This window comes from Tachypleus tridentatus, chromosome 2, assembly GCF_004210375.1.
Source record: "Tachypleus tridentatus isolate NWPU-2018 chromosome 2, ASM421037v1, whole genome shotgun sequence".
In the NCBI taxonomy this organism is placed as follows: domain Eukaryota; kingdom Metazoa; phylum Arthropoda; class Merostomata; order Xiphosura; family Limulidae; genus Tachypleus; species Tachypleus tridentatus.
The window spans coordinates 66,830,077-66,898,665 of NC_134826.1; the positions used below are offsets into that span (position 1 = coordinate 66,830,077).

General features: G+C 35.6%; 1 protein-coding gene and 2 long non-coding RNA genes across 3 annotated transcripts; 1 reads left to right on the plus strand and 2 right to left on the minus strand.

Annotated features, from left to right (window-relative positions):
* Positions 1 to 2,669: 2,669 nt before the first annotated feature.
* Positions 2,670 to 56,256, minus strand: LOC143244078 (NALCN channel auxiliary factor 2-like). Its single transcript, XM_076488124.1, has 3 exons — positions 54,878 to 56,256; positions 10,098 to 10,263; positions 2,670 to 3,459 (listed from the first exon to the last, which is right to left on the minus strand). The coding sequence occupies exons 1-3, from the start codon at positions 55,424 to 55,426 to the stop codon at positions 3,098 to 3,100; spliced, it is 1,077 nt and encodes a 358-aa protein (XP_076344239.1). The 5' UTR covers positions 55,427 to 56,256; the 3' UTR covers positions 2,670 to 3,097.
* Positions 17,307 to 20,601, minus strand: LOC143244079 (uncharacterized). The gene is made up of 2 exons (XR_013024892.1): positions 18,258 to 20,601; positions 17,307 to 17,765 (listed from the first exon to the last, which is right to left on the minus strand). It is a non-coding gene; the product is annotated as an uncharacterized LOC143244079 (long non-coding RNA).
* An 8,023-nt stretch (positions 56,257 to 64,279) lies between the features above and the next one.
* LOC143244082 (uncharacterized) lies at positions 64,280 to 67,672 on the plus strand. The gene is made up of 3 exons (XR_013024893.1): positions 64,280 to 64,420; positions 65,501 to 65,555; positions 67,353 to 67,672. It is a non-coding gene; the product is annotated as an uncharacterized LOC143244082 (long non-coding RNA).
* The last annotated feature ends 917 nt before the right edge of the window (positions 67,673 to 68,589 follow it).

The following is a 68,589-nucleotide window of genomic DNA, read 5'->3' on the forward strand; positions in this document are numbered from 1 at the left end:
GGTTTTTCACCATCTGAATAAAGGTACGATGGATAATTTTTTTCTATAGCATACATTTTGCCTTTAAAATAGAAAACTGGCCCACCTTACGAATTACCGTAGTTTCCAATGCTACTTCTGTTAAATGAAATAAACTAACACAAATAATTTATTGTTGTAGTTATTTCTACATTTGTACATGGAAAAATTCAAGAAAAACTATAGATAATAAAAATGCAGATTTTTATATATTTATACATATTTTTATATAACAAATGGAAACAAGTATGGCACTGAAAAAAACAATAACTCACAATTCTCAAGCTTTCGACTATAAGCACATACAATAATAATAAAAGCAAACAATACTCCGCCACACAAATGAGCTGAAATTTCCACCACTGTTGTAAACCAAAAATATATTTAAAATAACATCAATAAGTTCTTTAATTAAGTTTTTGACATTATCTCATCAGTTGTGATGTATTTCGCGAAATAGCCACAAAATCTAAAACTTCGAGCTTCTTTAGTTTAGTTTTTGATAGTTTATGAATTCACAAATGTATAGTACTGCTGCAAAACTCGGAAGACAACAGTCATAGAGAGAACTCGCACATTTGCATCTGATACCTAACTACGTGATTACTTCCACACGTCTAATCATGTGGAATTAAGCCATTCACATTAATCTCGCAAGATGAAAGTGAAATGGAATTTACAGGGTCAAGTGATTGTTCCAAAATGTATTCGTTTTGTCTGTGATTAATTCCACATCATTAGAAGTGTGGAAGTAATCACAGAGAAAACGAATACATTTTGGAACAATCACTTGACCCTGTAAATTCCATTTCACTTTCATCTTGCGAGATTAATGTGAATGGCTTATTTTCAGGTTTGAAATAATGTCAAACTCGGATGAATATTCGTAACAATGAAACGAAAATTAAATAATTTCTTTATCCCAGTCATGCTAGCCACAGAGGTTTCCAGGACTACACTTTGTTCAAAATACATTTATATTGATTTTGCCCCTTCTTTCGTCGATATAATGTTATCGCTTATTCTGATTCGAGTATTCATCAAAAATGTTCACTAGACGACATCACATAACAAGAAAACTCGAATGTGATCCTCCTATAAACGTTATTTAACAAATAATAAGAAAACAACATTGTTATCTCCCTCTGTATATACTGTTAATATTACAACAAGAGAAAATGTTGATTTCGTTTCAAATTGCGAGACGGTACAGTAAAATATATTTTAAAAATGACTTGGGAAATTCTTCGTTGTTTCGATTTTGTAAAATGGTAAATGTAAAAGAAGGTCTGAACATTGAAATAATTGAGTAAAATGTTAAATATTTCCATTAGTAAACACGGTAAAAATATGTCGTAACACCTTATTGTTTCCTCTTTCTATTAGCTTATCACATATGGCATACGTGATGGATCAACAACAAAATCTTGGATCAAAGTTTTGGACTTGCGCATACGATGTAAGGTTGATAATCTAATATTGGCTTACTTATCTCTGGACTGCATTAGAAATACACGCGCGCACGCACACACACACACACACACACACATACATATACATGGAAGGTTGATTTGAAAACTGTGATGGATACCCGTGTAATAACGTACTTGAATGACCTCACCTTTTGTGCATATTAGTGGCGTTAGCAGGGAGGCATGATTTTGGAACATTCATATAAGACTACTGCTTGACCAAATCAAACTATGATAGGAATATTCCGCTAGGTGGCAACTAAACATTTTCACTTACTATGCATTATAAGATAGCGAATCATACCAACGTTACGTTCTGTTAATTAGGATAAACTCGTTACAAAGCCAGTAATATGATGCATTATGGTGTCGGCTCCTGTTCAAATGACCGCATATAAACCAAACTACACAATGGTTCATAACCATCAGGTCAATATATGTCGTTAAACAGTAACATCACAGCCACGCCTTAATTATTAGCAGATAAAATATAATGGCAGCAAAGTATGCCTGCTCAAAACTTTTGTCAAAAGACCCTAAACGAATCTCATTGCAAAAGTTTTCTTGTAACAGTCGCGAACTTTTATTCTTCAGTTTTCCTTACAGAGTGGCACATAAAGCCACCGTAGTTTATGGCCTCCGAAAGTCACTAAAACGTAGTGAGCGTATTTGTATAAAATCAGAGAAACTATTTCATTGACAATATTCTTTAACAGTGTTTGTTTTCTCAACTTTTTACGTAAATCAATATTTTGTGTCAAGATTACACCTCAATGGTGTTTGTTTCCCCACTCCCCACAACAACAGAACAATACCCAGAGCGCTGAACAGTTCTGACATAAAAAACAATGCAAGCTTACTAAGTCATGGAATTAAATGTTCGTTGCATGATTAATAACCTTAAAAATACATTACAACGGTCAGTCAGGTTTTTTATTGTACGATAAGAAAAAACAAAAACATCGTGACTATGAAGTTTATCAGTTGATTAAAAAAAACCAGGGTATTCATTTTATGCAAAGGTCAATAGTTTTAAATTCAGTGCTGTTTCTAAAACTCACTAAAGTCAGTCTCTGAAATAAAAATGTTCTACGTCACCTTGATTTGTAGCTTTTCAAATTCATTGTTTTAGTGTCTGTAATGCAGGAAATATTTTACAAATAATTTGAAATAATTTATTCTGAACGTATAGGTCGTTTATTTATTTATTCTTAAAGTATAAAACACTACGAAATAACATATATATGTATATATAAATTATAAGAAAAACAATGGATGTTAAAAGAGTATACCACAAAAAGTTTTTAAATACTTAAAAAAACAAACAGAAACGGCTTCATTAAAAATTACAGTGGAACAAAACATTTCTCTAACACTGTAATCTGAAACTGAAAACGTAGTCGACGTACTCTTTGCAAACAATCATTCAACGTGTCACGTGATACTTTCCTCAACCATTTAGTTATCTTTAAACATTTTCGTCTTGACAACACTGTATTGGCTTTTCCATAAAGACAGACAATGTGTACTGACATAATATCTAACTATAGAAATGTGGACTTCATTCTATTTTGATTATAGCAGAAACGACAGTAGCTAAACCAATGCTAAGTGGGTTCTGTGCAAACAATCCCAAAAGGGTTAGACCAAGTCCATCTGCTGCTTCGCTGAGTACAATGTTTGATCACTAAGTGACGCCACAATCCACTGATAATTATAAATAATCCTGCCACAAGATAGGTGTTCGTAGTCTTGGTCACTGCTCGAGAAAAGGTAGTGGGAGACACACACGAAGTGTTTTTAAGTGATAATAACGCATTGGAATTTGTGCGGTTCACTGTAGAATCCTTCCAAGAAAAAGAAGTATTCCGTGTTTTAGGCTCGATGACATGGCAGAGCTGGTAACAGAATCCAGGCAGACCGTAAGGAGAATTAGGCGAAATAGAAGGTACGTCTGGAATGTTAGGATCTACAACAAAGGGGGAAAAATACACTTGACATTACGAATAGTTTAAAACAAACATTCAAAATTAATACATTTATAAGCTAAAATGATGACTAATAAATTACAAATCATACAAACAAATGACAATACCAACAAGTTCTACAAATTTGACTTTAAACAAAGTATAATTTTATTCGATCAATTAGTTCACTACCCGTACTTTCCAAATCTTGTTGTTGAATACACAATACTTAAGAAACTTAATTTTAAGCCAGTTAAAAAAAAATATTTCTTTCCATTTACATTTATATTTGCATTTAATCCCGTACGTCAAGGCTAGAAAGATAAACGACAGAGTTTATTTTAAAGTGTGGCCCGGCATGGCTAAGTTATTAGGGTGATCGACTCGTAATTTGAGGATAGCGGGTTCGAATCTCCGTCGCACAGAACATTCTCGCCCTTTCAGCCGTGCGGGCGTTATAATGTGACGGTCAATTCCTCTATTCGTTGGTGAAAGAGTAGCCTAATAGATGGGAGGGGGTGGGGTGGTAATGACTAGCTGCCTTCCCTCTAGTTTTGCACTGCTAAATTAGGGGCAGCTACCGCAGATAGCCCTCGTGTAGCTTTGCGCGAAATTCAAACAAACAATTTTTAAACGTTTAGGACTGATTTTTCTTGATTTGCGGGTTGAAAGCTAAATGGAGGTAAGTACATCTCTGAAGACCTTAAAATATATTACGTAATTTTTTTAATAGGGGAGATTATAATAATATGCTGGGTTAAAAATGGCGGCAACACGAATGTCACAGGATATTTTCTTTTACGTCACATTATAACACACCCACGGCTGAAAGGGCAAGCATGTTCAGTTCGACGAAGAGTCGAACACCTTAACCCACCTGGCCATGGCGAGGCAACAGTGTGTATCTTAACGTGTATAACAAGCACTGAAATAGAGGAAAGTGTATATAAAACAAAACAACGAAAAAACTTAGTACAAACCTACAATTAAGTACCATCAATTAATTAAAACAAATGTTAAAATTATTTGAGTTTTAACTTACGTAGAGAAACAAAGATTAATTTCAGTTTGTTTTATTACTTCAAAATTGTATGCATTTCCAAAGATATATAAGTTTTAGACCGATAGTGTCGAGTATAGACACTTCGTTATATCAGAGAACTAATCATACGTCTCAAAAGTATTCGTTTTAGAAAAATCGTTTTAAATATACAGTAAAATGTGAAGAGAAAATTAAAAAGCAAAATTAACTAAAGACGATTTGTTAGTATCTTTTGATGCAATATCGCTGTTTACAGAAGTTCTAGTAGAGGGTGCTATTAAGTTTTGAGGATAAGTTGTTAGCAAACAAAATCTCAGCAGTTGATGTTGTAGATGTACTCAATAAAGATATGTGTGAAAGATACAGTTTTTCAAACTAATAGTAATGTTTGTAAACAAAATTAAGGGTTAGCTGTGGGATTCCCACTTTCACCGTTATTGTGTGACTTGTATAGGGATGTATTTGAAACTAAAGCCATATATGATTCAAACTGCAAGTTTGACATGTGGATATGTAGGTGACACACATTCATAGTGTGGAGGTGTAGTGGCAAGACATTAATTGAGTTTACGTACTGTTTGAATGGCATAGAACCATCTATACAATTTACTTAAGAAACTGAGAAAAATAATAGCTTGCCTTTCCTAGATGTATTAGTAAAAAGGAATTTACAAGGTAATCTAGAAACATCTATTTTTTCGGAAACCCTTTTCTGTTTTTAACGCCTCCACATCGATAATCATATCATACTAGATCACAAAAAGATATCTGCTTTTCATAACCACGTTCACAACATTTTGAAAATATGTACTAAACATAAGAATTAAAAAAAAAAGGTTATTATTAATGAAATCTGTAGGAACTACAGGACAATTTAACCCGAATATTGTACACAAAGCTGTTAGGAAATTCAATGATGCGATAATCAAATTACACTTGTTTTTATTCTAAATATAACTTTACTATATCTTAACACTCAAATTACCGACTTGCTTTTTTTGCTGTTCACATCCCGTGGTGTTCGACCTATTGCTTCACATTGAGTAATTTTAAGTTTTTACCTGTTTTAAAAACTCAATGAAAAAACTGGCCAAACAAATGAGACAAGAACACTTGTTTTTCGCTTAAATTTATAAGAAGTTCCAGCAGCGATTAGTGGGGCTAATTGCAATACTGGCGATATTTGTTTGTTTTATTTTTTGTTTTGTTTTTTTAAATTTCGTGCAAAGCTACATGAGGGCTATCTGCGTTAGCCGTCCCTAATTTAGCAGTATAAGACTAGATGGAAAGCAGCTAGTCGTCATCACCCACCGCCAACTCTTGGGCTACTCTTTTACCAACGAATAGTGGGATTGACCGTAACTTTGTAATGCCCCCACGGTTGAAAGAGCGAGCATGTTTGTACGTGAACTATACGTGATCAACGACTCCGAAACTGCCAAAGTGATGTCCGCACAAGTATTTTGGTGCATAAATAGTTAATTAGTTAATTTTAGGGTTAAAAATCGTGAAACATAAATAACGACAATCATTATTTAAAACATATAGACACTAAAAAAGAATGGTGAGCTTTCAGAAAAAAAGAACAAAGATTGATCGCCCTCTAAAGGAAAGAATGATAGTTCTTCAAAAGAAAAAAGGGTAGACCTTAAAAAAGGACATTTGATCCATTTTAAATATATAAAAATACAGCCCTTCAAGGTAAGATTAATAATATCCTTGAAAAGTAGCCCTAAAAAAGAAGTTATCGCCTCCTAAAGAAAGGAATGGGGGATCATTAAAGATACAATGATAAGCTGTAAGGGGAGAAATGATGAGTTATTGTAGGTCATAAACAATAATGTAAGACGAGCCTTTTCAGTATAATGTTCCACGTGTGGAAGATATAACCAGCAAAACTTCATTATAAACTCTGTACGACAATAGGGATACAAACAATAATTTGTTTTACCATTGGTTTTTATCCAAGATAAAAATTGGCAACTACAAAAAAAAATTAATTTTAATACTGGATTAAAGTTTTGGATAAAACTGGTAACTACAGAAAATAACCTATTTTAATACATGTTTAAATGCTTGGATAAAACTAGTAAGAAGTCGAAAGCAAGTTTTGTAATATGGAGAGAGAAAAGTCCTAGCGATATGGAAAACTATTACCACGCTAATGCGATAAAATATAACGATGCAGAAGAGAATATCCACACTGATAAGGAAAACTTTTCCGAACTGATGGATGGAGACAAATATGGAAAATAAAATATTTTAAATGCTACTGTATTACAGTTTGTTATCTTATTTTTACTCGTGTCTGGTTAGAACATGTATACCAGAGACTTGTTTCTGTTCGCACAGTAAATGAGAAGTTTGCTCTAATTTGATAGACAAATTTGATAGTTTTTTAGACTTCGGGTAAAGTATGCCACGAAAACCACTGTTGGGACCGTCAGATGAGGTCTAGCTACATCTGAAACCGTCGCGACATCTTGTGGCCTCTTAGGAAACGAAAGCTGATCTCACTAGAAAACTGCAGAATTCCTGAAAAATGACATGAGTGAACAAGCATAAGAAACATGAGGTTGTGAGGTTAAGTAGTGTCATTCTCATTAAACATTCTTACCATGAAACAAGCCTAGGCATCATAATGCTATGTTAAGCCTACCATGTAACGCAAAAATACAATACCCTATAACCAAGGCGTTTTCGAAAGGTGGACTTTTTTTCTTCAGGACCAAACCTTGAATGAAAAACCATTTAAACGACGAAATCATGAGTATAAGAGTAAGATGATACATTAACAGTTTCAAAAAATTCGACGAACACCTTCGGTAAATCTGTGTACTAAAATCGATAAACCTATAAATAAGCTACTCCGTGCTTTACCAAACATTTCTTAGACAACAACTAAACAAAAGGCCATAAAAGTGGTGTGTTAATAACCAATTACGACTGATATTCAAACATAAAATGATATTATTATGACAAAGAGCATGACAAATAAGCCGATTTTGAGAAACAAAAATTATTACGATTATTAAACACACACAAAGGAAAACCTGAAAATTTATCACGTGTTTAAAATCTAACTTAGAAGTATGATATTCCGCTAATTTAACAAACACTTGTAAACATCTACATTTTAATCTATGTGAAGCACCCCCAGTGGCACAGCGGCATATCTGCTGACTTTACCGCGAGAAATCGGGTTTCACTACCTCTGTGGTGGGTGGGTAGGAACAGCCTTTTGTGTTTAATAACTAACAAATTATCTTAGGCTTTTCAACTAATTCATTTTTCTTTAGCTTTCATGGACTTACAAAACTATTTTTAAGCTGAGAAAAATTCAAACCCAGTTAAGATGGTGTAAACTATAGAGATGGTTCACCATTATAAGAGGCCTAACCATATTTCTTTTGTTTGCTGACCCAAAGTGTGTTGATAGACTTTGAATAGGCGAAACAGTATTGCACACCAGAGGGCGCGGCGAATCTAAGAATGTACTTGGCCTCCAAACCACCAATTTTGTAATCAGTTTTCACCTTTGGTGAAAATAAAATAAATCTCTAATATATTTATTGTAGAATGCGCTGTCTGGACCGCCAGTAACTTGACTTAATAGTGATGAAGGGGTTACTGTAAGTTTTGTCAAGGCATCAAAATCTGAAAGCGCGCAGCGTGTTCAGTAGAATATCGCATGCTCGAACTTTGCACCTACCGACGAGGCTTTTCGCCAAACATCAATGTTGGCTGGAAAGCGAAAAACGTAGTAGCATTTGAAACACTTTATATATATACACCTATTGGTTTGATATGATATCTGATTGAAACCTTTATAGTGGTTTTTGTTTGTTTGAAGTCAAACACAAAACAACGCAATGGCCCATCTGTGCACTGTCCATCATGGGTATTGAAACCCGGTTTAGAGCATTGTAAGTCCGCAGACATGCCGCTATGTTACTGGGGGACATTCTCACTTGCTATTGAGCGCAAAGCTACAGAATGGGCTATCTGTGCTCTTCTCTCCGCAGATATCGAAACCTGAATTTTGTGCCTACCAAGTTTTCAGAGTTACGTTTAACCCACCAGAAGGAATGGGCAATATTAATAAGTACAAATCACGTGTGTGTGTGTTTCATATAGCAAAGCCACATCGGGCTATCTGCTGAGTCCACCGAGGGGAATCGAACCATTGATTTTAGCGTTGTAAATCCGTAGAGTTACCGCTGTATTAACGGGGGACGCACAAATCACAAGTTGAAAACATAACACTTTTCTGTTCTTTTAATATGCTTAAAATTTATTTTCATAGAAAATGAATCAAACAGACAGTCGTAAGTGTTTTATGCTAAACGAAACTATAATTTAGTTGTACTTTGGTTATACATCGTTTTTTTTTTTTGTTTTGTTATTTATTACCATCTGAATGTAGATACCTTTACCATCTATAGTACAGAAAATTAGCTCTGAGAAAACTAAAAGGTATAGAAAAATTAATTATAAATACGTAAATAATTCCTACAATCTAAAATAAAAGAATTACTAAAAAACCGGTAGAACCCTGACTGATTTTGGGTCCTTGAACACTAAGTGTAGGTTACAATGAAAGGTTAACTGGTACGCCTTCGTCTATACAAAATTAAAAACAAAACCAAAACAACATGTATATCGTAATACCTATTATAATATACCCCATGTTTGCATAACCCCGACAAACTACACGTATTCCGTACGATAAAGCATGACACCCCTTCACTTATTCAGAACCAAAAAGTTTACCATGTAATTTAATAAAAGTTGTTCTTTGTAGTTTAAGTACAAAGCTACACAATGGGCTTGCTGTGCTTTGCTCACTAAGGGTATATTCAATGAACCCGGCTTCTAGCGTTCTTATCCGCAGACATGCGCTGTGCCTAGTACTAAAGCCTGACAAACTCGAAAGTTTTCAATGTATTACGAATGATAAGAGATTTATTGTCAAGACTGTTATAAAATGGAATGAACGTCCTTTAGTTATAGAACACTATAAACAACATTACTGAAATCAGGTATCTTAAATATACTGACCTACACAGATTTCAGAAATACAAATTATAGACTAACATTTGATTAACAATCTGCACGTCTGCAGGCACAGGGATGCAATTCATAATCTAAAGTGAAGGGCTCTCTGTCACATCCTTGTTTATACAAGGAACGAAAAAAATATATAAATTAAAATAAAATAATAATGTAGATGTCGCCATTAAATCTTGTTAGTCCAAGCAAAAAAGAACTGTAGGCCCTGGATTGTAATTTATAAGTTAAAATAAAGGCTGTCTGTCACATTCTTGTTTATACAGAAAAGCAAAAAATATTATATCTTAAAAAATAAAATACTAATGTAGATGACGCTATTAAATCTTGTTTTTTCAAGTAAACAAAAATTCCGGTAGTGGAATGTGATTTATAATCTAAAATAAAGGGCTATCTGTCACATCCTTGTTTATACAGAGGATGACAAAAAATTTAAAATCTTAAAATAGAATAACCACGTAGGTATCGCTAGTAAATCCTGTTATTTGAAGTAAAAATGGTGAAAAAAAGCTAAAATGATAAACTTACCTATACATCTGAAGACTGGCTCGCCAGCGTATTGTTCTTTAATATAAGGGTGGAAATAGGGACACTGTTGTTCTACTCGATGACAGAACGTCCGGCAAGGCTTTAAATGACGATCGTCAAGGAAAAACGGAAGCAACATAGCACACACCCATTCTCGATAAACATTCTGAAAAAAAAAAAAAGGACAAATTATCAGGGGGCGACTGTGTAGTAACAAGTTTAAGGTTTTTTGCTCTTTTGTCTCCTATTAAAAGATATGTTCGATTTTCACACCTTATTTACTGCGAGTTATTTGCGAAAAAACAAGTTTTAAAATGAATGAAACACGAAGACTCGTAGGTCTCTACAGTGAAGAAACAAAACAAACAAAAACACGTTAGTAAGCGTTCACACAAGAATTCATTGTTTAGTTTTAGAGCATAAAAGTATTTATAAGTTAAGTTTGTTTTGAGTTTTACTCACTGTGTTATCTTCCCTAATGTATAAATGATAGGCTAGACGGAAAGCAACTAGTCAACATCAACTACCGCTAAATCTTGGGATTCTCTTTTACCAACTAATAGTGGGTACTGACCGTAACATCATAGCACATCGATGACTGAAAAAACGAACATTTCGATGTGACGTGTATTCGAACCTATAATCCTCTAATTGTGACTCGAGTGCCCCTAACCACTAAACTATGCTAGGCCTAAAAAATATTTATAAGACCAGTAAAATAAGAGTTAATGAAGATTTATTTGCTTTTTATGGATTTTTTTTTATTCTGTACTAGAGGCAATACATTCCACATAGTCTTACGTAATAATAACGAAGAAGTCTCACCTTACGATCTTTGAAAGGTGTCTTATTTTATCAATGAGCCCTTGTCCCGTTTAACGTTTTATGTGCATTATGGGTTGTCCATACTAAATAGATTGCTGTTGATTTGGTTTCAGTTTCCTTTATTCTTGTTTCTTTGTCGAACTTCGCGTAAAACTAGTTTAGAGCTATCTGTGTTAGCAATCTCTAATCGAATAGTGGGATCGACTATCACACTGTAACGCCTCCACGTCTAAAAGAAGGGGGTATTTTCGGTGATGAGATTCGAGCCAACGATCCTTCTAACTACCATGCAGGCCTCTTGATTTTTACAAATTTTGTTCGAACTGCATATCAGTTCAATGTTCTTTTCATCTGCAACCTACAGACATCTAAAGCAAGAGTGCGATGAGTGTGTTTACCGAAATTTTGTGCATTGCGAGAACTGTGTTTTGTGTCACTAATTTTGAAATGATGTACCGTGAAAACGCTAGTCATAACCCTCTACTTTTGGCTATTATTTTACTAAACTAAAATGATATTGACTGTAACATTATAACACTTCAATGGCTGAAAGGGGGAGCATGTTTGATGACGGGATTGGAACTTATGATCCGCAGATTGCGAGTTAAGTGCCTTAACCATCAGGTCATGCCAGATGTACAGTTGAAAAGAAGTCTAAAATTATATGTAGTTCCAAGAAAGGAAAAGATGTAAGAATCGAGAAAATCTTAGCTATCAAGAAACTGTATGCTGTTTTAAAATGTGTATAACAACGTTCTGACAACATCCACATATGCACGACTATAAAAATCAACAGAATTCATCACTTTCTGGTCGCAGAGGAATTTCGGAAACAAATCCATAGAAGAGATTATTTAAGTAGTCGGTAATGACATACACACTTTTATAATTAATCAGCTGCGTTGACAGTCTTCAAACAGACAGCCCTTTCAGATGTCAAAATACTTAGATATTTGTTTTTCTTTTCAACAATCAGAACTTAAAATTTTTAATAGTATTTTATTTGTTATCCGGCAGATGGCTCATAATGTTATTGAGAAATTAAGTTTTATGATTTACATAGGGTGGTCGGATGCTCGAGTTTTTGGAATGTTGCCCCAACAGATCTAAGAGTGTTTAAATATTTGGGTTTTTGGTTTTATTAGTAATATCTTAATATTTTTAATACTTCAATTCAGTATTTTGAGCCTCTAACCACCAGAAGTCAACAGGTATGAGTTTTTGAAGTTGAGTATGAAATTACCACACAGTTCGGAATAACTCAATTTTTTTCTTCTGACGTTGGCTACAAAACTGGTCGCAGTAGGTAACATGACGCCATAATTGCATATGCATGATTTTACATCTGCTAAAACTAAGTAAAACAGTTGAATGAAAATGGCAGATGCTGTTAGATTTCCAAATCATGAAACATTTTTATAAAGTAACTCAAGGGTAAGCACAAACCTGTATAAATATTCCAGAAGTTTCTCAGAATTTCATAAGAACCTTCTAGCTAATAAGAGGTAGCTTGAAAAAATTATTTGTCAAAAAGATGCAAGTAACAATAAAAAAAATGTAAGTAAAAATGTACTAATCATTTTGCGATCTATATTATTTGTATAGTTGTTTAAGTTTTCCCCTTAAAGTGGGGATATGCTTTATGATAAAAAAACCTAAGTGCATCTTTCAAGATTTATTGGATACACGAAACTAAGAAAGTTTCAACAAATGTAAGTTGCACATTTCATTTCATTAGAATAACTTGTTAAAGTTATACTTTTTTAAGATATTAAAACAGTTTATTTATCTCAAATTATTCATAATTTCAGATATGGTTAATTTCATTTTCATTCCATAACGTCACAAAACGTTAATACGGAAATACAATAGTATCTAGTACTGGTTACTAAGCCTTTAATCCTTGTAGTAATGGAAATTATCTATGCCTACAAATATCATACCACTAACAGCTAAGCTAACTGATTTCGTACTACAAGTTTCTACGCCTACAATTATTTAGTTCGTTTCTTTCTTGAATTTTTAAAAGCAAATTTCCTAAAAAGAATAGCGTTATTATTTTGTCCCTAAAATATTTTAGATATATTAGTGTTTAAAAAAGCGTGAGTATTTATACTGACTGACAAAACGTGCAATAAATTATTAGAAAAATAAACAATTAGCTCCTGTTATATTAAAAAAAATACCGTTGTATCATTTAAAACTCGCATCAATTTGATCAGGACAACTACACAAAAGAAACAGCATAATTTACAATCGCGCGACAGAAAATGAAATGCGAGATAATTTACAAAATACTAGTATATTTCTTTCAATTTTTTCTTCAGTCCCATTACTTGTACTGTACGATCTCCTTCTAAAAGAAAACAGATGCTTTTACATTAGTCTACACATGTTTTCCTACTTGTGTTTATTTTCACGGGCAAGTCCTGCTGTTGTCAAAAAGGTCTGAACTGTGAGCAGTCTCATATGAGGGCGGTTCAAAGTTAGATCGATTAGGTTTAATGTCCATTACGTTAGCGCAACAAAAGGAGGCTGTCAAGGCCTAAATGCTGAAAGAAGAATGTTTTACAGACGAAAGCAGGTGTATCCAACCGGGCAACGTTATTGGAATCTTCATAAACTGTAAAAATTATTGTATAACCTATAGCCCGTGGGTCTTTATTCTGTAAGAGTACGATATAGGTTCACATTAAGATAAATGCTTTGCAAGTTACGATGCATATCCTGCAAAAATCGCGCCATTCAAATATAATTAGGTTTTATGCCGACGAGGCGTGGCCTATTGATTGATAGTTTGTGATGTTACGTTATCGTAGCTGTATTAACTCGTTGGAAGGTACGGCCTTAGTCACCCAATCAGAATTGGATCATACGATTTGTGCAACTCTGGTGAGATGCCTTTAAGAAGGAAAGGGAGTGAGTTGAGGGTGACAAGAAACGGACCCGTTTCTATACAAAATTTGGTAAATTAAGGTATTTCGACATTTCTGTGGGTATCATGGGACCTGTATGGACTTAAAACTGAATCCCAGAACACAGGAAATGAATCTTAACCCTGTTGGAAAACAGGAATTATCTAACTTAAGAGACATTTGTATTTTTTGCCCCAGTGACTTATTTGTCCTAGACGTGCCAATGTTATTGTGATACAAACTACCTGTTAATAATGAGGTTCATTTTAACGTAAATATGAATATTTTTGATTAATTTAAAAACTCGACACTTGGAATGTATTTATAAGCCAGACGGTGATATGTGTTAATCACTTGTTTTTTTTTTAATTTCGCCAAAAGCTAGACGAGGGCTATCTGCGCTAGCCGTCCCTACTTTATCAGTGTAAGACAAGAGGGAAGGCAACTAGTCACCACCACCCACCGCCGACTCTTAGGCTACTCTATTACCAACGAATAGTGGGATTGACCGTCACATTATAACGCCCCCACGGCTGAAAGGGCGAGCATGTTTGGTGCGAGGGGTATTCGAACCCGCGACCTTCAGATTTCGAGTCGAACGCCTTAGCCCACCTGGCCATGCCGGACTTGTTAATCACTTGAAATATATTATAAGGCGTACATTGGTATGATTGTTGAACTTTGAATTAGTGGTATAACTTTAAAAAACAATAGATCAAGTTACGTGTAAATGAACGATTTAAGAAGATCTGAAGATTTTTTGGTTAATGGAGACCTCTTGTGTCTGAACACAAATATATGGGCTTGTAATGCTAAAAATCCAGTTTCGATACCTGCAATGGGCAGAGCACAGATATCCTGTTGTGTAGTTTTATGCTTTATTACAAACAAACTGTTTATTATGGACAATTCCACTTCCTTTTTTTCTTTTAATAAAGAAACCATATTTACTGTAATATTATCCAAGGAATACGTATTAGGTAATTTTATTTCTTTGGTTTTGTTTTGAATTTCGTGCAAAGCTCCACGACGGCTATCTGCGCTAGCTGTCCCTAATTTAGCAGTGTAAGAGTAGAGGGAAGACAGCTAGTCACCACCATCCGCCGCTAACTCTTGGACTACTCTTTTTACCAACGAATAGTGGGATTAAACGTCACATTTCAGCCCCAACGGCTGAAAGGGCGAGCATGTTTGTTGTGACGGGGATTCGAACCCGTGAGTCGAGTTCCTTAACCACCTGGCCATGCCGAGCCGATTTATTTCTTGATTTTTGTATTTAAACTAAACACTTTTCACATAAAAAAAGAAATTACACGGAGCCATTCCATAAATTACAAATTTGTAATGTGGCGTTTAAAACTTTGAATTGCCTTTTGTCGAAAATTTTTAAAATATAACTCCGCTGCGTTAATCAAATTATTATTATCATCATTTTTTACAACTTGTTACACTTAAAAGTAAACTGCTCGACAATCGAGCCTAACGTCCTTATAGCTGTCAATCGTCTACCATGTTTACTGAGACACAAAGTTTCTTCTTTCAACAGAGTAAAGCTGTTTAACGGGACTAATTTGAAAACCAGAGTTTTGTTAGGAGTACCCGTTTCTTTTTCAAGTTTGAATTCAATCACTAAACGCGCTTGCCATTTCCCCCATGAGAGCATTACAATGTGACGATTAATCCCACTGTTCATTGGTAAAAGAGTTGTCCAAGAGTTGGCTATGGGTGATGTTGGATAGACTTCTTCCTTTCTAAATTAGGAACGGCTGGTGTAGATAGCTCTCGTGTAGCCTTGTACGAAATTCAACAAACAAGATCAACCAATGTTGTAGTTCGACAGTATCAATTAAAAGATACAGTTTGGTTCTCACTAGATTTACTTCCCAGAAAAAGGTTTTTCGACTGAGATCTCCTTTCAAAATGTTAGTGTTGCTACTACTATTTCGTTTTTTCGGAACGTTATATATATATATATATGTAAAAGACAAGATAAAGGGTATCAAATATGTTATCTTTCATTAAATAGCAGAATTAATTTAAAATGTTAACTTTAGAACTGTATTGATTTTTCGCAGTACTTTCCAAAACTGTTATTGGCATACATCATACAATAAAACGGGTATTAAAAAAATACTTTCATTGACACTTTGTCAACTGCAAACCAAACAGTGCGTCACGACACACAAGTTGTTTCTACATGTTTTCAATCATTTACATTTATTTTGATGCAGTGCAAAATGAAAATTAGTTTGTTATAAATTAGTGTTATCCTCAAAAGAAGCCAAAGGCCGCCCAGAGGGGTCACCTGTTTTAACCAGTCCCATCACTATTCAATAGTGTATTGTCTGTCAGTCGGTCAGTAGACACTAAAATGACGTCATATAAGGGACGTTTAACATTGCACTTCATATTATCGTGACATCAGTGAAAACACGGTCGAAATCATCCAAAAAAAGCAAGAAACCAACAGATGAAGACCAAAAGCTGAAATACTACTGATGAAGTAATTGAAGCCAACGTTAAATAAATAACGAGGAACCAACCTTTATTTCTCTGAAAGCTGCCTTGAGGAGCCATTAATTTTAACCACTCTCATTACTATACAGTAGTGTATTGTCTGTCGGCCAGTATATACAAAAATAATGTCACATAAGGGATGCTTAACATTGCAATCTGCACTGTCAGTAAAACGTGCACATGCTACAAATCACGAGAAGAATCATGCATTATGTAGGCTACGACACATAATAATGACACATGAACTTAAAAAGCAATAAATAAAAATATTTGTTGTACTTAATTTTGGTTTTATTTACTCTAGAAACAAAGCACTTTCAAGGACCCTGCGCAAGTACTTCGAGTTTAAAAATGGTATATAAACGTGAAACGTTCTAATGATTATTCAGTGTTTATGCCCATGTCTGTTTATAAAACAGTATTGTATGGACGGCCAACATGAGGCGCACGTGGCAGAACGATAAGTTATTTCTGTCAAAAATACTCGTGCATTAGTCACATTTTATTTTGGTATTTAAATAGAATAGTGTGCACTATTAATTGTTTCTCTTAATAAAAAACTTATAATCTTCCAGATTTTATGTAAGAGAAATAAAAAGAAATAGCATATAGCTTTTGGTCATCTTATTGTTCAATTATTTTATTTAGTTGTAATTTGAGTTAAAGCATCTTTAATATGCAAGACGATGTACTCTTTGACAAACTGTATTGTGTCACGTCGTATAATATTACATTGTATAGATTCTGAGTTTTAACTACTGACATTACTGGTAAAACGTCTACTGATTTTCCATGTAACAAACTTGAAAATTTGTTTGGTCGAAACTAGTACGTATGAATTATCCGATTCCCCGAGATCTAAGTTTTGAACATGTACAGTAGCTGATGACATTGTCTAAAAGACCGATACATCTTTTTAGTTTTTAAATATTATGATCCAACCACAGTAATGAAGACAATATTTATTAAGACGCTACACTTTTTAGTCTACTGAAAAATGTCTGTAGCATCTTTCTAGTTCTACAACTTTTATTTTCATATCAATCGTTCGTGGTGGCTTTCTAATTCTGAGAGTCGACGACTATGTTTTTCCATTCCTCGCTGCTTGCATCGACTTTCCTAATTAAAGTTTTCTAATGTTAGTCTTTCTGCCTTGCACTCGTTTGTCTTTGATTTTGCTCACCAGAACCTCTTCAAATATTCCCACAGACCAAATTGAGTACTCAAAGTAACGCATCTTTCCATTCTTACACGTGCCCAACAGTTGTCTTTTTCTTTGTTTCGTAACTCACGTATCCCATTTCCGTCTTCATCTTATTCTAGGTATAAAGTTCTCTGTTAGTGACTTTGTGGGTATTAACATCAGAACTTGGGAGTCCTAAGGGAATGTGGCTTCGATCCTGGTAAATTTCTACAACATCAAACAAAGCAGATTCTATAATTCAGGTGATCCTGATAAAGTCATTTTTAATTATAGATCTCTCTTTCTTAGCGAGACATGTAAACAAATCCTAGCCAAAATTCTTAACCCTAGTTTGCCTCCAACCTATCAAACGCACACCTATACTGATCATTGTGTCTCTTTTGAAAAAGTCCACCGGATACTCGAGAAACCGTCAACACTTAACCACCCGGTCTTTAGGAATCTAATTAAAATAAAACCGGAAACTCAGCCATATCCACATTCTACAACTGTCCCTCCTGCAAATCCACATCTCCCCTTTCCTCCGATAAACTCTCTTCTTTGAAGGAACTTGGAAACAATGCTGACGTCATTGTTACTAATCTTGACAAAGGAGACGTAATTGCTCTTATAGATAAAAAAACAAAACAAAACAGTAACAAAGTGAACCCTAATTCATCTAACAAACTCAAACCACTTAACACAAATTCTTAGCCTTACCCTTCGAAGAGAAATAAATGTCCGACGCATTCTTAGAAACTTAAAGAAGTCAAATAATATCTCCTAACTAATTTTTGATAAAATTTACCCCTGTGAATTCCGAGCTGGCATATTATGTGGCCTTTTTACAGCAAACAAGTCAAATTTAAATAGCAGATATATACTTTCTTCTGTTCACACACACACACATACACACATTCCTACTAAATTTTCTAGTCCTCTTATTCAAAGTACTTGCCAACAACAACAACTTTAAAGAGTTGATGACTCATTCCATTTTGGTCGTCACGCCTCATGACCAAGTACTTCACTTAATGGCCAACTCTAATATAACTTCATTTTTTCACCAACATTCCCGTTAATGAAGCAACCAAAACGTGTCTCAACTCAAATCTTTTCAAGAATCAGTAGCGGCGCCAGGATATTTTCGTTGGGGGAAGGCCTGAGGGGGGTCTCAAGTAAACTATGGAGGTGCTTCCCAAAATGCCATCAATATGAAGTATAGATGGTAAATTATAATAATGTAAATACCAAGGTACATTTCAGAAAGGTGTGCTATTTTGAACTGCGTTTTCAATGCAGTTTTCATTGGAAACTCCTACTCTGATTAATAATTCATTATTACAAATTAGAAATAATCTGTTTATGAAAATATGCGTATACGTAAAAGAGGAATGTTAACCTAAATTAGGGCTAATTAGGGAACACAAACACAGCTTTGATAGGACATGTTGTAAAACTGTGGGCAGCTAATGGGAGTGAGCGGAGGAGGGGTGGCTTGCGGCTGGCATCTGGATCTCAATCGGGCTGAGCCGATCGTTAGCCGTATGCAGAGCGTACACCGTGATCAGCAGCTCGGTGATCAAACGCTTAAGGCGTTCGAGGCAGGAATCGAGTGCTCGAACAAAGCAAACCCGCGGACTGGATATTGAATGGTCATAGTAGCACCAAAACAAAATGTCTAAATTGCAGTTGACCTTCACTGGTTTCTTCATAAGTTCACATTATTCATACAGGCCAAACTGTGATTGTGATATTGTTCTTATTATCATAAGTGTGACAAGCATCTGTTACAATAATGTAACTACTACATTACATTAAATTAGGCACTTCCAAATAGCCCAATGACAATTTCAAAATTCATTCTGGAATTGTTTAGAAATATTATTTGGTCAGTTAACATGTAAGGTTATTATCTAATCATAAGTATAACATTAATTGAATTGTAAGTCACAATTTTAAGTGTATGTCACAATCATCGCTACAATTTTGAATGGCTGATATACAATGCAAAATGATCTCACAGAGAACACAACACCAGGTAAATGCTTCATAGTTTTGATGTATACACAATACACTTATACATTCATGCTATGTTTTACTTTTCAATAAAAGATAAATGAAATTAATGGGTAAATACCTGTGAAACCTTTGGTTTATCAAGTAAAATCCCTTATGATCTGTTGTACCTTGAAATCAATGTGGTTGTCTAGTCTTCGTCAAAGCTCAAGATAGAATGGCATTACACAGGGAGCGGCAATACAGTGCATGAGTTTCAGTGCATTCAGTACGTTGCTATGGGACGCATGACACATACTTCCGTCTTAATGAAGACGTTGAGTTCTACAGATCTATGTCTCTTTGATATTAATTGTTAAGCAACAACGACGATTGTGTTTTCCATATTTTGTGAATATATGTATGTAACAATATTGGGGGCTGAGGGGGGACTTGGCTCATTTTGGGGACTCAAGCCCCCCAAAGACCACCCTGGCGCCGCGACAGTCAAGAATAACTTTCAGCTAGTAAATAGTTTCAATAATCAGCATTTTAAAACGCCTTCTTTGGAACAGCTATCACCAAAACTGACTTTCTATGCAATTATTTTTATTTTTGCCCGAATTGATGGTGTTGATGTATGAGATCACCCTTCGGTTCTCTGTCACAATGAAAAATTAGCGGTTGCTATAAGGGACTACCAGTCGACTCGACCTTAGATAAAACCTTTTCACGTTTAATTTCTCTTTAGGCACATTGTGATATTATGTTAAGCGTAAAACACACACAAGTTGACGTGTGTTTTTTTTTTTGGTACAGCAAAAGGTGAAATATTTTATTAGCTATAGACGATTAGTTTCTGCAACACTAACGATGATGATGGTAACTGTGTTATAGAAATTAGTCGGCTGTAGTTAATAATAAATTTCTTATCTAATACTAGAGCCCCGGTATGGCTAGGTGATTAGGGTGTTTGACTTTCAATCTGAGGGTTGTAGGTTAGAATCCCCGTCACAACAAATATATTCTCCTTTCAGTCGTGGGGGCATTAAAATGTGACGGTCAATCCCACTATCGTTGGTAAAAGATTAGCCCAAGAGTTTATGGTAGGTGGTGATGACTAGCTTCCTTCACTCTAGTCTTACGCTAGTAAATTAGGGACTGGTAGCGCAAATAGCACTCGTGTAGCTTTACGTGAAATTCGAAAACAAACAAACAAACTTTATATTGTACCACAACACGCGGTTTTCACAGGCTTTTTTTAACATTTAAAGGACCATCATGACTTTAATAGAATATTTAAAATCTTGTCACCCCTACACAAATTTCACTTATGGAACTAATAAACTACAGTCTGTCTTTCCTAGACATCCGTGAAGTTAACGGTTCTCTTACGTCTACTTAACACATGAAAAACCTCATTGGCGTGTATTTCTGCTTGTACAGTTTACATCCCTCTAACTATAATGTAACGTAACCTGATCACCTATTTACTTACAGGAGCTTTTACGGTTTGTTTTCCTTGTCGCATTGTACAGTCTACACTTTTGGTATCTTCTTCTAGAGAAATATGGTTATCTAGGACTTCTTGTTGAGACCACTTTTGGGAAACTCGGATATCTTTGTAATACTGATCGGATGACTGTACTTAAATATGTCGTATCTTTATAGCTTCCCAGTCTAGGAACACAGTCTAAGCCTTAAATAAATCATCTTACTAAACTGTTACACAATGCTACACGCAAATATAGCTAAATTAACTAATCAGATAAACGACTTCTCCCTCTCAGGTGAAAGAAATACATTCCATAACAACTTTGTTCAGGGATTATTTACTCGTACACGTTTGGTAGATGCAAAAAGACAACACAATTTAACTGCGCATACCCTTGGACTCGAAAGCATTCTTAGAGAACTGGTCACCATTTGTCACCTCCCAGCACCTGTTCTACCCCACCACCACCACCACCACCACCACACACACACAGTCGGACTACTGGACACAAAATATCCCGACTGGCTTAGTAGTTCTCGTTAAAATAGATACTACTGATTATACGACCACCTCCCCGAGTTTAAATAATAACTCCATATTTCTTGTAATGGTTTTCAAACGAAACCCAAAAATCAAGCGCCTTCGAATAGTTTACTGGACTTCTGTTGATTAAGACTTGTTTTAACCTTTCATCACTAGCTACGTACATTCTTTTATCAATTCATCTATATTATACCAAAGTTCACTGTCTGGCGTTACTTCGAGTCTTAACATTGGTCTTACAAATATTTATGGTAAAATACAAACTTTTAACGCTAGGTACTTGTTTGTAAGTACGTCTGCGTACAGATATATTTATTTATTTATATACTGTTTTCTATTATTTCTTTTTTTTTCAAAACTTCTTAATCGACCACAACTCCTTCATTACACATGGGTTCAGTTCCATATATCTTTTCCATTATTTTTATTTAGACTTTTTTAAAAATTTTATGAGCCCAACGGTTAAACAACACACAAATGTATATTTTGAACTCCTGTGCCGCTTGTATTTACAACAATCAAGACAAAATTGGCAAAAAAATTATAAATTTTCAAGCGCTCAACACACTGACATACAAAACAGTAGGACTGGCTCATTTGTATACCTTTTTGTTTGTGGAGGGACTCGCAAAAACGATTAATTTTAGGGTGTTTTTGTTGGGGTTTTTTTTCAGAATTACTCCGGTGAACGTTCGTCTCTTTAATTACAGTTTTGTGTCTGGTGTAGGCATTTACTGAAGATGGATCTTATATATTTCGAAGCGTTCACGGAATATGTTGATTTTTCGTTATATCTGTATTTATTTTTCGTCATTAGACTTCGTTTTCTGCCTTACTAATTCGCTGTGTGGACACCTGTAACTAATTTATTCGAACTTCGAATATTGAACTAGGGCTATATAGTGCATAGGATGTCTAGACTTCTTCCTCACCTAACCTGATGGGTGTTAACGCCACTGACCAGGAGAGTACAAGAGACATTTATCGGGATAATTTTTGGAGATTAGTTCAACCAACAGAAGGAAATCTTATGTTCTACACAGAGTAATACAAACAATGTACTTTTTAGAACATTTGCTATGTCTCGTGTACTACGTGCTGGCAGACCAATAAGAGTATGGTTTGGTTTGTTTTGAATTTCGCGCAAAGCTTCACGAGAGCTATCTGTGCTAGCCGTTTCTAATTTAGCAGTGTAAGGCTAGAGGGAAGGCAGCTAGTCATCACCACCCACTGACAATTCTTGGGCTACTCTTTTACCAATGAATAGTGGGATTGACCGTCACATTATAACACCCTCATGGCTGAAAAGGCGAACATTTTTGGAGTTATGTGGATTCGAATCCGCGACCCTCACATTGCGAGTCGAGCGCTCTTACCACCTGGCCATGCCAGACCAAATCTACTCGAAATAACATTCTTCATCTTGGGGCTTTCCCTGGAAATGGGAGGGGGGGATTTATGGTCGCCCTAATTCAGTTGTAAAAGACAACTTGCAACATATATATTCCATGTCTCACAAGTAATATAATAACGATACAAAGTTGAGTACTTGTATTTTACATTTATAATAAAGTTATTAAGACTTTCTGCTACAGTTTGAACCACTGAGTAGAAGGAGAACATCCAATCAGCATCATTATTCTACAAACCATTATCCGCGCTATCTGATTGACTATTACTTGAATCTAGACATCCAGGGATTTACCTCGCTGACCAATCCTACCCCTCATGTTGCTAAGTATCCAAGCACAACAACCCGAATTCTCACAATTAACATAAATACTGCTATGACACAGTGGGGTCCCCCGCTGGTACAGCGGTATGTCTACGGATTTACAATGCTAAAATCAGGGGGTTCGATTCCCCTCGGTGGACTCAGCAGATAGCCCGATGAGGAAAACACACATACAGTAGGTAAACGCAAAAGCAAAACTGAAACCGACTAATGGAGACCAATAAACATTTCTCGCCATCGTTTTGTATGTGTTGTTTCAATATATCGTCACAGCCCTGTATGGAGTCGAACAAAGAAATCTCGTGGCGTTACGAACGGTCCAGTGTTAAGTCGAGAAAGACTAATACGTATGATACGTAACACGCAGAAAAGGCTGCCTCCTGCGATTACATCTCGTGCTTTCTTATCTTCTGTCAGGCAGAATTTCATTTGACCCACAAAAATGACCCACTGTTAACTTGCTGAGATGTTCAGCTGGTTGTAATGTGTGTTTCTTCCGTTTGCCCAATCACTAACGCCTAAATGGAATTTTCTACATAGAGCGTAAGGGTCTTTTAGTTTCTATCTCTTCCCCATTTGAAGCCAATAAAAATTACAACTTGCAAATCACAACCAACCTAATATCATAAAATAAATAACTTCCGATCACAGTAAACCACGCACTTAGAGACAAACTCAAAATTGGTCTGACCATCGGTATATTCAATTGAATATATATTTTCTTACGTTTCTGCTTATAAAGGGTAAGACGTTAAAAATCGGGTTTCGATACTTGCTATTGGCATAGCACGAAGAACCCATTGTGTTGCTTCGCGCTTCACAATACAATAAGTAAACAAGTTTATAAAGAGTATCACGTTCTGTTTAATCGTTTTATAAACTGATTGGAATGAGAAGATTTAATAAATTACAGCACGTGCACAACACTGAGGAAATGTAACTAAAATAAGGTACTTAAAGTCAGTGTTAAAATTAGGATTCGAGATAATATTTGAACAGGCCTGGTTAAGTGCGTTCTAAAAATATGCAACTTTACATATGTTTTTTGCTACCTAATAAAAGTTATAACAAATTAACAACATTTTCAGGGACACGGGCACCTTTTGTTGTCCACCTTCTGTACTTTATACCACATTACAGAAATAGCGTTACAATTACTTTATTATTTCCTCTTTATAACCTCAGTGTTTGTTGTTACTCGGAGTGCTTTCCATAGACCACTTTAGAAGTCCTTTTTTTCTTGAATCAAAATATAGACCAGGTAGTTAAGGCGCTCGACTCATAATCTGAGGGTCGCGGGTTCGAATCCCCGTTACACTAAACATGTTCGCCCTTTCAGCCATGGGAGCGTTATAATGTTCGGTCAATCCCACTATTTGTTGATTTAAAAAACTCGATTTTTAACGTTATAACTTCTCAACTTTTCCGCTGCGCTATCATCCATTGCCTACCCAAGATCTATTAAAATAATTCTTCAAATTTACGTACAAAGAGAATTTGAACAATGCTACATTTATTTAAAAACAGCCCAGGACAGAGCGTGGCTCAGTAGTTAGCGTTCTGGGCTGCGGATGGAAGTATGAGATATGATTCCATTAAATGTAAGAAATTTGAACAGGCAAAGTTAAATAAATATACATGCACATCAATGATTCGTTCAAAAATTATAGTAATCAATATTCTGGAGGGGTTGGGGGGAAAATACAAAAACGACAGAAATTATAAATAATTACACTATGTAACACAAATTTTGTTCCTGGACTGTACGTGTTATTTCTCAATTGTTTATGTTGTAAAATTACAGAAACGGTCATTATTCCCTTCAAACTTTGCTTTTGTGAGCTGGATAATGAAATTTAGAAATTAACCTATTTTCTATGTAAAAACGGGCAAATTTGGATATTTTCATTTACATAAAGTCTGAATAAAACATGTAAATCTTGATTCATAAAAATTACACAAGATTGAACAAAAATGTTTAGAAGTAAGTGGTTTTTAAAAATTTGCGACTGTAATGTAAGTCACTTTGCGTATCAGCCCCCAAAATATAGTTCGGCATTCGGTTTTGTTAGACCAAGATCTCTGATCAAGTCATTGAGGTCACTTTAGTTGGGGTAGTATGGATTTCTCTCACCAGCTGCACCTCTGAAATTGTAATCTGGATCGTCAACGTCTATCTCGTCTTCTGATTTGCTGCTCTCTTCTGAGGATGGCTGCTTTCTCTCTGGTGGAGTAGGTACAGGGAGCTCAGGGCAGTGTAGTACTGGGCGATGGATGATGGAAGGTCCGGATACATGATAGCAGATGCATTCTTGCCAGCGAGACGTTTGGAAGGGGCCACCGTGCAGAAGTAGCAATTGCTTGAGTGGTCATTGGGTTCACGCCAAATTCGTGGGATAGTGAACCTCATGGCTCTCTCTTCCCCTCTGTCCTGTCTTGCAAAAGAGCAAAATAAAATTATTATGAAGAATAAACTTATTTCATCCACAACTAATGTGTAAAAGGTTCATGCAAAATACTTTATGTGTGATATTTTTCTATACTATTGAAAATTAAAAAAATAGAATTAAAAGATATGTAAATTTTAAATGGTCTAAAGTTTGTATAATATAAAATCTTATTATTCAAAACAGCAAAAGTTGTCCATCTTACCTTCTAGAGTTTTTTTTTTTTTTTTTTTTTTGCAGTGCTCGCAGGTAAAATGAGGTGCCCAGGGTTTGTCTTGATCCCCGCCAGGCATGCCGAAATATACCTTGTAGGCTTCACATATTTTAGCAGACGCTGTCACAGAGTACTTTTTCGCTCTTGTCTTGGTAAATTGGCTACATACATAGGAGAATGCGTCTGGAGAATGCTTGCAGCTTCTTTATGCCATCAGATAAAATCAGCTCTGTTCACTTAGGCAGCTAGAACTGAAGTGAAGTGGTGAATGGTGAGCCCCTGTATATACATTGCTATGGAAAGTTTTTGAAAATTCTCGTAAGTTCTACATTCTAGAAAGTTCTTGAAAGTTCGAGAAAATTCTCTATCAGCTACTCAGCACTGAATCTACCTGGAATGTTCTGGAAAATGGGTAAATTTGAAAATTTCATTACCCAGGTCACAAAAGCAAAGTTTGAAGAAAAAAAAATAGGTCTTTTCCATTTACTTTAGGCATAAGCAGTTAGGAAATAACACTTTCTGCCCAGGAACAAGAAAAAGTAAAAATGTTGTTACATGGTGTTATTCTCGCTGTGTGTTTGTGGATTTGTTTGCCCCGGAAATCGTTTCACAGTTTTGTGGGGGGAGGATACTAAGGAGAATAAAACGCCACCGGTACGTTGCTTAGGTATGAAGGAGGGGGTCTCTAGGGTTAAGTATGCAGGGTTCTTAAACTCTAATAATTGTAAAACTGTCTAGCAGGTTTGACTTGTCTTAAAATGTTTCCATTCACAAACTCTGTGCACACAGCAAGACTTCGCTTGGCAAGCATTGCTAGTGTTAACCGTAAACTGATTTTCAAACTAAAACTGTTTGGCTTATATCTCATCTAATTATATACTTTAGCTAGTTATACTTCTTCATTGAGGGCTACAAGAATGAAGTATATTAATTCATTGACAAGATTACGATGCAAGAAGGTAGACACGAACAGAAGCCGTTGAGACTCTCGCCTCCAGGAATTTTCATTTCTTTCCTTTTTCAAGCTTGGTTTTAGGAGTTCGATAAACGTACTCAAAAGTTTATTTGCGTAGCAGTGTCGTGACGTAGATGAAAATTCGCGAACACGCAGTTTCCCTACGTAAGTGTATGTGAGCAGGAAATTTGATCGATTCGACTATAATTTTTGTTTTTGTTTCAATAAATATTCTAAGAAAAATTGATTATATTAAATCAAGAACACAGGAAAATATGTTCCATCAATACGACAAGAAGGGGAAAGCGTTATAAGACATGTGAATATAATTGTAAAAGAAATTACTTGAAATCTTCCAGGTTACTTTTGGTCATGCGTATAAAAAGAATATTGATAAACTATAATTTGACATAGAAGTGAAGCTGCGTGATACGCTAAAAGGGGTTAGCGTGTTTTTCTTCTCTTTTGTATTTTTTACAAACGACATTGACCTCATCTAAGTGAAAATAACAACCAGGTAATGAGAATTTAAACAAACAGTGCAATAAAAGTTAATCCATTTTTCTATTATCTTTGAATATTTACTATCAACAATAAAATAATCGTTTTTCACAACGTTTTTAATTATCTAAAATTAGTTACGCGAAACACCTGGATACATATTTTACATATTCCTTTCGGCAACGCCATATTTAAGTATTTACCGTAAAGTGTTAAATAGTCTTTAGAATGTACGTTTCTAAGGTAGCAATTCATACGCATTGTACTAATCTGTATGTGGTTACTGTATAGAAATTACTCTCACAATTAGAGTTCATATCTGAGATATTTAGACAATACTCACTCTCAGTGCTCCACATATCTAACAAGAGAGAATTCTCAATAGCCGCTGCTGTAATTACATCTGAAATCGGCCAAGAGGTGGAGCTATGAGCTAAAAGTTTGTAATAAAAAAACAAAACAAACTAGGAGCCATTTTATGAGCCATTACGCCGCGGCTGAAAATTATTTACAAGATTACTGTTAGAACAAGGCTTCGTTTCGTAAAAGCTCGTTTATTCCCAGAATCAAGATAGATATTCTAAATACACTGCTGGCCAAAATCTTAAGGCCAATGAACATAAAGGAAAAATATGCATTTTGCGTTGTTAGACTCAACCACTTATTTGAGTAGAACTTCGAAAGATTAAAATATGAAAAGAGAAAATAAAAATAAACTTTTTTAACATTTAACAAGGAAAATGTGAACACTATGAAATTAGCCTAAATACTCGCTGATCAAAATTTTAAGACCATACCAAAAAGAAGTCCTAAGCAGGGTAGGAAATGTTCAACAAGAGTTCTCAGTAGTGAGTTGCATGGCTGTCATTGCGAACAACTGCAAACATTCGTTTTGGCATGGTCGATATAAGCGTTTACAGAAGGCTGGCTGGAATGTTATTCCAAGTGGTGAAGATGGCTTCGCGAAGATCATGCACTGTTTAGAATTGACGTCCATTTCTATAGCCTTCCCTTGCCATCCACCCCAAAACATTTTCAATGGGGTTCAGTTCGGGCGAACACGCTGGATGGTTCAAAAGAATCATGTTATTCGCCATGAAAAAGTCCTTTGTCCTGCAGGCATTGTGGATTGCAGCGTTGTTCTGCTGAAAGATCCAGTCATTTCCACACAAGCGAGGGCCTTCAGTCAATAAGGATGCTCTCTCCAACATGCCAATGTAGCCAGCTGCTGTTTGACGCCCCTGTATAACCTGAAGCTCCATTGTTCCATGGAAGGAGAAAGCACCCCAGATCATGATGGAACCTCCTCCACTGTGTTGTGTAGAAAATGTCTTTGGTGGGATACCCTTATCGTGCCAGTAACGTTGGAAGCTATCTGGACCATCCAGGTTAAGTTGTTTTTTTTTTCATCAGAGAACAAATCCTTCGTCAACTTTCCTACATTCCATATTTGGTGCTTCATAGCAAAGTTTAACCGAGCTGTTTCGTGGTGTGGAAGGAGGCGTGGCCTTTGAAGACGTTTACGGTTTTTAAAACCTTTCTCACGTGGATGCTGTCTTATTGCTCTAAAGCTGCATTATGGGTGGGTTCTCTACGAGTAGCTCGGTGATTTTGGTGTCGTCGTTTGCCGTGCCCGTGACCGTTACGGGTGTTTGTGTTGTTTCTTCCCGTGTGCTGTATCGCGTGTCGGCTTCGTCCGTGAATCTTGGTCGTGGGTTGTGGGGATTCCGTGCTGTATAGCAGTGTTGTGTGTGTGTGTGTGTACGTACCGTGTAGGTTGGTATGGCTACGGCCATTCGGTCGTACTCTGTTCGGCCGCAGTCTATCCGCTTTGTGGTGCCCGCGGCCACGCTACTCTCAGTGGTCATAGACGCCGTGATCGCCGCTGTCGGGGGCATCCATACTGATTGCTTGCAACATTTTGGCAACGAACGTTATGTGGCAACGCTGGCGTCGGCCTCTCACGCCCGTCGCCTGCTGGACCAGAGGAACTTTTCCTTGCGTGATCAGCGCGTGTTCGTGGAGCCGGCCGGGCAGAACATTAAGTATATCACCCTCTAGTCGGTTCCCTATGATCCATTCCATGACGTCGTCATGGACGCGTTGTCGGCGTACGGGACAGTGCGCAAGATCGAGCATTAGGCATACCAGTCCCGTGCCAACTGTGTATACAGGGAACCGACGTATATGTATGAACATGAAGAGGCCAGTTCCGAACTTCATATCTGTGAATGGTTTCCGGGTAATGTGTCATTACCCGGGTAAGCGATGACTGTGTCGCTGTGGCCTCAAAGGCCACCTGCTGGCTGGGTTTCAGACCCCGCGGTGCGGGTGTATGTCTGGCCTTTGGACACATTGATAGTGCCTGTACAGTCAGGCGTGATGTTTGTAGCGATGGCCACACGCCATGGCGTTGCCCGCGGCGTGTGGCGACGTATGCCACGGTGGCTGCGGGGCCGCCGTCAGTTGGGCGGCCCAAACGGTTGAGGGCAAAATGGTCCCCTGAGGAGGGCCACGTCTTGCCTGCCCAGGTCGTGGAGGCTGCATCCTCTGGGGTGGAGGGTAGCACTTTTGATGCCGTTCGAGTGGGGGACCTCAGAGGAGGCTTCAGCCCTTTCTTCGAACCATGGTTGGGATGGGGCCCCTGTGGGGGTTCAGGACGAACCGAATGACCCTGCGGCATCCCCTGTCTCCCTGAAGGCTCAGGCTTCCCTGTTGGGTGGTGTGGGCACCCACGATCCTGCCACCCCTATAGGTATTGGGGTGGGTACCTCTGTAGAGAGTCCTGCTCCCCTGTTTGAGATGGGTCAGCAGGGGTTGATGAGGATGCTGTGGAGCCCCTGACTTTCCCTGCTAGCACTGCTTTGGCTGGGGGTTCTGAGTGACCCTCGGTGCAGGCTCTGGGGATGGTGGTTGTTCTGGTCCCCTCCCCCGAGGCCGTGCAGGTGCTGACCCCGACATTGGACGAGCTGCCGTCTCCCAGCTCGTTCGCGAGTTTTTGGACTTCTCCCTAGTCTTCCTGTCTCTCTGGAATGAGTGAAGACAGTGGGGAGGTGCGGGGGACCTTCCAGTCTCGTTTTGTTACCGGACTTGGGTCTGGATGTCCCTGTTGTGCAGTGGCAGTGGTCGGATGTCGGCGGTCGCTGCTGCGAGGAGAGGGTGGGGTCGGGTAGCCTCAAGAGGCCGCATGCCCCCTGCCTCCGTCTGTTGAGTCAAAGCAGCAGTGTCACTGATTTCTCCCCTCTGATTGTTTGATGGGTTTTCCTTGCATCACTTTAAACATCCAGGGGATGGGTAGCGTTGCTAAGCAATTCTACACGTTTTCCCTCTTCAACTGCTTTGCAGTTGATGCCGTATTTTTGCAGGAGACACATTTTTTCCTTTCGGAGGGACCATTTTTCGTTTTCTTCTAGGTACACTGTCTACGCCTTTTGGTCGTTTGGCTCGACACGTTCGCGTGGGGTGGGAATCCTCTTTCACTGCATTTTAATGGGACCATCCTCGCATCACACAGTGATTCTGAGGGGCGGGTAGTGTACGTTGATGTTGTCGTTGGAGGTTGTAAGATTCGGCTTGTCAATGTCTATACACCTGCCTGGTCTGGGGAGCAGGAGGCCTTCTTCTCGGGCTTGAACAGGTTTATGGTTGCACAGTCCAATATCGTCCTTGGTGTCGACTTTAACTGCGTCTTGGATCCTCACCTCCACAAGATTGGGGATGATCCTCTTTCTGATGATCGGTATACATGGTTTCTGCGTGCGGTGTTGTCGAATTTCGACTTTTCTGATGTCTGGCGTGCACTGCATGGGTCTGCTTTTGTGGCAACTTGGACTGGTCAGGGCATTCCTTGTTGTCTGACATCTGACAGGTTCTATGTAACACCTGGACTTCAGCAGAGCCTCAGCAGGACTGCAGTTCACTGGGTTGGGGATGTCTCGTTTTACGTGTCCGACCATCGGCACTTCTCACCACATTCTGGGATTTTGTCCCCGGTTTTCGGGGCCCTGTTGTGTGGAGGCTTAACGTCTCCCTCCTTGCTGAGGATGAGGTTCAAGACGAATTGGCTGCCCTTCTCTGGAGACTCTGCCCTGTAAAGTCTGTCACTGGGTCTTGGTGGGTGAGGCTCAAGGAAATTTGTGCCTCCTCGAATCCTCCTGCTCAACGCCGGCGAAATTTTCTTGGGCCGACCACTTGAAATTCTCGTTCCGTATTCGTCAGGGTCTTTTAAGAAATTTGTAACAGCAGTTTCACTACGCCCAATCCCACCAGCGATGGCATGTTGAGAGAGACCTTGCTTTTGCAGCACGATAATTGTGTCACGTTCAAACTCTGTCAACTTTTCAGCCTTTGCCATGTTTTTACCTGATGTAACACAGGAAATGTCAGTGGGCGATGTTAACAACGCTAATGTTTGAACTCAAATGACTAAATTTCGGTAGGTGTTTACCAATTAACGCTTCGCTTCAGTATGGTGTTAAACCTTTGACCAGTTAGTATTTAGGCTAATTTTATAGTGTTTACATTTTCCCTGTAAAATGCTAAACAGTTTATTTTTATTTTCTCTTTTCTTATTTTCATCTGCCGAAGCTCTATTCAAATAAGTGGCTGAGTCTAACGACACAAAATGCATATTTTTTCTTTATGTATATTGGCCTTAAGATTTTGGCCAGCAGTGTATTTAACTTGTACCTTCGACGTTATTTTTGTAAATATTTGAATACTTACCTACTAAATACTGATATAAGTGTTTGAACTTACGCATACAAGATTCAGGCCTGGCGTAGCCTGGTGGTTAAGGCACTTGACTCGTAATCTGAGGGTCGCGGGTTCGAATCCCTATCACACCAAACATGCTTCCCCTCTTATGCAGGGAGGTGTTATAATGTGTCAGTCAATCTTTGGTAAAAGAGTAGCCCAAGAGGTGGCGGTGGGTAGTAATGACTAGCTGCCTTCCCTCTAGTGGTAAGACCTAAATTAGACTTTCTTAAAAAAATTTATAGATGTTTTTTAATATCTTATAATACAAAATGTCTACTAAAGTATATTTATACTCACCTTTTATTTATATCCGTTGAAATGAAATGTGCACGTTTGAGCATTTAAATAGTAAATCTTGTATAAGGTGCACGCACATTTTCAGGACAGACAAAATCTGAGTACACCCTTGTGAAAATTAATTGAAACAAAACGGAAAATTACGATTTTTTTCAAATTTTTGCGTTTTATTTCTGAAAATCCAAAAATTTCTCACAAATTAATATATGATATGACCGTCTTTATTTTTCAGAAGATCATTAATCTGCTTTGACATCAAGTCCACGAGTTGACTGCAATCTTTACTAATTTTTGGATCGCGGTACCACACCTTAATTATGGCCTCAATTAGCTTATCTTTCGTAGTACAGTCTTTTCCCGAAGTCTTTCTTTACAAATTGCCCAAAGATTTTCAATAGGATTTAAGTCCCGAGAGTTTCCAGGCCAGTCCAGCACCTTTATTCGCGTTGTAGTCATAAAATTCTTCACAAGTTTCGATGTGTGGCACGGGGCCAGATCTTGCTGAAAAATGCCAGATCATCTGAAAATCTTTTTCAATTCTTGAACAACTCTTCTCTACAAACTTCAATGTACTGTGGTCCTCGCATCATACCTTCTACGATATGTAAGCCTCCGACGCCATTGTAGCTGAAAAAGCCCCAAAACATCTTCAAGGGATGTTTTACGAACTGATTGATGTGAGATTCTCGAAGTTTCTCATGTGGAAATCTGCAAACATGCTGACTTCTTTGACCCTGTACGAAGAAATGAGTCTCGTCACTGAATAACACCTTTCTCCATTGTTCTTGCGTCCAGTTCTTGTATTTCAGACCCCATTGATACCGTTTTTTCTTCATTGAGTTGGTAAGAAGTTGTTTTTTTGACTGGTCTTCTTGCCCTTCTTACGCAATTTACGTTAGAATGACGTAATATTCCTCGAACTTTCGTCATATATCCCAAAAATAGATCGACCGTACTGCAAAACACACTAATGACGCCGTCTGTGTGAAAAAGAATGACTATTAAAGGAAATCAGCGGGTCCAGCAAGCCTACACCGGCCGCCATGCTGAAAATATTGTAAAATGACCATTTGTTTCAATTAATTTGCACAAGGGTGTATTATTATAATAGCTGTCTTGTCCTAGGATAATAAGGATTAATAGCTGCACCAAAAATACTTCTTTTATTGTTTTAGAACTTATTAGTTAGCAATACTTATCGAATAAAATTGAATTAAGCCCTGCATGGCCAGGTGATTAAGGTACTCGATTCTTAATTTGAGGGTCGCGGGTTCGAATCCCCGTTACACCAAACATGCCTGCCCTTTCAACCAAATGGGCGTTATAATGTGACGGTAACCCAAGATGTGGCGGTGGATGGTAATGATTAGCTGCCTTTCCTCTAGTCTTACACTGCTAAATTATAGAAACTAGCGCAGACAACCCTGTTGTAGCTTTGCGCGAAATTCAAAATATATATAAATTAAACACAAGCGTGGTAAACGTGATTACTCAACATTTTGTCGTATGCTCCATCACATTTTTCGATTGGATTCATCTCCATATTGAAACTTAAAAAGTATCAAAAATTCACATTTTGCCTTTCTTTCCCCGTGGCACGTGAGAAATATTCAAACATATATTTAGTTGAGATTATGATAATCACAAACATAAAGTTGAGGAATTGAAATTGACTAAGAAAAGATTTGCGTTAAAAATACGTTTCTGTCTCTGCAAGTGTAGCATTATCTGGTTGTCCTCGACAAGATTAGACAAGGAGTGGTGGACAATAAAGTGGAGATCAAAGTGTAAGAAGCTCTCTTGCTATGCAATGAATACACCTTCAAACTAAAGAAACATTTCTAGGAGGAACACTTGGTCATGTATTATTATCACTCAACTAAAATTATGGACGAAAGTCTCGGAGGAGAGGACACTGTTTATCATGTTAATCACTGTCATTATGAAAGCTCTGTCAGCAGGCTGAGAACAAAAGTTTCTCACAGGAATCGAACAAAGTTGAAGTGTTTTTTTCAAACGTACTAGCTTCCCGAAAGAATGGATTAATCCTTTCTCGTCTTTATTCGTGGAACTTGAATCAATTTTCTGTTTCAAATGTAATGCTCTACTTTTTGTTTATTTTTTTACTTTTTGCCGTGTGTTACTGATTACTTACAGATCTACAAATGCGTGTTTTGGTAAGGAACATTCTTCTCTAAACTTATTTAGGTTTTTGTAACTCATATCTTTTGCTACTATACAAACCTTAGATGCCTAGGGACGCTCGAATCGCAACTTGAGAGTCGTGGATTCGAAGATACTCGCCCTTTCAACTGTAGGAACTTTGTAATGCAACGGTCAATACCACTGTTTGTAGCAAAAGAGTAAGATGTGGGTGGTGTTCACTAATTGCTTTTTTCCTGTTGCACTATTACTAAATTAATTATGGACAGTGCACACGCCCTCGACTAACTTGGCGTTACATTTAAAGTAGCAAACAATCTTTTGTCTGCTACTTATGGAATCCAATAAATATATTACCATCAAATAACCAGTCCCGATCAAGGGACTGGCAAAAGTCATCGTAACTTAACTTTGCGACAAGACAATTGACTTTTAAAAATAACAGCATTGTATAAAAACAAAACTTTTTAAAGGAATAATTACATAGCAGTAGACACCTGTACACATTTGTGGCTAAATTAGTATCTTTATTGCACCAGTACTTCTTTAAATACAGATTTTCTAGATTACTTCTAGATAAACGTTTAATATGTTGTTCTGTAAAATGATTACTAAAGTATATTTACATTCGCCACTTATTTATATCGGTCGATATAACTAACATATAACATTTAGATAGTAAGGTGGACGCTCATTTTCAAAACAGATAAATGTATTTGTTCATATATTTTAAAGTATCTATTATAATAATATTCAGTTTTTAAGATAAAGATGTGTTTCAAAATAACATGTTTCGCAGCATAAACAAAATAAAGTAAAACAATTTATGGTGTTGTTTTAGGGTTTGTGACGGACCACATTAGACAGACAGCGAATTTTTTAACTTTTGATAAAATAAAACGATATGAAAAAAGAATAATTTAAAATATACTGTTAGAAAATATGACTAAGAAGAACAATCTAAATAAATACATGATTTATTTGTTGTTAAGATGCGTAGTGGACTATGTGTGCAATGACCATCACAACCATCACACTCTGAATTTTAGTTATAAGGAGTTTTAAATTAGACGTGAGCCATCTGAAAGCAGACACGTTAAAGGAAAAAGATGTTGCAATAACTATCACAAAGTACTAACAATTCCAAACAAAAAACAAAATAAAACCACTTACAACCTAAGTCCTAATAAATAATTAAAAAATAGGACCTTTAGGAGACAAACAACAAGGCAATACAAACACGTGAAATATATTTAAAATACAGGGTGCTCGGAAAGTCACTGTGCACTTATATATTTATTAACAGACATGTTTCAATATGGAATACAGGAGATAAATATGGATGACAATTATAAACAATGTTGAAAGTGACCCCCGTTGGCATCAATACAGGCTTGGATCCTTCTTATTTTGTTTCTAAATACCGCTATCAGTTGCTGGCTTGAAATAGACTGAATAAATTATGATTACAAAACTGCACAATGACTTTCCGAACACCCTGTATAACCAAAATGCGGTACATTAAACTCATGCATATTACAATCACAAATATTTAAAACCACAACATTTTCAAAAAATCAAGTGTAACATAATGAAATTCTTAAGGATCCTGTAATGAGAAACAGGGTTGGCTGAACGTGGCCTGACGGTTACAAATACGGATCACATAAAAGGAAGGCCTTTGTTGTTTTCTCGTTCCGTTACCACAGAATTGCCCTCAGCACAATGAAGGCGTAGGTGCTTTATAAAATAAGCGAACAAATCTCACAATTCGATGGGGTGCTATTTACTTACTGCCTTTTCTCTAGTCTATCAATTTAGAATTAGGCTTAGTTAGCGTATATGGCTCTGCAATATTAGTCTTTTCATAATACAAAAAGAAGTTCGAAACATTGATATAACATACGAACTACTGATCAGCAGATCACACTTCTTAAGCATCAAGTATTTTATACACCATGAAAACAAAACGGTAAACACAGTTATTCGCGTGGTGGATAATATTTTAATCTGTGTTAGGGGTGATTAGCTGTACTTCGTAATACTCCTTCCAAATTTGAATGGACTTATTTCTTGTGTTTTAAATGCTGGAATACTTGTTACGCGACTATTTCTATATTTTAATTATTTAATCAATTAGCAAGCTTGAGTAAATACTCAAACATATTATTGAAACAAATTACAGCTGTAGTAAATATGCTAACTGAAACAAGAGAAGGCGATATTATAATTTTCTGTCATATTTATTATTTCCCAATGTGTTGTACCTTTGTAAGAGTTATTTGTTTCTGATTAAATACAAAGATACGCAATGACCAATCTGTGTTATGCCCATCACGGGTATCGAAACTCTGTTTATAGTGTACCTCTGAAGGGCTCTTTGTGAGAGCTTTCTGACTGAAATAAACTGCATCTAAAACAATGAGACATGAAAATAACAAGTGAAATATTAATATCATTTTGTTACTTTTCAGTCATGAATTTTGCCTGCCCTCTAATGGCACAGCACAGATATGTAGCTTTGTGCTTAATTATAAACAGACGAAGAATTTTTTTCATGATCGTTGAATTTTAATTCCGATATAAAAAGAGAGAGGCATACGATTTTCTCTAACGGACAATTTCGTTTGTTTATTTTATCGCAAACTTCAAAAACGAACTATTTGTAGTCCGTTCTTCGTGTGGATGGAACCCCAAATTGTAGCGTTATAAGCTCTTAAGCCTATATGTACCCGCTTCACCACTGGAAAATACCACACTACGAAAGTTTGATAGTATAATTATTTTTTTAAATACAGTTTAAAACTGTTACTATAAATATCGCAAATACCCTCTTGTTTACTTAACTGATGCGATAAAAAATGAATTTTGTCGGTCACAATATAACTGCTCTTAATGTACGAGGACGCGTTTACACATGGAGATTACACTTGGTATTAACAGATTGTTTTTAGGCTTCCCATCAAAAGGAAAGTACCGTGTTTATCTTGTTAGTTTTGGAGGATGTATGTTTGTTTTTAAGAGTTGGCGGTGGGTGGTTATGACTAGCTACCTTCCCTCTAGGCTTACACTGCTAAATTACGGACGGCTAGCGCAGATAGTCATCGTGTTGCTTTGTGCGAAATTCAAACGAAACCAAACCCAAGAATTTGATTCATGCAAAAATCTCTTTCTGTCTCCAGTGGTAACCTTCGTTTCAACTTTCATTCGTTTAACCTGGGTTTAGTTTTATGGTTTTATACAAAATGTTTTAGTTTATTTAACGGGAGAGTTGTGTGTGTGAGAAAATACTGGACTCGTGAGAGAGAGCTCACAAGGATTCACTTCCTTTTTCCCCATCACTAAGGCTTCATTTTCTTTGTATCTCGTCATTAAGATTTCATTTCCTTTATTCTCTCGTCACCAAGGTTTCATTTTCTTTATTCTCTCATCACCAAGGTTCTCACGCTTGGTATTAGAGCTTGAAACTGTGACTAACCTTTTGTTTAATAAGCACTGTACTCTTACATCTTTCGAATTCGAATATTTTTTCCGATCAATTTCAGTTACGGATCGGAGAAACAGTCAGTCACACTGCGTAGTTCGGTAGTTCGTATCTTACGGTTCTATACAGGGAGACCTAACTGACTTCTCTGCGATAAAACCATTATTCAGGAAATATCAAAGAAAGGTCAGAAAAATGTAAGTTTCACTATATATTAGTAGTAACTGTACCATGGTTTATGACAAACTTAAACGTACATCGTATCAGTTACACGTTATTTGATTCAGTGGTTTTTACAAAACAAAGTTTTATAATACATTTCTCATTATTACCAGTTATGTTGAGTCATTAACGTGTTGAGTCACATTATATTAATCTACAACGAGTAATTATCGTCGTTTTCCGTCGCAAATAAATAACACGGGCCTGCGAATTTAAACTTCAATTTGTTTTACTTTTAGTAACGGATTTTCTATAAGCTACTGAGATTTTTAAAATAATATTTTTCTTCTACAACGTAATATTTTATTTTACAAATGGGAGGAAAAAATTCATACTTGACCAAATTATTATTTCGTTTAACACAATGAACATTTGTTATCATTTTCGTTATGTTTAGGTTCTAGAACGTAACAAAACTCACGTTACGATTGGTCTAGAGGAATCTATTACCAGTGGTTGTCAACATTTTAAGTATAACAATATGTGATCCGATCTCAGCGAAAATAATTCACGTATGTAAAAGTACGTATGACTTATTGTGAAAACCCTGCACGTCACAGAGAAAAACGGATATCATTTTCGGATTCACTGCACAGGAATTAGTGTAGAACAAGTAAAAAGTTCAAGATAATAAAACCTAGAGAAAAGGCAACTAATCATGACCATCCACCGCTAACTGTTGAGCTACTCTTTTATCAACAAATAGTGGGATTCAAGGTACATTATAACGCCCTCACGGGTAAAAGGGTGAGCATGTTTGGCGACAATGATAAGTATGAAAACAAGAAAAATGGTTCAGTTTCCAACGATTGTTTGTGATTATATATAAATGCAAAACTTTTGTAAGTTTAAGCCTACTTATTCTAAGGTGGGTGTTTTCAAAGTTATATCGCTTTTCGATATTTTATTTTTAGATAAATCATTTTTAATATTTACCACAAACAAAAATAAGAGACCAACGAGAACTCGTAGAATTAGCATGTTTCCATAGCAACATAAAACTATTTCGGGATGGAAAAAGAATAAAACAAATTAATCTTCCTTACATGAAATAATACAGGATATTAAAGTTTCTCCGGTATCTTGCAAAACAATAAGTGTTTCGATGCATTAAATTTTTAACTCAAATAAAACAAAACGACATAAAAATACACTTTTCGTCCAAAGCTTGGCCCTGCATGGTCAGGTGCTTAAGGCACTCTACTCAAAATCCAAGGGTAGTCTGTACGAATCCTTTGCACACCAAACATGCTGTCATTTCAGCGGGGTGTGTGTGTGTGTTATCTTGTGACAGTCAATCCCACTATTCGTTGGTAAAAGAGTAGCCCAAGAGTTGGCGGTGGGTGGTGATGACTAGTTGCCTTCCCTCTAGTCTTACACTGCTAAATTAGGGACGGCTAGCGCAGATAGCCCTCATATAGCTTTGCGCGAAATTCAAAACAAGCCAAACCATAAGTCGTAAACAACTCTCTACAATTTTATTGCTCAAGTACACGGTGAATTTAATTAACCAACTTTTTTTATAGTAGAAACTTTAGGGTGATTTTAAGTTCTGGACGAGTGGAGCACTGGTTAATTACCAAAACCAAAACATATTATTAAGCTAAATAAGGTGGATACGAAACAGCAAAACAAGTCGCTTACATCAGCCTCCAATCACTTGTTATTTTACTTTCATTTCTGTTCTTTCTCATAATCCACCACTGATCGACTTCTCACAGACCATAATTAATTACTTTAGCACTAAACTAATGTACCTCACTATCATTAATTTTATGAGTAGCGACGATCACGACCAAAACCTTGGCAGCTCGCGCGCGTTCCCGCCAGTTGTGTGATTTTCCGTAATGAAAACGCTGTCGCTGTGGCAGAGGGTTTGAAGGTGCATTTAAAACATGTAGGAACGTAACAATATGGCCGTTGACTTTTACTGAATATCGAGAGTTAACAACGCTGTTGTATATTTTTATCTTAATAAATATTTGGTCATTTAGCTACACATATTTAATACACTTAACTTGGTAAGTACAATGAATTAAGTACGCAATAGAGATATTTACATACACGATACTTCCTTGCAGGCATAGATGAAGGCAAATAGAACTTTTCTGTTAATTGGTTCTTTATCTTTATATGCAAAAACGGCTCGTTTGGGCTGAGAAAACACTTTACATAGAAGAGCGAACAACGTTTCGACCTTCTTCGGTCATCGTCAGGTTCACGATGAACCAGAGCACATTAAGTGAAGAGCCTACTTCATTCATGTCTCGAGAATAAATATTAGTTTCCTAAAATTGAGAATCAAATGAACAACAAAATATAATTAAACTGTCGAGTCAAAATACAAAATTAGGATTGCAGTAAAAGGATTTCTACAACAAAATTCCTTTAAATCTGTTTGTAATGTTTTGCTTCCTCTTTTAAAATGCGAACGAAAAACATCAGTACAATACAGATAATTTGTAGATGGTGGAGTTATTTCCTGTTAGTACAAAGCTGGATAATGGGCTATCTGTACGGTGACCACCATAGGATTAAATATCCGAATTTACTTGGGGGGTTAAAACACCATAAATGAATAGAGCGTCTAATATAGTTATTCATATAACATACTTTCACACGATTTTTGCAACTTCGAAATACTTTTGTTTTGAATTTATATAACTATTTGTTTGTTTTCAGTTTTGTTTTTCTGTGAATAAATCGTTCATGTCAACTAATTTCATTTTTCTTAAATGTCTTGATTTTGTTCTTTTTTAGAACATTGCTTAAACAACAGTATTTATTCATTTGTTTATTTTTAGATAAAAAATATAAAATAGCTTCCTTTCAAAACATCTGTTTCAGCGAATGTTCAGTGATGTCGCTTTGGCTACCACGAATATACGACTCATAATAAGGTTAAATTACAGAATTATATTTATGAATTTATTTTCTTTAGTTGTTTTCTTTTTTAGAACCATGGATTTTAACGATGTAAGTTCGTAAAGTTACGGCTGTTTTCCATTTATGAATTTGGAAAGGAAGTGTGCACAGTATTACAGCAATGTTCTACTTTAGTTATTGTAAAACTTTGTTAAAATATTACTTTGTTTATATTTAATAGAGTTATTAATTAATCTTATAGAAATTAATCATTTTTATAAGATTCTTTGTTTTTGAATTTCGCGCAAGGCTACATGAAGGCTATCTGTGCTAGCCGCCACTAATTTAGCAGTGTAAGACTCTTTTTCCCAACGAATAGCGGGATTGACTGTCACATTATAACGCCACCACGGCTGAAAGGTCGAGGATGTTTGGTGTGATGGGGATTCAAACCCACGACCCTCAGAGTGAGAGCAGCGCCCTAACCACATGGCCATGCCGGAGTTTCATTTTGTAAGAATTCCTTTTTCGTCTTCGTGTACTTTTGAAATAGTTATTCAATATTCGCTAGGGTCTTCAAATGAGTCGAGCGCCTTAACCATCTAATTATGTCGGGCCGCCTATAACGAAATGAAATCCAGGGTACAATTCATTGAGCAGATCACGTGAAAGTCTTCTCTGCTGTGGGTTCGAGATTTTGGAGCACACTGTACGTGAATTCAGCTACAGTACTGTACGTTATGAACACTGGAAGAGTTATCAAAAATTGAAGCCGGAAATAATTTGCTCGTCGAATTTACTGTTTATGAACCAATTCCAAAATTAGATTAATTATATCAGTTTTATTACATATGGTTTGAATATCTGTAATTAATGTTATATAACATATAGTGAGTTTCAATGGAGTCGTTATTTAATTTAATCACTTTAACTTAATAAAATTATGTCAACTCTTTAAAAAGCATTCAGTTAAACTTATTTTGAAATAATTATTTTAATTAAAAGATATCAGTGTCACAAAAGTATGTATACAAGCAAGAGCAATCAGAGAGATTACATACCCTCGCCCCACAGCTCTCTTTCGAAATTATGTCAAATTTCATCTTCGAAAATTCAGAAAATTCTTCTGAGATCCCGAGAACAACGATCCGGATCAGTTACTGAAGGGTGATGAATATTTTTAGCATTAATGTGCCCATCAAATTTAGTACAAATCTGATCACATTTTACAGAATTGTTGAACCAAAACCGAAAGTAAACCAGAATTCGGAACCTGGACCGGAAAAATGTTTTGGAGAGGACTGTCCCATACTGACTTCCATATTGTGTAAAATCTTTGTACCGATTATTTAGTTTTCGAGATATGCGCGCGGAAACACAAACAGACACACATGAACCCAATCAGGCAATACCATCTAACCCTCGCTCATCACAAGGATGAAAAAATTGTCTACAAAAGCATCGTGAGATTCTGAAGTTATTAAGTTAATATAATTTATTGTGATTTGCTATATACATATAAAAAAGAAATACATTCATGAATTTATTTTTAATTTGAGTGAAAGTGAAATTAAATCAAAACATAAAAATAACAATTTTATAAAAATATAAGTTCCATTCCCAGTAGGAAACCTATTCCATACAAGAGTTGCCACCTGGCGATTTTTTTATGATTTTGTCAGTTGCCACTTGTTGTTTTTTATGTAGGCCTAAAGGTGTCCATTTTTATTACATTATTTAATGTTAAACGTTTCTTTGTCAGTCTAACGGCCATTGCTACGGTGTTGGGACTTCCAAAGTTTATACAGAATTTGGAAATAGAACTATCTACTGAGTGTGTGTACGAGTTTAGAAACATGCTCCTACAGGTGTATAGTATAGTGTATTATATATACCTAATTTATTCCTGTAATTTTGCTGTTTGTGATGCATATAAAGGGAGGTAGTTGCCTTACGGAGTTGCTGGTTTGTTTGTACATTTTCGAAAACAGTAAACCTTATTTCACACTCGTCAAAATTAGCATAATTTCTTGATAATTTCGAATCCACCCTCCGTTTTTTTAATTAATTAATGTTCCATTATAACATGAAGATACAAAAAAATACAACAGTCGTTTATGTGACGAAATTAAATCTCGCTGTATTGAAATAAACATAAAACAAACAACGTACAACTTCTGTTCCCATTCAATACGTTTAAAGTATATATCTCTGAAGGGACGCTGCCTTCATTTACCGAGATTATAATGGCGAATAACTGTGTGTAAAGAAACAAATTCGAAATATTCTTGAACTTAAGTTTAGCCACAAAATTAAGAATTACTATGACACTCTCAGCTATTTGCTATGAAAATAAAATACCCCTCAAAATATAAATAACGCTTCTTATAAATGCATAAAATACCAGATTTAAAACGAGTAAAAAAAAAGTTCGGTACTATGGTCTTCACTTTGGAATCGCTAAGGTATATCACATATTTTACTTGTGCTAGAAATTATGGCTTTCATGTAAAAAAAAAACTCGTGCAAGTATTTGTAATTATAGCAACTCGTTAGATACCTGTTTCAAACTTTTTAGGATGTCGACATACTCTTCTGCACAAAAAGTGTTTTGAAATTAATCACAAAGCTACATAACGGGCTATCTGTGCTCTGCCCACCACGGGTATCGAAACCCAGTTTCTAACAGCGTGAGTCTGCAGACATACTGCTGTGCCACTGGAGAGATTGTTTGAAGTTAACCACAAAGCTACACAAAAGGCAATCTGTGCTTAGTCTGGTATAGAAACTCGGTTTCTGTTTCTTTCTTTCTTCCCGCCTCCTTGTGACTCAGCGGTATGTCTGCGGACTTACAACGCTAAAAATCGGGTTTCAATACTCGTGGTGGGTAGAGCACATATAGCCCATTGTGTAACTTTGTGCTTAATTCAAAGTAACAATAAAATAATAATCTTTCTTCCTTCAGTGCTACAATGCACAAGCCTAACAATATTTTATTCTACTTCTTTCTTTCTGCCCTCAGCGATACATTATATAAGCCTATTAATATGTGTGTTATAATAGTGACAATCAATCTCATTATTCTGTTCGAGAAGCCGTACCAAACTCTTGCGACAGCGAATATTGCCTTCTTTTGAATTAAATATCTGAAATTCCACATCTAATTTTAAGACAAGTGTCCAAGACAAAGAGTTTGGTTTGTTTTGAATTTCACACAAAGCTACACGAAGGTTATCTGCACTAGCCGTCCATAATTTAGCAGCGAAAGTCGAGAGGGGAGACAAATAATCATCACCATCCACCGCCAACTTTTAGGCTAAACTTTTACCAACGAATAGTGGGATTCGTGGTTTATAGATGGCCGAAAGTTCAAACATATTTGGTGGGACAGCGATTCGAATCCGTAACCCCCAGATTACGAGTCAAGTGCCTTAACCTCCTGGCATTGTTTTGAAATTAAATTATTTACTTATTATTGTCAGTTCAGAAAATTTTAATAACTATTTACTGTGTATTGATCAGTAAACAATAAGCGAGTGAAAGTGAACATGAAGTTTCGTATATAAAACACACCCCTTCTCTCTACAGGCTTTCCATAAGCCATGCAATACTCAACTACGTAGGTTTTTCATCGTCTGCTTCAACAGTCTATTCGCACAGAAATCTCATAGTGTTAGGGTCCACAGGCAGAATCTTTGAAAGGATTCGCCCTAATATATAAACTTGAGAATCAAGGGCATTCTACAGATACCATGATAGTATGCATGATAAAACATTTGATTATTTACTCTTTTTTTAACATACAAACCTGGGAATCACGGACATTCGAAACATATGATGCTTTACATCACAAAATATTTGTTTATTTACTGTTTTTTCCAACATATAAACCTGGGAATCACGGACATTCGACAGAAATCAAGAATACTTTGTATGACCAGACATTTGATTATTTATTGTTTGTACAACAGATAAACCTGGGAATTACGGACATTCTACAGACATCATGATAGCATACATGACACAACATATGATTATTTACTTTTTTCTAGCATATAAACCTGAGAATCACGGACATTAGACATATATCATGATAGTATACATGACGCAAGATTTCATCATTTACTGTTTTTCTACATATAAACCTGGGAATCACGGATATTCGACAGTTATCATGATACTTTACATGCAACAACATTTGATTATTTACTGTTTTTGTAGCATATAATACTGGGAATCACGGACATTTGACAGATATCATGATACTTTACATGACAGAACAATTAATTATTTACTGTCTCTCCAATATATAAACCTCGGAATCACGGGCATTTGACATATATCATGATAGCATGCATGACACAACATTTGATTATTTTCTGTTTTTCCAACATATAAACATGGGAAACACAAATATTCGACAGTTATCACCACGATACATTACATGACACAATATTTGATTATATACTGTTTTTCCAACATATAAACCAGGGAATCGCGGACATTCGACAGATATCATGATGGCATACATGACACAACATTTCATTATTGACTGTTTTTCCAACATATGAATCTGAAAATCACGGACATTCGACATGTATCATGATAGTAAACATGACTCAATATTTGATTATTTACTGTTTTTCCAACATATAAACCTGGGAATCATGAATATTCGACAGATATGATACCTTACATGACACAACATTTGATTATTTACTGTTTTTGTAACATATCATATTGGGAATGAATCACGGACATTTGACATATATCATGATAGCATACATGACACAATATTTTATGATTTTTTGTTTTTCCAACATAAGAACCTGGGAATCACGGACATTATAGAGATATCATGATAGTATGCATGACACAACACATGATTATTTACTGTTTCTCTAGCATATAATACTGGGAATCACGATCGTTCGACAGATATCATGATACTTTACATGATACAACATTTTATTGTTTACTGTTTTTCTAAGATATGAACCTAGGAATTACGAACATTCGAGAGATATCATGAAACTTTACATGACACAACATTTGATTATTTTCTGTTTTTCTAACATATAATCCTGGGAATCATGGACATTAGACATATATCATGATAGCATACACGACAAAAGATTTGATTATTTACTGTTTTTCTAACATATAATCCTGAGAATCACGGATATTCGACAGTTATAATGATACTTTACATGACATAACATTTGATTATTTATTGTTTTTCCAACATATAAACCTGGGAATTACGGACATTCTACAGATATCATGATACTTCACATTTCAGAACAATTGGTTATTTACTGTTTTTCCAACATATAAACCTGGGAACCATGGGCATTCGACATATATCATGATAGCATACATGACACAACATTTCATTATTGACTGTTTTTCCAACATATGAACCTGAAAATCACGCACATTCGACAGATATAATGACACATTACGTTACACAAAATTTTATTATTTACTGTTTTTCGAATATATAAATCTGGGAATCACGGATATTCGACAGTTATGATGATACTTTATATGACACAACATTTAATTATTTACTGTTTCTCCAATATATAAACCTGAAAATCACGGACATTCGAGAGATATCATAATAGTATACATGACAAAACATTTGATTATATACCGATTTTTCAACATATAAACCTTGGAATTACGGACAGTCGACAGATATCATGATATTATACATGACAAATCATTTGATTATTTGCTGTTTTCTAAGATATCAACCTGGCAATTACGAACATTTGAAAGATATCATGATACTTTATATGACACAACATTTGAATATTTACTGTTTTTTTAACATATAATTCTGGGAATCATGGACATTAAACATATATCATGATAGCATACATGACACAAGATTTGATTATTTACTGTTTTTCTGGCATACAAATCTGGGAATTACAAACATTCGACAGATATCATGATACATTACATTACACAACATTTGAATATTTACTGTTTTTCTAGCGTATAGTACTGCAAATCACGAATATTCGACAGATATTATGATACTTTACATGACTCAACATTTTATTTTTACTGTTTCTCCAATATATAAACCTGGAAATCTCGGACATTTGACATATATAATAATAGCAAATGACACAATATTTTATTATTTATTGTTTTTCCTCCATAAAAACCTGCGAATTTACGACATTATACAGATATCATGACAGCATACATGACAAAACATGATTATTTACTGTTTTTCTAGCATATAATACTGGGAATCACGGACATTCGACAGATATCATGATACTTTACATGACTCAACATTTTATTTTTACTGTTTCTCCAATATATAAACCTGGAAATCTCGGACATTTGACATATATAATAATAGCAAATGACACAATATTTTATTATTTATTGTTTTTCCTCCATAAAAACCTGCGAATTTACGACATTATACAGATATCATGACAGCATACATGACAAAACATGATTATTTACTGTTTTTCTAGCATATAATACTGGGAATCACGGACATTCGACAGATATCATGATACTTTACATGACTCAACATTTTATTTTTACTGTTTCTCCAATATATAAACCTGGAAATCACGGACATTTGACATATATCATGATAGCAAATGACACAGTATATTATTATTTATTGTTTTTCCTTCATAAAAACCTGGGAATTTCGGACATTATACAGATATCATGATAGCATACATGACACAACATTTGATTATTTACTGTTTCTCCTATATATAAATCTGGGAATTACGAACAATCGACAGATATCGTGATACTTTACATGACACAATATTTTATTATATACTGTTTTTCCAACATATAAATCTGAGAATCATGGACAGCAACAGATATCATGATAACATACATGACACAACATTTTATTATTTACTGTTTTTCGACCATATAAACCTTGAAATCACGTACATTCAACAGATATTATGATAATTTACGTGACACAACATTTAATTATTTACTCTTTTTTCCTAGTATATAATACTGGGAATCACGGACATTGGACAAATATCATGATAGCATACATGACACAACATTTGATTATTTAATGTTTCTCCTATATATAAATCTGGGAATTACGAACAATCGACAGATATTATGACACTTTACATGACACAACATTTGATTATTTACTGTTTTCCCAAAATATAAACCTGGAAATTACGGGCATTCTCCAGATATCATGATAGCATACATGACACGACATACGATTATTTACTGTTTTTGTACTATATAAACCTGGGAATCACGGACATTCCACACATATCATAATATTATATATGACAAAACATTTGATTATATACTGCTTTTCTAAGATATCAACCTGGGAATTACGAACATTCCACAGATATCGTGATACTTTACATGACACCACATTTTATTATTTTCTGTTTTTCTAGCGTATAATACTGGGAATCACGGACATTCGTCAAATACAATGATAGCATATATGACACAACATCTGATTATTTACTGTTTTTTTCAGCACATAAACCTGGGAATCACGAATATTCGACAGATATCATTATACTTCACATGACACAATATTTAATTATATACTGTTTTTCTAACATATAAACCTAGGAATCACGGATATTCGACAGTTGTCATAATAGTATACATGACACAACATTTGATTATATACTGTTTTTCTAGCATAAAATACTGGGAATCACGCACATTCCACAGATATCATGATACTTTACATGACACAAAATTTGAATAATTACTGTTTTTGTAGCATATAATACTGGGAATCACCGATATTCGACATATATCATGATAGCATACATGAAATAATATTTTATTATTTATTGTTTTTCCAACAGAAGAACCTGGGAATTACGGACATTATACAGATATCATGATAGCATACATAACACAACATATGATTATTTACTGTTTTTTTTAAGATGTCAACCTGGGAATTACGAACATTCGAGAGATATCATGATACTTTACATGATACAACATTTTATTATTTTCTGTTTTTCTATAGTATAATTCTGGGAATCACGGTCATTCGATAGATATCATGATATTTTGCATGACACAACATTTGATTATTCACTGTTTTTTAGCATATAAACTTGAGAATCACGGACATTCGACAGATATTATGATAATTTACATGACACAACATTTGATTATTTACTGTTTTTCCAGCATACAAACATGGTAATTACGAACATTCGACATATATCATGATAGCATACATGACACAACATTTGGTTATTTACTGTTTTGCTAATATTAGCCTAAAACTTTCAGGTAGCCTATAGATATGTTGATAACATATATCACACAAGAATTAATCAATTACACAATGTTTCTAATATTTTACCCTACTCCAGACAAGTGACAGAGGTCCTGATATATATTTAGAATTATTTGTTTGCAGCGTTTATTTTGACTTAGTCTAGAAAACATTTTGATAAAGATATATATCACGCAACAATTACTCATCTATAGTGTTTCTGATATCTTAGTCTAAAAACCCTGAAAAAGATCCCAGTCTAGGTTCATGTGGTTCGTTACACAAGTTTCGTTTCATACTTTACTAGCATGATACCCACACTGTTGACTTCTCAGTGATAAATAAGTTAAGAAGTTAAAAAACTCCCCTGGAGCATATCCGAGAAACGGTGAAAGTTTCATGGCGATCAATGATTAGGAAGTTTGAAAATTTTCATCATGGACGAACTAAACGACAGACGGATACAATGAACATTAGAGTTTTTCAGTGTCTTTAGGCTCTCGGATACAGTGAATGTCTCGTACATGTATCCAACTCCATAAAATGACATTCACAAAAGAAACGAGAAAACAGTCCTTGAAAGAGGGCTGCGAATGAATATCAAAACTACGTACAGGAAAATTGTTTTAACCGTGTGGTTAGTAGCACAGTTTATTAAGGAAAGTAACCGTGTCTGAGAAACGAGTGAATACGTAAATAAAACGCACGTAACTGACACTTTATGGTTTTGTCACGAAAAATATCTGTCCGGTCCATTTGACGAGAATCGTGGGTAGCGACGTATGTAAAGAGAAATTAATAAAGTGAACATTTAGGTTGAACTATTATATCCAACTAAGTAAATAGGAATTTGTAGCCTTCAAATCCACCTTTATATTGTTGTTTTCGGTAGCCTTCAAACCTACCTTTGTATTGTTTGACGTAGCCTTAAAACATACATTTATATTGTTGTTTGACGTATACTTAAAACAGAAGCATATATCATTGAGTACAATTTCAAAATGGAAGTACACGTTTTTTATATTTTCTATCCTTAAAACAATGTCTAAGCTCTTGTTTTCTGTCCTTAACTCCCAAATATATGTTCTTGATGTTCGCAGACTTAAGACAAACATATGCATGCTTGTTGCATAGAAGGTGGAACCGTTCTCCCTCTCTCACATTTTAATCAGATAACGAGGTGCCTCTTTGAAGAGAGAATAGAGACTCGTGTATAAATACCATGGAACGACCTGTTTCAGTTTTGATTTCAGTTACCTCGGTTAATATAGCAGAGGAGGCGCCCCTTACAGTTAAAATATGTTCCACTGCCTACGTATCCTTCAGAGTCAGTTGAGTGATCTGCTATTCAGATACGTAAATAAAACATTTTCTCAAAACGTCTGACGACTTGAACAGTAAACTTACTGCATCTATCTGTTGTGGACGTTTATGAAACAACTTTGGAAACCCTCTCAGTGTTTCTTTATTTGAGTATTCGTATTGTAGTCAAAGGACTCAAACTAGTCTAGACAATGCACGTGTTTCTGTGTGATGCAGTTCAAGAAGTCAGAAAGAGATAAGGTCAAACTTCAATAATTGAAAGAAATTACTATAAAGTCAGCTACTTTTAGGAATATATATATATATATATGTAGATACCGATGTACAGAGTTTTTCACTAGTTATGAAATCAAAAGAAATTGACTACGATCTGTGTGAAGTGAAAAGCTTTAGTAATAAGTAACAAAGGAATTTCTATGAAGTGAAAAACGAAACTACTTTTTTTATTCGATAGTTATAAAATGAGCAGGCTTATTTTAAATATTAAATCAAATATTTGACAGGGCAAGTATCTATTCTTAAACTGCACATTATTCTTACCTATTTGATGGAATGACAACAACAAAACTTGTATTTCACAAAATAACATTTTCTTCCCGTTTTGAACGTTGCTGAAAAGCATGTGACATTTTCTCCAACTCTCGCGTGAAAGCCCGTTATTTTGTTCAAAACGTTATTTTGCCATTCCTCAAAAATTCTAAATAAAAAAAACATCACGTTTTTCCTTATTATTAAACAATCAAGTACTTACTCAGTATCTTAATCACCCATATGTCACGTGGACGCATCATAAAACTGTCATTTAATTAAGGGGAGAAGGGGGGGGGGTCCTAGTGTTTGTTTAAGAAACATGGCGAGCGCGAGAGATGCACGTCCCCATCTGTTCATTTCTCAACTCCAATACCTTGTATGGCAAGGCAACCAAAACCAAGCTCATCTGTCTTTTATCTAGGTAATCATCGCTGACTTGACAAGTTTAACTTGAGTGCACACAATTTCCGTTTACTTACAGGATTAAGTAAAATAAAGGTTTCAATGGATATTTCGTGACATAAGCCTTATTATCCACAACTTGAATGTACGTATTCGAGTGCAAACTGTGTAGAACAAAAGTAAAATATTTACCTGGTGTTAATAATTTCGACTTGAATATTACGTACTAATTCTGTCGTATAAAGAACTCATCTTCATTACTTTGCGAAGTTAAAGTGAGGTTAGTCGCTTCTTTTTATCATGACAAGCATTGCAGGAATGAGAAAAATCAAATAATACAAACAATAAACATCTTTTGAATTGTAGCCTTCACTTTCTTTGTGATGTCTTCAATCGCTCCAAAGTTTTAACCACAGGGAAAATGTGCAGAAATATTTAGGAAACAGCGTGTTCAATGATATGTGAAAATCGAACACTTTTACTAGTAAGTAATGATTTAGCAAGTGGCAGATTGTTTGCTGAAGAACAGAGAACATATCTCCAACTTGTACTGTTAAAGCATTTGAATATGTTAGATAATTTATATATTTAATTTGTCTCGCATAGAAAGAACGTATAGGTAAGAAATTTTCAAAGCAATCGACAGTCAGACATCATAAACTAAAATCTTAATTCCATTTTATGTTAGCCAATAGCCTAATATAAGATCTAGTAAAGTAACGTAATATTATAATTAAAAAAAACTCGCATACTGGTATAAAACCCGAGGTGGAAAAAAAAAATTAAAACCTAACAATGACGGCACCGGAAGTTAATTCTTGTAGCAACAATGATACGTTACGGCTTACGATGGCACAATAAACAGTGATATTCAATAGAGAGTGGTATATTAAGACTATCAATCATTTCATTAACAAATGCAAATATGCCTCACCCAGATTCTCAAAAAAACGCGAAAATTTCAGTTGGATTTTTTTTTCAATGTCACAGTCACGCATTTTCTAAGCTACATTATAGTGAGTGGCTTTAAAAATTAAAATATTAACGTGTGGTGTGAATTATAGCATTTGTTTATTTCAACATATCGATACAGCTCTGCACCTATGTAATGTTTGTTTGTTGTTGTTTTTTTAATTTCGCGCAAAGCGACACGAGGGTTATCTGCGCAAACCGTCCCTAATTTAGCAGTATAAGATTAGAGGGAAGGCAGCTAGTCATCACCACCCACCGCAAACTCTTGCTCTACTCATTTATCAATGAATAGTGGGATTGACCTAACACTGTAACGCCACACGACTGAAAGGGCGAACATGTTTGGTACGACGAGGATTCGAACCCACGGACCCTCAGATTAAGATTCGAGTACCTTAACCACCTGGCCATGCCGGGCCTATCCTATGCAATAACACTGTTCTAAGCTCCCTCAGTGACCCGTAACAAGAAATAGGAAAACTTGAGCGTAAAATAAAGAAACCATTCAGAATGTTCTTACTTGTTGTATCATGTGACCTTATAATACATTTATATTAGATAAACCGTTAATACATTTATATTGTATCACCTTTGTTCTTATTTTCAGTTTGTGATTTGAAACTTTGTGCTTTAATATTTCATCGACTTTTATGTTTAGTTTATCTGTGCTTGGTCTTAGGTATACATCATTGTTTATTGAATTTTCTTATATCCTGTAGCTCTTCTACTGGTATTGTAACGCTTTACGTGTGTGTTTTATCTACACATTAATGCCTTGACATATTCTAGTGGTTAGCGTGCCAGATAACGAATCAGAAGGTCCAAGGTTCGAAATTCTTTTCTTAGTGCCATTTTTTGCAGTTTACACTGATACCTGACATTCTCAGAATGTTTCTAACAATAATTGTTAGATGACATTCTACAGAACTACATCTGACGTTAGGATAAATAGTTTTAAAACGAGAATTTAAACATATTATTCTAAAGTAACGTCACGCGAGAAATTCCCTTTAGATAAAATACTACACATGTCGTTCGAACCGGCTAAAAGGAATATAAATTCCGTTATTAAGGCCTAATCTGTTATAATAATATATAGTTTTTGTTTGTCCTAAAAATGCACGAGCACTTAAATATCTAAATACTCATGCGTGCGCACTTCATCTCAGTTGACGTACACAAAAAGCAGATATGAATATACTTTATTACAGAATAACGTATTAACGGATTACCAAAGTTTTTAAAAAGGTCTGATGCTAAGTCGAAGAAAAACACTAGGTTTATTTATTGATACTATGAATAAGTAATAAACGTTTAGTCTTAACTAAACAAAAGCAAAAAACACAAGTTACAGTATTAATTTATATCTTGACCGAATTATAATTATTTTAGAAACCTTGTTTGAAGAAACGCTGTTCCAATAAAGATATAAATATGGCCCCAAATATTTTGCGGGTCTCGGCTAGTAAAAAAAAAAATCTACCGTTTTATTTTTAAATTCAATTCTTTTTCTTAACATGAATCATAAATATAAAATATTTCAATGTGTAATAGTCACTTTTAAGGATTATCGTCTCGTGTAGTAACTGTTTTATAAATATATGTGTTAGTAGCTAAATACTTAGCGATCATCAGTCAATTTTTATTTCTTTAAAACTATTATTTATCATTAGCACTATAAGCACGACTAACATTCTATGATACTAAAAGCTTCGATAGTTAAGTTAGTTCTTAACAGGGTCAATGATGTCCGTTTTAATATATTGAATTAGACTTTTATAAAGTAAAAACTTGAAGTTTTACTGCTGTGATATCCGACATGACAGTACAGTCGAACGTATTTGTGTTTTCCGAACGGTGCGAATTAATACTGTGCACCGGTGACGATAATAAACCGTCACGTGACTGAGGGAATGATGTTTTTTGTTTGTTTGTTTGTTTGTTTTTTCTACGCTCAATGAGCTATGACACTGAAAACTGTCTTCCTATTTACTTTTTAATTAATTTACCCAGTAAAATATTTTATTATTAGGAATATATTGATAAAGAAGTGTTTGGTGCTATACAAGAAAAAAAAACGAATGTTGAAGCTGATTGGGAAATATGTCGGTGGTTGTTACTATTTTTTAAACTTACCTTACATTCTGGACAGGAAAACTGGACTGTGTATTCCCCTCCACAATCATACCGGTCAAGTAACGATTCAAACTCGCACATTTTCTGGCGAGCAAGGTCGTCAAGATCACGGGTTGAGGTCAGAGTGTTTTTACACTCTTCTACTGAACCTTCGATGACAAGAGTTTGGCTCCGGGGCTCGAGCACTGATATCAAAGGGTAGTGGGAACAGAAGCAAGGATTCAGCTGTATGAAATGTTTCTCCCGCTCTTTGCCCGGGGGCAGGGAGCACAGGTACTCCAGGGAAAGGCACTGGGAATGGCGTGAGCCACGCGACATCGGACAGGTAGGACTTACCTGTGAACTGGAAGTGAAGTCTACAAGAAAATCGTCTGGTATCCAACGGTTAGGGAATTGCATCGAAACACTTAAACAGGTTACGAAGTTGTCCAGTAACACAACCGTAAAGAAGAGCACAGAGGCCAAGCACGGCCGCCATATCTGCAACACTTTCCGGTACGGCTTTTCTAATGAAGGCGTGCGGCTCCCATCGTTAAAGTCTAGTGTCATATTTCATTGAATTGAGAAATGAAGCAAGAGCAGGAAGCTAGCAGGGGCCTCGGGGCAGGTTGACCTACCCGTCGCTGGTCCGAGTTGCCCCTGCTCGCCCGCCCTCTCTTGGCCCCCTCGAAGGTAACCTGCCGCGCTAACACCCTCCGACCACTTCATCTTTAGCTCAACAATTTAGCCATTTAACGCCATGTTTAGACGAAACTTTCCATTCCTTGTTAAACCAAAACACTGCGCATGCTCACGGTAGATCGGGGTGGTGTCAAAAAATGATGAAATTCTGTTGGTAAGAAGAGGAAGAGGAAAACAGGGAAACTAGTTTACATAACTAGTCTCGTGTCTGGGAGCTACTAGCGTCAGCCAGCATCATCTGCTCTGAGTGTACGTGGTGCGCTTGCGCGCAGTTCCTCCGCGTTTTCTACCACTGCGGGGATGCGGTCCAGCTGCAGCCTAGCAACCACCAGTCTAGGGGTAAGAAAAAGGGGGAAGACTATTACCCAGGCAGATGAGAGGATCTGGAATTAGTGGAAAATCTCATATTTGTTTTTTACGTGGCGCAGACCCCGATGTGGACATGATGAAACAGTATTTTGTTGTGCGTGTTTCCTCAACATGCGGACATAACAGTTGCTATCCACCCTCGCGTGAGCGACTGCCATCAGATGGTATGCGTTCATTCAGCCACGTCAATCGACTGGCAGCTATAGGACCTCTGATGCTTGTAGCTTAGGCCAAACTTGGCACATTGCCCACTATTACTACGATCGATTGGAAGGAATTTGACGATCGGAAATGACAAAAGAACCACAGAAAAGTTTCAAGTGTTTAGAGAGTCAGAAACTTTCATGGTCAGGTGAATGCTTCCTGTTAATGGATTTTGCACGTTCTCTACACAAGAGGACAGACGAATGTTTCTTTAAAGAATAAGAAACGGATTCCTAATATATTTTATGTTGTTTTGTTTTTTAATTTCGCCCAAACCTACGCGAGAGCTATTTGCGCTAGCTGTCCTTAACTCAACAGTGTAAAAATAGAGGGAAGGCAGCTAGTCATCACCACCCACCGCCAAGACTTGGGCTACTCTTTTATCAGCGAATAGTGGAATTGACAGTCACATAATATAACGCTCCCACGGCCGAAAGGTCAAGCATGTTTGGTACGAAGGGGGATTCGAACCCGCGACCCTCAGATTACAAGTCGAATGCTTTAACTATCTAGCCATGCTGGGCCTATTTTATACTTCAAAATTTAAATCGCTAATTGGATGATCATGAACTTCGATTTCAAAACTGATAGAAAACAAATATTTTGTCTCCTTGGTAACGTTCCTAATTTATCTACTGTGAAGCGTCCACGAAAAATAAAATAAAATAATTTTTATTTTTTATTTCCCATCGATTCAGTAAATTCTAAATTTCCTTTAGGTTTTTTAAAGGTAAGAAATGATAAGTTTCGTTCCTATTTTTGTATGAAAGACAAGCTTACATACGTCTTAATATCTCTATTGTATATCAACCATTCGAAACGTGATACAACCACTAGACTTCGTTTATGACTGTCTGATATCTCTAAGAAGCGTTTGTTCCTTTATCAAAACTTATCGTTTACTGAACGACAAGTACTGCACGTCACGACCCCTACCGTCAGGAGATGATCAGAGTGTTTGTTTTATTTTGCCTTACAACGTTATGATTTGTATTATCGTAGCGTTTTTACGATCACGAAGTCCATGACTTATTCATGCTTCAGTTTACTGCACGCTACTTCGTTACCCGCATGTTTCACAGAGTTTATTTATTTGTTCGTTTTGGTATTTTTTCTCGCGAATGGTACAGAGAAGGCTATCAGCTCTAGCTGTCCATAATTTACAAGTAAGATTAGAAGGAAAGCAGCGAATCATCAACATCCACCGCCCCTTTTACCAACGAATAGTAGGATTGATCGTAACGTTATAACACCTCCATGGTTGAAAGGGCGAACATGTTTAATGTGACCGGGATTCGAACTCACGACCCACAGACTGCGTGTCGAGCGCCCTAATCATTTTACGTTGGCTAACATGACAGAATAAGGACAATTGAAGCGAAGGGCGTGAAAAACTATTGCAAATGTTTGCGGGTCCGTAGCTAGTACGAAATAATTCAGATCACAGACACCGAAATCTATGTCTTTATTAAGTACGGCCTATATTTGACAAAGAGATAAATTAACAATCTAACTTCCATTCCTTTTTTTATGTTTTAATTTAGATATGGTTAAACTTTGCTGTCCTTAACACTATTAATAAACAAACTTAATGTTATTCTATGACCTAATGTTAGACCTTTTTAAAAGACTTTGATAAACTTTTAATACACTATTGTACAAAATGTTTAACATATATCTACGTCAGTGAAACTGAAATGCAATTTCATAGATTGAATAAATTTTCATTTCTGCCTGTTATAATTGTGAACTGGGTTAAATCACTCATTTACCATGAAAAAAAAAAAGGAATCCAGGCTGTAATTAGTCGGACTACTTGAAATCAGGGTGTAACTAGTAGGACTACTTGCATCACTTGTGGTTATTTTTGGTTACCTTCTTTGTGTGAACCACATGCTTCTACTGAGCCCCCAACCCCGTAGCCCGACGGCATATCTGCGGACTTACAATGCTACAAACCGGGTTTCGATACCCGTGAAGGGCAGAGTACAGATAGCCCATTGTATCGCTTTGTACTTAATTCCAAACAAATAAGCTGTTACTGACCCTGTAACAAATTGAGTCGTAGATGTACAGGTGGTGCCCAGAGGGAATAGTAAACTTTTCGAATATAGTATTAGTTTTAATATACCTTGCATTTTCTCGAACAGTATGGTTTCTCAGAAGTCACGCGTTTAGAGTTGTTATGGCTATGATTTACAAAGAAGCAACGTATTCTATCTTAAATACAAAAAACGAATTTTTGTTGTTCGTGTTTTCTAAGTCATTACTCTTATTTCACTCTAATGTATTTGTTTTGTTCGTTGTTTTTGGTTTTATCATTAATTGTAGTTACTAATTTTTATTTCTGGTACGCGTCCATTGAAAACCCTCCAGAGGATTCAGAGATAAGAAGATCCGGTTTCAGACTTTTCTGAGTGAGGGGTAGGTAGAATATTGGGGGACTGAACATACTGGCTTGGGTAGGTAAGGGGAGAGTAAGGCTGATTTTTCGATGACAACAGCCCTCTAAAGCCCTCTGGCGGTAATTCTTAAAACAATTGGTGATTAACGAATGTTTAGCGTAAAATTTGGTTGTTGATAATTAATAAGACGCCGTAAGAGATTACAGAACGTATTGGTTAACCGAACAAAGTAGCAAAAAGTGTTTAAATACTAATACAAGCAACTAAACTGAGTCACCAAATAAGTTCATGAAGAAACTCAGGGCAGTAGGGCACGCGCTGACTTCAAAATAGATTCCAAGTTTATATTGTTAGATTACAAAAACATGAGAGAGAGGAAAACCAGTAGTTTGTTTTACCAGCAGAAAATAGAAGCAATTAAATCAACAGATTAACGAGAAGTTTATGGAGTCTAGAATGTATACTGTTAAGATATGGATGAGTATCTTACGCCACGTTCATTACGTCACTTATAAGTCACCTAGCAACGGGCTCTGGCCATGTAGAGGCCTTGCCAGTCACCCACGTAAACTAACCCATAAAAGTATCAGAATAGACTCAAGGTTATTATTATTATCCTAGTCAAAACCTTAGGCCCAGCATGGCTAGGTAGTTAGGACGCTCGGTTCGCGGATTCGAATTTCCTTCACACCAAACATGATCGCGATTTTAGCCATGGGGGATGTTATATTGTTGCGGTCAAACTCACTATTTGTTGGTAAAAGAGTGGGTAGACCAAAGGTTGGCGATGGATGGTGGTGACTATCTGCCTTCTCTCTTATCTTACACTGCTAAATTAGGGACGGCTAACATAGATAGTCCTCGTGTAGCTTTGCGAGAAATTATAAAGAAACAAAACAAGTCAATATCTTATCTTTCAATATATTTAATAAGTTACTGAGCAGCAGGAGAAATTATAAATATGAGAAGAAAGACGTATAGCATAACTTACGGATAATTAATACTTTAAAACCAGCCATTAATATTAAAGTGTAATAACTGTTTCTGATATTAAACTTTCTTTCAATTTCAATGATACGATTTACCGAGTGGACATGCTGCTCATTGGTTGTCTTCTTTCCGGTCATTAATTATAAATTATGGGCATCTATGCCCGAACCTTTAGATCTCTGAAGAAGCTGGCTGTTTAACCCATGTGTAGTATGAAGTACCGTTCAGATCGAAAATACCAAATTTTTAATACACACAAATATGGGACTGCAGCAGGATTACGGACTTACATTGCTTAAATCCGAGGTTCGATTCTATACGGTGGACACAGAAGACAGCTCAGTGTGGCTACGCTCTAAAACAACAACAATTCACAGAACATAATTTTGTTTTATCGTGCGATATTGAGAATCTACAAAATGCACCACATTTTATGAAGTCCTAAACAAAAGTAGACCCAAAACACAAAAATCAAGCTTGGGCGTAACAAATCTAAAACCCCAAGAGAAGAAACCTAAAAACTTGTTGCTGAACAAAAACTCGAATTGTAAAATGTTCACGTCATCAAATCTCGTCAGAAAGTTGTTTGAATTTACAAGCATTATTTTTTCAAATAGACGGAGCTTATATGGGCGGAACAGTATTTAAATACACTAACAAACTCCTTTGTAGTTCAGCTGAAAAATAAGGCTTTAAACACGTCAATCTCCATACCCCTATGATGGTTAAGATATGTCGACGATGTTGTTGTTTTTTTTACGGAACAAAAACAAGAGATTTGCAAACCACATCAATGGCATTCATTGAAACATTCCTTTTAGAACTTAAAATAGAAAAAAAAATATCTCTGTAGACTTTTGATATGGCCATATCACAAAAAACCAATTGCGATTTGAAACTACAATTCATAAAATGTGAACACACTCAGAAGAAATGTCTTAACTGAAAATCTACACCCCATACAACAAAAATTAAACAGAAGTGTGTTATAAGAATAGCAGTTAATATATAGTAGTAGATTTCCGTTGAATCAATCCAACGGTCATTTCCTTACAATTAGTAAATAATTAACATAAAATGTGCAGTCAACCCCAATCCCTTGGATCAGGAAGTGTATGAAATATGATTGTTTAGTGGCCCGTTTACAGACGTGTTTTTATCATTCCATGTGTTATTTAAATAATAAAAATCGAAGTGCGTTTGTTTTCAAGCAAAGGACATTAACTGCAGTTGTTGTCAAACATGATCTGGGTTTTGAAGTAATAAGTGCATCCAGCATGATAGAGAGCTCCGTTTGGTTAAGTAGTTACGAAGGGTTTTTTTTTCCGCTGTATGCCACTGTTCCTTGTCATTTTTACTGAGTGCAAGAAAAGATAGCTGCAGTAATAATTGCCTTTTTACAGTTGTTATTTATATAGGAAGTGTCAAAGGAGAGATACTCAATTCAGTTTAAATCAGTTTGTTCGACGTGGTACAATCATACAATATATATGATACCCACATGAATATAAGTATATATAAATCGATCAACATCAAATATGCTCAAACATGGTCCTCTCTTAATGCATTTTTTCTGTTCATGCTTCTATCTTCGAAATGTTTCTTTCATTTTGTCTGCAGAGGAAGTTTCATTTTTTTAAATTCCCTCACAAGAAAAAAAACATTTTTTTTATCGCATTGATCATTCTGCACATTTAAATACTGACGGGTCAATGTTGGTACCAATAAAATAATTAGGAATTGTAAAAATTGAATAATTTTCTTGTAATGTATCCTTGAAAATAACCATTTTGATATATACCTTTTTACTGCGATTAATTATTCAGGAGATATAGTGTAAGAGACAGGAAGTCATTTTGCAAACAATTTAGACGATTAACTACAAAGAATTTCTGGCATTTTCATTCAAAATAAAACTACCTGGAAGTTGTTATTAAAATGAAAATTGACACATTAAAAACAAAAAGAGCAAGCAAACAAGAAAATAAAAATCTTTGAGATAAAAACTACTTCCGGTTTATCACCACAATTCATTTGTCGAAGACATCAGTTGAAACGTAATTGGATAATGGAAATGATTCATGAAAAAAAAACACATGATGTAAATATTATAACTAGAAAATCAGTTAGGAAGTAAAATCAGAGGAACGTAAAATTACCCCAGTGAAAACAACGGGTTCATCCACAAAATCAAATGCAATTAATGTAAACACTTTTATATCGGAGAAACTGTGAGAGAAATGAACACTAGACGTCAAAAGATCTAAAAGAGCCCTCAGATGTGTTCAGAAGTGAAATCAAACAAAATAACCTTAGATACTGTGTTCCGTAAATAATTCTTCCTGTTGTTAACACAGAAAATGATCTTTCACTGGTAGCGTCTAGAAATCTAAACTGTAATCTGTTCGACAGAAATCATACATAAACATCTTTTTGAAAATTTTAAAAATATATTGTTTCTTCTTTAAATGAATCAACGTTTATATCACTTGTATATAAAATAGATGAACTTTTGAAAATATGCAAGTGTTTATTTGTTGTCCATTGTGAAATCAAAGAATATTTGAAATATATCTAAGAAAATCACTGTAAGAAAACACTAGAAAAAAAAGCAATCAGCCTCCCCGATCCTTTTCCAGATTGATCACGTTTATATTAGAAAACGTCAAATTTTCACCTTCGAAAACTCAGAAAATCCTTCTCGGATCCGGAATGATCAACGATCCAGATCATGTTTGATTGCGTGATGAGGAGTCTCAACCTTAACGTGCACTTCAAATGTGGTAAAAAATTCGATCACACTTTATAGATTTATTAACCCCTAACCGCGAAAATGCCCTATTTTCTCAATGTAAAAAAACAACTTCAATACTGACTTAGCTTAGTATTTTGTGTAAAAAGTTTTATGTGTACCTGGTCTATTAATTTTCAACATACGCACGCGGAAACACAGGTAGACAGACATAAACACACATGGACCCGATTGCAACAACTTGTTTTTGAATTTCGCGCAAAGCAAGAAGAGGGCTATCCGCGTTAGCCGTCCCTAATTTAGCAGTGTAAGAATAGAGTGAAGGCAGCTAGCCATCATCAGCCACCGCCAACTCTTGGGCTACACTTTTAACAACGAATAGTAGGATTGACCGTCATATCATAACATCCTCACGGCTGAAAGAGCGAGCATGTCTGGTGCGACAGGAATTCGAAACCGTGACTCTCGGATCACGAGTCAAGCGCCTTAACCACCTGTCCATGCCGGGCCATGCAATACGGAAGACACAAATATTAAATAAACAAAGAAACTGCGACACGTCACTAGAAGTAACAAACACTTTGTAACAAATAATTCAATACCACGATTACGGCAAAATACCCTGGAACATTAAAGTACGCCAAAATGTAAAACAAAAATACAAACCCTCAACAAATGTAACTGTTTAATGATTGACGCCCAAAAAGTGTTAAGTGCATTACAAAAAAAAAAAAAAATTAAACTCATTAAATCAGCATAATTTATGCTGATTGCCTAGTTACTACACGTGGTAAGGTTTGTTTGTTCTTATTTCTTTGTGAACACACGTGTACATTTTAGTATATATTTGTTGTTGTTTTTTTCACTGAAACTTTGAAAGTTGAAGTAATTAAACATTGTGTAGGGTTTGTTTGTTTGAAGTCAAGTACAAAGCTACCCATCGGGCTATCTGTGCTCTGCCCATCACTAGTATCGAAACCCAGTTTTTAACGTTGTAAGTCGAAGACGTAAGGCTGTGCCACTGGGGGAACATTGTTTAGAGAAGAGGGGACATTATAGTACAACCTGAAACTTTATATGTTAAGTGTTATGTGAACATTCTCACGTGCAAAAAGCAGGAGTGTTGGAAACATTGTAATGATAAGCATCTGTTTGAAAACAAACGTGTTACTTCCCAGGGTTTACGTGACCACCTCAGCACGATTTCTTTAAGTGTTATTGAAATTGCTATCTCTTTTTACCAACGCAGCATTGAAAAGATGTAATCCGAATTTTGAGGTCTGTATTATACCACAGAACAGTACAACAACGCAAACGTAAATAACTGAAAATTAAAACAATCATAAAAGTTTTCATCATTTACACATTGGTTAATAGTTCCTTAATGAGATAAAGCTATCAAGTCATTTTTAGGTTATTTTTTAAGACCTGTAAGATGATATTTATAATTTTACGTCATGAATTATTTCAGGCGTTATGATTTTCATTATGTGAAACAGTAATTATACTAGATTTACTTCCGCAGAGTTCCCGAAAGTGCTCTGTTTCAAGGGTAAATAAAACCAAAATTATGAGTATCGAACATTTTTATTTTTTACTTTTGAAGTTCACATGCCATGCTCTCTTGTAGCCTACAAAGTGCATAATTCTTCTCGTGATTCATGGCATGCGCATGTTTTACTGATGTCATTACAATATTATATGCAACGTTAAGCGTCCCTTATATGACGCCATTTTAGTATTTACTGAGTGACTAACAGACAACACACTACTGTATTATGGCGCGAGTGGTTAAAGCAGGTAACTCCTCTAGGCAGCTTTCGGCGTTATATCGGGAAAAAAAGGGCTAAACATTATACAGACTTCACATTATTTACGGTGGAAATCGTCAAATCAGACTTTGTTTTGTTTTACAAAAAATTTGTTTATGGCAAACATCTATTAAATGATGTCATCAAATCGCGAGATACGGGCTTTTGTGTAACAATGTAGGCAAATATTGATTAGATAACACTTGGAAGTTGGAGGGCTATACATAAAGTATGGGAGGTATAGGAAATTTTATCACTGGTTGACACACTTCACAGAATTATCTCTCCCAAAATATTCATTTGGAACCACAAGTAACAGATTCAGGAAATGGTAAGATTTTATTCATGGTCCATTAGGGTACCAAACGACCAAACGAATATGCATGTTTGACTCTAGTTTACAGACGAATTATATGACTTAAATAAAGAATAAAAAAGGCTACAAACTGGATATAAAACGAGCGATAAACTTGTTTTGAACTTCATTATTTGACAGTAATGCTTACAGGTTTTTGAGTCTTTCTGTTCTGACATTGAGCTTAATTCATTATTCAGTATTATACAATGGACCAACTGTTTAATGATTATATATATATACGTGTGTGTGTTAAAGATTTCATTTTCACCAAAGGTAAAATTGTTTATTTTGTTTGTTTATTTTCTGGAATTTCGCACAAAGCTACTCGAGGGCTATCTATGCTAGCCGTCCCTAATTTAGCAGTGTAAGACTACAGGGACTAGCCATCACCATCCACCGCCAACTCTTGGGCTACTCTTTTACCAACGGATAGTGGGATTGACCGTCACATTATAACGCCCCCACGGCTGAAAGGGCGAGCATGTTTAGCGCGACGGGGATAGGTAAAATTGAAAAGAGAATCTTTGCTAATGAACCTTAGATATGCGAACCTGCAGTCCACCAAGAGTGCACGGCCACTCAGGGAATGTGTTAGGTCTATAAGTCTCATATTCTCTCTTCTCAATTTTACCTTTGATGAAAAAGAAAAAAAAAATCTTTAACGCGTGTGTGTGTATATACATGTATATGCGAGAGAATAATTTTAAAATGGTATATATTCAGTTATAACAGACTGTGTCGGTCAACCCAGTAAAATTTCTATATTCCAAATATAACTTGTAAACTATTTTTAAAATTAATTTTGTATATATGTGTATTAAAGTTGTTATTAATGCGAAGTCATTTTTATAATAAGCGCTTGACTTTGAATCTACTTAAGCCTATTTTAATATCGAAGTTTACTGTTTTAAACTTATAATATTAAGACATTATGTCACAATGTATGTGGCGCTTCATTCCCTTGTGCGTAATTAACTTAACATCAATTATATCTCAAAAACAATCGAACATTAAGGTAATTATTGTAAATAGTATCATTATATTTTTCCACAGATTAAAATAGGTATATCAGCATTATGCCTTATTATCTTGGTGCCTGTTATTTACGGTAAGTTTGATTTATTCACTTATATTTACGTCACGCATAAAGTATCTGTCATAACACATGCTACATGTATAAGTTATTTCAACTAGAAACTTCGGTAACCAATAATGAGTTTGTGTGTTTTTTATAGCAAAGCCACATCGGGCTATCTGATGAGTTCACCGAAGGGAATCGAACCCTTGATTTTTGCGTTGTAAGCCCGTTGACTTCCCGCTGTACCAGAGGGAGACATTTTTAAAAACTTTGTATTCTTCTATGTACCGTTGCATTACGTTAATCATGTGAAGTCGTTTTAACTTTATTTTAAATTTCACTGTTTCTTCCATCATGTGGTATTGCCCCCCAGTGGTCAAAGGTAAATTTACGATATGTAAACTCTAAAATCCTAGGTTCGATTCTTTATGATAAATAGAGTGCAGGTAATCCATTGTGTACCACTGCGCTGAAACAACAACCTTATAAATGTAGTATTGTCTACGTGTTTTTGTACAATAATCAGTTTCTATAATATAATATTGTTGAAACTCGTGTTTCTAATTTGGATAGTTCTAAACATTCGCATTATTTATTCCTTAAACATGAGAAAGTTTAACGTAAATTTTCTCTGAAGCTCAGAAAACAGAGCTATGTATAAACAAAAGGGGAATTCTTAATAGCCATGACACTTGGAATTATTTTAGGCCATATTATAGTAAATTAATCTACGATACCTCTTTTTCCTTTTTATTGGCTACATTTTGGTGTGCCAGCAATACCAACACTGGGGCTTATGTATACCCGGTTTGATTTTATTACTCATTAGGATTTCAACTAGCTTATCCTCAAACTGATTTTTTTTTTTTCAGGCAGTATTAGAGTAAACTAATCTACGAGACCTTGGTGATAGTCAAATACATCAATCGAAAGGGTATGATCTCCTGTGTCCAAATTTTGTTATTAGATCTCAGGTTAGTCAAGAGTTGATAGAGTTTTGACATAAAAGTTAGAAGCTGAAAACAAAATCTCAAAACCTGCTACAAGCCGTTATACCGCGGCGAAAAAGCGAGTTAGGCTAGATTGAATCATTCACTTTGTTAGTCACTTATTAAGTGATCAGTGCCTTATTTAGTCAACTTAGCTGTTACTGCTAGCAAATTAATGATGCAGTTACTTTCTTCAATACTGTGGATATTTGTTTGTGTTTCAACGAAGAAATAATAAAAAAAAGAAAGTAAATGGAATTTATCTGTAAAATATTCCTGAGAAATTTACACTAACCGAGTAATGAAATGTTTTTGTTGTCGTTATGTGTAGTGAACTATGTATTATTTATTTTCCACCGAATAATCTACAATAACCTGGCCAACAATACAAACTATACTTATTTCGCTACGTCTCTTTTCCGTCAATAGGTTTAATGACACTATTTTCCTGTTCTATTCTTTGACCACATGAGACTTGTATAATAATCAAAACTATTTCACTCAGATGGTTGATTATTAACCTGAGAAAAATTAGTTTTCATTCAAACGTTTGTAAAATTTATCTAAAGGTCTTTTAACAGTAACAATGTTTTATCGTAAATTTCAATATTAAAGTTGTATAAAAAATATAAAATTTGAATGCTAAACTCGCAAATATTATAACTTGGAAAATAATTGTGCAAAACAATAGCTAGGGTACTTAGGTCGATATTTTTTAAGAATATTATTAATAACTTTTCTAATCTCTTTAAATATTAAAACGTTTCAGATTATTTTTTATGTAAGTAATTCATTATTATGAATTAAAAGCGATCAGATGCTTACTTCACGAATATAGCCAATAGCGAATGTGAACCAGGACACGACTGTCCGGACTACATGACGTGCTGTCCTCACTCAACCGAAAAATACAGGTGCTGCAACGCAAAAAACGCCGTTTGTTGTGGAGACGAGAACTTTTGTTGCAAAACTGGGTCTGTTTGTGATTACATAATAAAAACATGTCGTCAGCCAAAGGCTGAGAACATATTCTTTTTTCCACTGAAACTCAGTAGGCCTCGTTCATAGTTAAGCTTTATTGCAGCCTTTGGCGATTTTGTTTTCTTTCTTTTATCATCTGATTATGAGTATTTTCAATAAAAATCAGGTTAAAAACAATAATGTTTCAGAAAATTTCGCTTCAATCTTATAATATCAGGTGAGTTACTTTAACTTGGTATCTAACAGATTGAATTTTTGCAGCAATGCTAGTATTTTAGTTTTGGGTATACAAATAATTGTTACTCTTTTTTTTTTCAAAACTGGACTTATGATTTAGTAATTACGCATAACTAACTCTTATAATAACTTATGATTTAAACAACAGATTTATGAGAAATAAACCTAACACAATAAATTGAATAACAAGTATCGCATACATACTACAGTGAAACTGCAAACTAGGGATATATCTAATTAGTACCAACATAAACTACTTCTTAAGTCTCGAATGACTATCGAAATAATTTACGTTCAAGCACATTGTGCATATGTATTAAGAGTGAAAAATACAAAATTCATCGTTTATTTCTGGTACAATGAAAAGTAAATTTTTTATTACTGTTAATAATTTTATTCTCGAGTAGTTTAAATAACACAGTAATGAGTTGCTATCATCAGAGTTAGTGGTTATTAAACCGTACTCAAGATGTAAGAGTTGTGTGTGTTTTCACAAACTTAACAAAGAAATAAATACAATAAATAAAAAAAACAAGGAAACTCATTCAAAGAACTTACGTTCAAACAAAAGCAAAAGTAATAAAAAACACAGTAGAAACGAACAGTCACTATTTGAAAGAAGGAAATAACCCACTGTAACTATGAATATATCAGTAGCTTAAAAGCTAGGTGGATTACAAAATATTTACAAATTTTATGAAACTCTTTATCAAAATATTTATTAAGCTCTATATGTATTATACGAAAACGACTATGTAAACTCTTTAAATTTGTAATACTGTGCCTAAAATCTTCTCTTCAGGGCCACGATATCGTCTTAAAGCAAACTGAAGAATCTAACTAACCTGAGCGACGTC

Excerpts from the sequence above, each read along its gene's own strand:
- LOC143244078 (XM_076488124.1), bottom strand. The coding sequence starts at position 55,426 with ATGACACTAGACTTTAACGATGGGAGCCGCACGCCTTCATTAGAAAAG. Across the intron at positions 10,264-54,877 it reads TTTCCTGTCCAGAATGTAAG|AATGTTTATCGAGAATGGGT; the intron begins GTAAGTTTAAAA and ends TTTTTTTTTCAG. Across the intron at positions 3,460-10,097 it reads GCCAGTCTTCAGATGTATAG|ATCCTAACATTCCAGACGTA; the intron begins GTAAGTTTATCA and ends CCTTTGTTGTAG.